Here is a 72,089-nt window from a genome sequence, read left to right as displayed (position 1 = left end):
TGTTCTCTACCAGATTAGCTCAAATCACTTCACCATCTCTTACCATACCACTGATTACCATATGTTGCATGTCTCGTGACACCATCTTACTGACCAACTCTTGCAGTTGCTCTCTATTCTTTCCAGAGTACCAAAACTTGTCTACTTGCTTAGGAATCGGCACTTCCTCACTAATACTGATCAAATCAACCACCCCAGATTGACCTCCTCTTCTGACACGCTCACCTTCCTTGATGAAAAATTCATTATAGCTGTCAAAATTTATTTGAATGATCTCTGAGTCGCAGGCATTTTTTGTAGACGGCATGACAGTATGAATCATTTCACCAATGCTCGTGAAATGTGTAAGATCGGGAACAGGCTTATTCGGACCTCGGCTGATTCGGACCAGGCTGATTCGGACCATGTACTGGCTCATTCGGACCTTTATCCGAGCTTATTCGGACCTTCATATGATTGGCCGATTTTCCTATGCAGTTTTACCTCCTGAACAAGAATTTTAAGTAATATTTATTCGGACGACTGTGATTAACCCCCAGGGGCTCGTACTAAACACGGCGAAATACATTTGACGCCCCATCCTGGTGGCTTTCGTATTCACAGGGACGAACGATGCGGAATGCTTATATAGAAATACCCATTGCTATCATATAAAATTATTAGTATGGGTCCAAATCAGCCTAGCAAATGGTCCGAATCAGCCAAGATTAAGGTCCGAATCTGGTCCGAATCCGCCACGGTCCGAATCAGCCAAGGTCCGAATAAGCCTGTATCCGTAAGATCACAGTGTACTGGTGAATTTCAGACATAAATCCAGTAAAACATGAGTCTTCATTAGTGACTGCCAGGGGAAGTGATTGTAGTGCCTCTGTTGTCAGGTGCTGAAGTTCAGCCACAAGCTGGGATTTGCCTGTTTGTGGTGAAGTCGCCATCAAGCAAAGGAGAGTCGGGGAGGAGGTCATACTTCATAATCTCTGAAACTGGTATACCCCTCTCTTTGACAATTTCCAAAGTCCTATGTGCTTGTGCAATTTCCTTAGCCACAGCAGCAGTTTTGGGAGTTGTGATCAAGCTTTGGACACTGGCATTTGAGTTGAGATGAGGTAGATTGACTTTAGAAATTGCGGCACTTAGCTTATTAGATTTCAATATAAATTTCTCCTGCCTGTATGCCTGATATTGTTTCTGATCATTTTTCAAAGCACTGAGAAGTGGTTCATGTACCATGGGATTAACAATCTCTTTGGTGACAGTGTTGTGCAATGGAACAAAAACCTTGACATCATAGGGGTTCTCTCTTTGAAGAATAAAGTCCTGTAACTTTGATACATTGATATCAAACTCCATCCCTTTATGGCCATATAAGCTCATGATGGACACCACTTGCCTCTAAATGTGTCATGACCCCTAGGGGCATTTGTGAGAGAATGAAGGTGGTTAGAGATTCCTGTAATTTCATGAAAGAGAAGCTCAAACTCGGCCACAATGGACGCATCACTAGAACTACCGACAATGACAGTCCACCTGGGCCTTTCTCAGATCTATTAATGGACTGCTCCAGCTTCATATCAAGTGCGACTGCACAAAACTTGCCACTCTCCCTGTCCTTGACCACAAACTTTCCCAATCATGAAGTGTTGGAATAACAAAGAGTGTTCTACTTCAAGAACCTCGATCCATTGAAGGTACCAAGAGGCATATCATAAGTAGTTGATGCAATCAAATGCTCTCAATATCTTCATGTAGTAACCAGTGCCCATCACGGTTAGCAGTAATGAGTTGTTTTATGACATGTACAATGGACTTAAATTATACCCAAATACCTACAGAGACCTGATCTGGCTTCACATTCTGCTGTAAACTTCAAGTACCTCTCTTGCAGCTCGCCAGCCGTATCGCTCGCAATGTTAAATTCTGCTACAGAATTAGACTTTCTAGCAAGAGAAGTCATGAGGTTGGCAAGCGACTGCAATAATGAACTGGATGTCTCAACTGAGTTCTGAGCAAAGAAAGCTTTCCATTTGAGAGAGTCACTCATTTCCGAGACCATCAGCAGACCTTTGAGCAAGCGAACATAGTGTGAACCTGATAGGACAGATTGGAGGACTTTCTTCCCATAAATTTCACACTCAATTATCCCATCATCTAGTCTTGTGCCTATCAAAAGTCGTCCAGCACAACGCAAGAGAATTTTGGAGTAGAGAAACATACCTATCTTGGGAAATATGTCATTGAAAACATTTGGGTCATGCATCACAATATCTGCAAATGTATGTAAAACACATCCATCACAGAACAGTGGTAGAATTGTCTGGCCCAATTGGTGTTGCACTGCACACTGAAAGTTGACGAGTGCCTTGTGAACTGTAGCATATTCAGTGACAGGTTGTGGAATCCAACTCTCAAAACAGGAACTTTAGACTCGGTTATGAGAGCACTATATATATATATATATTATAATATATATATAGATATATATATATATATTATATATATATATATATATTATATATTGCTACTTTCAAAATGCATGTTTCCCCTCTTTGAAATGTCATGTAAGATTATGCAACATTTTTTCAGATTCCTAGATAGCTTAGAATAGGATGTTTTAAGATGTGTGTTCAGATTTTGCATTACGTGTTATAAAAGAATATATGTATATAACGTAAAGAGAGATCTTTGTCTTTTCAAAGCTACGAATGTTTTAACTTTTCTATCAGCACGTGTGATAGCGAGCGAGCTAGAGTTTCTGCGTTGTTGTCAAAACATGTCAATTTTAATTGTCACCTAGCCTCCGTCTCTATCGAGTAGAGTACGTCTTTTTTTTTAACAGACTCTTCTTGTACGCGTATATCTTTGTCAAGTCCCACGTGGGTATTGCACACTTTGTATGTGAGATTGCATCAGATTCGAACTTTCTGGAAACTTTTGTGCCAAGAACATTTTGACATCTGCTCTCTCCCGCTTCCGAAAAGGAAGAAATTTTCATTCTATCTTAAGACCTCGAGGCATTAACATCTCTCTCGCTCTCTCTCTCTCTCTCTCTCATTCGACATCATTGAGATTATATTAACGTAACGTAAATTGGTCACTCATAACGTTTTAGAATTTCATGTTTGATATTTCTTAGAATTTATTTAGTGTTATTTAGTTTCTTTTGTGGAATCTGAACAAACATTTCGAAATGGCACCTGGTTTTTGTGAAAGTGTAATATACAAGCTGCAGCTAAGGAAGAAAGAAATTGGTATACCAAGGTAAAGTGTTATATTTTTATTAGTTGCAACTAATAACGGTTAGGTAATAACTAATAACGGATAGGAATTGTGTTTAACTAATAACGGTTAGGAACTGTGTTTAACAGATGGTTGTGAAGGTTTGGTAAAAACTGTTGGTTACAGTTGGTTACAGTGTTTTTGAGTGAAAAGATTTACACTTTTACACATTGCTGATTTTTTTTTGTGTGTTTGTCTGTTCCATTGTTTGTGCACTTATTTCATTTTCTTATTGAAGTGTGTCTTTTTATTTTATATTTTCATTTGCATTCACAGTTTAATTGATTTAGTTATTTTCATTGCTTTATCATTACGCATTTAAATTTAACACTTGTGAATTAATTTGCATTCACTTAGAATTCTTTTCAAGTTTTATTGTTGTTTAGTACTTGTGAATTAATTTCTGATTTCAATTATTGCCTAACACTTTTGAATTTTGATTGAATTAATTTTCTTGAATTTTGTGATAAATTAATTTTGATTTAATTTTACTTAATTTGATTCAAGAATTAATTAAACTTTACTTTGTTTTCAAGTAACAGTAATTTTCCCTGATATTGTGAATTTCACTTATAAAATTTGAATTTGATAATAAATTTTTGTATTTAAAATTTTTATAAGTGTTTTCTTTATCTTACACCAGTATAATTATATTTGATTATGACTATATTTATGATAGGTAGAGACATAGAGTGGTAATTGATTTGCTTTCCTTCAATTTAATTGAAGTGACTTAGAACCAGGGAAGTACTTAGACTTCTGAAATCAGGGAAATACTTAGACTTTTAAAGTTGTTGATGGAGTGATGCCCTTTGATTAATTTAATTACTTACAAGATTACCTCACACCTGTTTTGATGAACTTAGTCTGATTTTCTGCAATACTGGTAAGTGTTAAGGGATCACTGTTGCCTTTAGTGTATTCAGTCGTTTAAACGTGTTATGAGGGTTCAGGTGTTTGGCTTTTGGTGAGGTAATATTTGATGCAAGGTAACCAGATACTTGGCACTTCGTAACAATATATATATATATATATATATATATATATATATATATATATATATATATATGTATTTATATATAACTGAACTTCATAAACACATGAATAGCTCTCAGAATTTTCTCATGACACTGTTAAAAAACCCTCTGTAATATATAAATAATTCTATACATTTGATTTCTGGGTTAATGGCATCTCAAACTCCAAAGGTTAGGTCAGAAATGGATTCCTAACCATCGAAAACCTCTAGATAGAAGTATAATTTACTTCTGTAGCCCATTAACTAAAAAAAGTAAATTTTTCGTATGACAGACAGACGTCATATTTAAATGGGCTTGTCCTGGAGTTATGCCCAACTACCAGATGTTTGACCGAATGAGGAATAAAGATCAAGGGTCATACTACTCAGGGCAATTGAAAAATTTAGGGCACAAAAAAATGCATACGGGTCTGCTGTACATTAGGGCCTGGACTACATGATACCCCGAATCCAAAGGGATACCGCTTTCCGGGACCCGAGAAGCATTCACGAAGACTGCATACAGTGTAACCTGAAGGACTGGGTTGAAGTTCTGAGTTCTCTGACACCGCACTGACTCGGTGAGGGAGAGAGAACCAGAGAGGTATGGAGGATGAGGAAGTGTTGTCTAGGATGTGGAGGGGAGGAAGGGTGAGGGGGTTGGGGAATGAGGAGTAAACGTTACCCGTTAACCGTTAGTTCGAACCTGCTAGCGCTGGCTGGACGGTGGGACTGGGACCAGGCACAGTCGGCTGGAAGAGGCTCTGGTGTTATAAGCTGGATATTTCCTTTTGACAGTTTTTCGTTATTTTGGCTTTTATGACAGTTTTTCTCGCAGCCCGAAGCTGGAAAATGGTCTGAGAAGGGATACATCTTGTTATTATTGACCTTAAAAGGCCTCGTATCCCTTATAAGTGATACCTTTCCCGGGATAAGAGTGATGCATTCTATAACATTGGACTGCAATTATTCCCTGAATAATCGTTTCTTTCTTTGAAAAGTGATTTGCTTTTTCGAGGTGAATAATATGAGCAAAAATCTAAGTGATGTGAATGAAATTAATGCATAAAGTTACCCGTTCAAGTGATTTAAGTAACTACTGATTCCTCAATCGTGAGGAAAGACAAAAAAGTAGACTGTGATATAACTAATTCTTCTTCTTTGAAAAGTGATTTATTTCTTCGAGGAATGAAATTATAAAAAAAAACAGTGTAATGTAGATGAAATTAATACACAAAGTTATTTATTTAAGTAATTTAAGCAGTTTAGTGATTCTTCATTCGCGAGGAAAGATAAAGAAAAAATGTGAGCAGTGAGGAAGATTCCGTAATAATAATGAGGTCACGAGGGGACGATGCTACCTCATAAGTAAAATACAGTAAGTGAATCAATCACGTATTTTGTTACTTTCAAATACTTTAAACTAACATATGTATATATAAATACATAATGTGTATTTAACAAATAGTCATACGCCTTTTCATGTATGTTTAAATGTATGAAAATTCACGCAGAAAGCGTCTGTCATCGAAAACGGTAGTAGGTACCATCGTCACTGATGTCATATTTGGGTCAGAATAATAAATTATCTTATCATTATTCTCTGTATTGATGATTATGACTTATACCCTAAATGATGTCTGACATACGAATGTGTGATAGGGTGTCTCAAGGGGTGTTCAGTGAAAACGAGATTACTTTTATTACTCTTGATTAAATTGATTAACCAAAAATTGTTTAAAATTAACTGTACCTAATAAACGGATATATTTTTCTAAATAAATATAAGTCTATATATACTACTGATTCAATTTTGTCTATAAATCACAAAAAATATTGTAGTTTTTTTTTACGAGTTATTTTTCGAAGTTAAATGATTAAATTAGACAAAAATATATTTCTACATAAAAATATAAATGCACATCTTTGCAAAGAACTTAAATTATACTTTTCTTAGCATATTACTTAACACTCTTAGGCCTATAAAAAGCAAAGATACCTATATGAACCAAACTTGATGCATAGAATTTAAATCATGCCTTTTAGGATATGACTTAGCCCTTATAGATATATAAAAACAATCATTATCTATTTATCAACCTTTATAATCGGTTTTCTACAAACACATTGACCCTCTATAGGCCTATGCTATTTACTTTTCGAAGGTATTAATTATACTGTTGAGGATATTACGTTAGCATTTATAGGCCTATGAAAACAGTTACTATACATCTATCAAACTTTATTATCTATAATGTTTTCTACAAACACGCTGACCCTCTCTAGACCTATGCCATTTTTTTCTTGTCGTTCTGAGAAGAAAATAAATGATGCTGTTAAGGATATTACTTACCACTTACAGGACCAGGAAACCAAAGATTGTTTATAAATAAAGCTTGATTATCTATGTTTTCTACAAACATATTTATCTTCTCTAGACCTATACTATTTTTCTCTCATTTTTAGGTCATGTACACCCTACGTCACCTAAGGATCCTGGCCCTGTGCCTAGTAATCATCTCACCTTTGTTCGTTTTGTTCTACAACTCACCTGGCGTGCTGGAGCTGCACCCAGTCAATAGCATCAGGTTGGTTGTTGTCATGTAGGCCTATCTGCCACGTTCTAAGATATTTTCTAAATTTGTATGTATTATTTTCTTTATGTTTCTCTCTTTTTCCCTTTATTTGTTGCATTTACTTTTTTTCTCTATTATTGTTATTATATGTAACAACTGTCCTTAAGTGTTATTAACAACTTAAGCCACTTATTAGGCCTACACAGAAGCTTGTTAACAAGTTGACAAAAACACTTACAAATGTGGCGCCATTTACCAACTATCTCGCACTTATATACGGTTTTCCTCACTTTAAACATACTTTTATTCTAATAACATTAAAGCCAGCCCACTGGTTCTATTCCAACCCATAAATTAGAACTATCTTTACACAAATATTGAAACTTCCAGGTTCAATATCTTTCCTTACAAATGGTGCCAGTTACCTCCTGCTTTGCACGTAACCTCTGTCTCTCTAATCTAATATACTGTTTCCTTCACTTTAAATATACCCTTTCCTCGTGTATCCAAGCAAGCCCACTGGTTCTATTCCATCCCATATGTCAAAGCTATTATCTTAATAAATATTAAAGTTTCTAGGTTCAATATCTTTCCTTGCAAAAGGTGCCATCTTGCACTCAATCCATGTCTGACTAATGCACTTTTTCCTCACTTTAAACATACTTTTTACTCTAATACACACAATCCAGTCCATATGATAGAGCTATCTCCTCACAAACATTGACAATTCCAGGTTCAACATCTTCAAATCAAACGAGGAGAAAAATGGAAGCCAGTGTCTCCCTCACCAACACGTCATGTTCTTGAAGACTCATAAGTGCGGGTCTTCTACCGTCCAAGTAAGCGATATGACTTTATTGATTATAAGCACATGCGTATACATAACTTACCTCTGCTTGGAACTTTAACATAGAAATCTGACCGGTCCCTTCGTTTTTTTTTTAATAAAAATAATTTATTTCAGAATGTTTTCATGAGGTACGGTCTCAAGAACAACCTGACTTTCGCACTACCGGCGAGCGGGAATACATTCGGAATACTGAGTCATTTAAGGTGAGTTTTATATATATATATATATATATATATATATATATATTTCACGATTTTCCAATTCATAAAAGGTTTACGCCAAGCTAGGCTTATTAGAAAACTATAATCTTTCTATAGGTGTATAGAAGTATAGGCCTAATTAGGTTCATTACAGATCATAAGCTTTACATTTGTAAGAGGGATAGGCCTAACAAAGCTTATTAAAACATCAATCTTTCTATTTGCAAGAGGTATAGGCATAGCTAAGCATATCAAAATCCAATATTTCCATTTTGAAGAGGTAGAGGCCTAACTAGGCGCATTAAAATTCGTAATCTCTCTATTCATGAGAGGTATTGGCCTAAGCTTAATAAAATATTAATATTTCCATTAATAAGAGGTCTACAGGGTTAACAAAGCTTATTAAATAGCATAATCTTGCTATATTAAGATGTATATGCCTAGCCAATATTATTTTAAAAATCACAGTCTTTCCATTTGCAAGAGGTTGGTAGGTATAAGCCTAGCTGGGCTTACTGGAAAGCAGTCTTTCTATTCACAAGATATATAAGCCTAGCTAGGCCTAATTGAAAAGTAAATACAATCTAATTTTGTACATTACTCGGAATTAACCCAAATCATTTCTCAATCTTCTTCAAAATTCTTGAGTTTATCCCTTCAAAACCTCATATTTCAGGCCGAGATGATCCCAAACCACCTCTTACCCCCTGGAGGTAAGGTGGACCTCTTCGCCATCCACTCCAGGCTCAACGTTCCGGAGCATTCCAAGGTCCTACACGAAGACTCGCGATGGGTGACGATCCTCAGGGATCCCGCAAGGCAGTACGAGAGCCTCTTCAATTTCTACAGGTTGGGCGAGGCCTACGGACTCAACCTGACGCAGTTTAGGGATATGCCTATCGAGGTTCGTAGGCCTATAAGTGAAGATGTTGCAGATTTGTGACCTCTATAGTGTTATTTTAATTGAATTTATGTGATTATTCTTTTAATTAGAATCAATATATATATATATATATATATATATATATATATATATATATATATATATATTACAATTTTGCGTTAATTCAAAAAAAGTTTAACGACCATATATCCCTTTTAAGCCTACTTTACGATTAAAATGGTTAACTTTAAAAGTTTAAATTACGAAAAAAAAAATTTTTTTTAGATTCTCCTAATTCTTTAGAAGGATGAACAACTAATCACCATGTTTAAACATTTTTAAACGTTTAAAATATTACTTTTTTTTGTACGATTCCGTTAATTATAGAAATCAAATGAAAGTTGAAAATTTTAGATGTAGATTATTAGACTTAAAATTCTAAGCCTAATAATCTGTCTTTGATTTCTATAAAGCAAAGTTATTTTAATCCCCCAATATTATATAACACCCACTTTCACTTCAAAACTTAACGAAATTTCCCCCCCCCCCCCTTTCCCCCTACTGCAGAAACTGGGCGCCCTTCCTCGAAAGCAGGGCAAATTCGGCAGGAACCAGGTGCTCTTCGACCTGGGCTACCCGGACAACATGTCGGTGACCCAACTGAGGTCAGCGATGGACCGCCTGGACAAACTCTTCGACCTGGTCATGATTTCGGAGTTCATGGACGAGTCCCTGGTTCTCCTGAGACACCTCCTCTGCTGGACGCCCCACGACGTGGTCTCCTTCACCATGAACGCCCGGAGGGAGGAGGTGAAGCCGCCCTTGGATCCAGAACTCCTCAGTGCCCTCAGGGAGCTCAATAGCGCGGACGTTTTGCTCTACGACCACTTCTTGGCCAAACACCGAAGGGCGGTTCTGGAGTTCGGCTTAGACAAGATGGCCGAGGAGGTCTCGGAGCTTCGCGCCCTCCAGGATGAGCATTTCGACTCCTGCGGGACGCGGGAGGTGGAGGTGTATTCGGGAATGGTCAACGTCTACTTCGCCTCCAACAAAGCGGAGCAGGATTGCGTCATGATGACGCTACCGGAACTGCCGTTGACGAACGCGGCCAGGAAGCACCAGCAGGCTTTGCTGAAAAGTCTGGATAACAAGACTTCTGAAGTTAGGCCTAGGTCGTAGGACTAACAGGCTTTACCCCGAAGTCTGAATAAGCCTTCTGAAGGTAGGCCTACGTCATAGGTCTAATAATAAGCTTTGCGCCAAAGTCTGAATAAGCTTTCTGAACTTAGCCCTAGGTTGTAAGTCTAATGAGACCCGTCAAAATAATTCATAATCGCATGTAAATACATAATCAAATATTATATAATTTTATCATCGCTATCATCATCATCATCATAACCATTATTTTATGAATGAATATATTGATTGTACGTAATACGAAATAAATGTTTTCAACCAAACAAAAATGGCAATATTTAATTTACACGTTTTTTCTAATTGTTTATATATATATATATATATAATAGATATATATATATATATATACCTAGTCTATATATATATATATATTTTTCGTTAAAAGCAATTGCTTTAGTGGCATCAATAAGTTTCTTGCAGGTATCTTCATACCGACGAAGTTTTTTCCGATTCTCGTTCGTCAATTTCTGGTGAAATATACGCAGACTTCCTTCTTCCATTTATTGAATTTTGTCACGACAGCTGTTTCGCCTTATGGCATTATCAAGCGACTACTGACTTACAATCTGACCTTTCGGCCTATTTATCTCATCGTGTGGGAGGTATGACCTCGAGGTATGGGTACTGGTTAGTCTAGGGATTAACAGCTTAAGGGCGTTGTTTTAGTTACAAAGAATATAAGGACATATGTACTGCGACAAAATAAGAGTGAAAGTTTAAACAGTGGTTAAATAAATATTCAAAATACAATGCCATGTGCTAGAGTTTCCTTAAATGTATGTTTAAAATTTAATATGTTACATGTTGGTTTTAGATAAAAATTACAAAATTACATACAGGAATGAAAATGAATATAGAAATCTAAATACGGGAGTACAAATATATGTATATATTTTATAGCATGCATAAAGGTACAAGAGATAATTTCTGTTTATACATAAATGTGTATGATTTAAATTTGAGTGTGTGTGTGTGTGTGTGTCCAAAATGGTCTACGTTGGTTAACGGTTGCTGATTCGTGTTGGGCGGGGTCTCAGCGACCTGAGTAAGGATGTTACTTGACTTTCGCTGACGCTGGGTCTTCTCATGCCTTCCAAGGGGCGCGATGTTCTCGGTGGATTGGGGCGCGCTGTCTGGTCCCTGTTGGCTTGGGTATTCCTTCTCCTGCTGGAGGGGAGTATATGGTCCGATTCTTGTTGGACGTTCAAGGTCGGCTTCTGAATAGCGATGCTCACTGCTTCCGTTATTAAGAGGCGACCGTAGTTGTCTTCTCTGTGTACGACCTGGGTGCCTTCTATGAGCTCTTGTAGAGATGGCTTCCTGTCGTGAACATCTATGCAAGAAACTTATTGATGCCACTAAAGCAATTGCTTTTAACGAAAATTGTATTAGAGAAAAACTATGCCCTAAAAGTATATATATATATATATATATATATATATATATATATATATATATATATATATATATATATATATCCTCCCAGACTTAATTTTGTTCCAGAGAATTCTTTCAAAATTCTTGCAAAGTTCTGTTTTATTTAATTATTCCTAACGGATTCTAGATTAATATAAAGGACAGTGAATTCATTCCAGTCAATTCTTTCAAGATGATGCTAAAACTCTATTCAATTTTGTAAGTGTTTTTTTTATTTTTTTTATTTTGCACAATTCTCTTTTATTAAGTGTTTAGACTTAAGACAGAACCCACGTACCATAGATTTCTATAATCAAAGGACTAAAAATAATTCTTATATATTTTGACGTCACAAAACCAAATGGAATCGAATAGTTTCCTCTGAGATATTTAAAGACGAGTTCAATTGACTCTAAAGTAATCATTAATAAATATTTCGGGTTACTGAAAAAAATAACGTCTACTTATCCACAAGAAAAGCCTGATATACTTTTTAATTTTTTATCGTATATAAATATATGTGTACTTAAAACTCATTTGCCTGCAGCAAATGAGTTTTAAGTACACGTGTTTTGCTCACTTAACAAAGTAGCCAGTCTACTTCACCACACAAAAAGCGTGATATATTTACCTTTTTATCTAATTAGCTTTTCCTTATATCACACACACTTGCGTGTAAATAAGTCAAGTAAATAACGAACGACTAAGAAGACAAATAAACAAAGGAAAAACACGAAAATGACAAAAGAACGATCTCATAAATGGATGCCTTTTTTTTTTTTTTCGTCAAACTTTCCTTTAACTGACATATGTACTGTCGGCCAACGAAGAATTGGCGTAGTTTCTTAATTCATTGTTCGTTATGGAAATATTGCCATATGCAGGTGCCACATTATTTACTTAACAATAAATAATATTTCCTTTCATAGGTGCTATACTTGAAATAAATTACATTAGAATTGAGTAGACTTATTCAACGTATTAAAGGTAATTATTTTGCAAAGTAAGGAAAATATATACCGATGAGTCCACGATTTCTAATTTTATTCTCAACTCTAGCTTCGTGACAGCATACCTAAGCATTTTGAAGTTGGCTTTGCTGCCGCTCGAGTCTTGACTCAACGTATCGTACTGCACTGGGGTGTTGTCATTTCGTCTCCTACAGCCGATAAATAATACATCAAGGTGTTAACATTCTTTGAAAACAATGTTTAATTAAACTAATTTTGTCCTTTGATCAATAAAATAATTTGCATGACTCATTTAGTGGGCCTAAACTGGACTTCTGATTTTCACACATGATTAGCCTAGGTCTATTTTCAGCAATATACTCTCTCGGATACGTAATATAAATGAATATTTAAATCGACACACACACACACATTATATATATTTATATATATATATATATATATATATAACATATATTAATCTGCTTTATTTGATTATTCCCGTTATTCTTGTTTTATTAGCCATGTTCGCCTTTCTTATCCTTTTCACAATTGCTTAACATAATTAACTCAGACCTAGCTATTCAAAGTCAAAAAGCAGTCATAAAAAAATCAAACGAATATAATTCAGTCTTATTTTTTATCGAATTCCTTGCATGTCATCCTGTTTCATTTCGACACGTTGGAAAGCTGTGGGAGTCAAAACTGACGAATACATTAAGAAAGGCTTACTTTCATTAAAGCTTTCTTAGGTTGATCTTTCTGTAGCTATTCATTTCTTCTAAATAGAAATTAATTCAAATTAGTTTCACATGTATACCTAGACCTACTACCATAAGCATATTATAAGTAGCTGAAAGGCTAAGAAATACGAAAGGTGACGTTCTCGTTTAAGTCTATTTCATCTCTCTCTCTCTCTCTCTCTCTCTCTCTCTCTCTCTCTCTCTCTCAAAACCTACTTTTTTAATCAAGGGTTGCTCTTTGACGGCTATAGGGGGTAACACGAGTGTATGCACATATTTTGGGGAATGAAAGATAAAGTTTCTTTGAACAGAAAATATTTTATAAACATGCCTTTTAAGGCGTCCGTTGTCAGTGCGGGGATTTTTAAAATAACCGTTATCATTAGTGATGATTTCCCGCGATGGAGTTCGTAGCTAGCAGTCGGATTGAGTCGCTTGAGATGTAGAAGAGAGCGGAGGTGGCGTATAGGAGTGATGGAGGGATTTAGGGACCGATGTGTAATAAAAGTATCGTCCCAATAAAATGTATTACTTTAAGTTTTGAAAAAGAAAAAATACACGCATCATTGAAACTGTTTCCCTCCCTATCCATGGTATTCACTGGCCACCGATAGAAAACAAAACAAAAAGAGTAAGCCTAACTGAATCTCTCATCCATCAAAGATAAGTTTGCTTATTCATTAGACTTTTATTCATTAGACAACTATCAAAGGTTACAAGCGTAGATTTAAAAATCTTCCTCTCCTTCTAAAGTATTCATCAGACGAGGAACTAGAATTCAAAATTCACAAATGAATGTTGCTCAGCAACATTTACACTACTGTATTGTCTTGCTCTCTTGTGGTGCTTCGAGGTGTTCCACCTCTAGGCCCATGTTCTAAATTTTGCCGTTCTTTAAACAATTTGGTTCATCTATGTATGATTCTCTCCGGTTTATTAAACTTTCTTGATACCTCTCCAACAGGAACTTGCACCGAATGCAGTGCAATAATTGTCTCTCGCTCATCGTGGGATGCTTCTTAGATCGATAAATGACACATCGACATTAGATTCCCGTGCACATAACATCAAAAGCAATAGAGTGAGGTCGCCTTGTTCACACTGTTAGGATATCGTTTTTTTTTTAAATTTGATAGCATTTTGTGAGATTCCAATGTTTTCTGTAAAATTTAACAAATGGAATAGTTCAACTACCTTCAACTTAATATTGAAATCATAATTTAAAGACTATGTTTATGCAATACTATCAGTGATAGGTGTCTCCTATCTATTTGGAAATGTATATCTATGGTTGTGATATGACGTTTTTTATCACTTCATTTCGTTCACGTCAATTTTGCTATATGGAAAATAGTTTTACACAATAATATAACATAATGTTCTAAAGATATCAGTGACTGTTTTTAACGTCATTACATATGATTTCTTCCATCTTTGAAAAGAAAAATAGATAAATAAGGCATGAATCGTGCGTCAGGCAGGTGAACGAAAAATTATGAAACTCTGCCACCAGTTTTTTAGCCGATAGTACGTGTAGTGGTGCTCAAATCTCATGCGACATAATTCTTTTTGCACCGTCCAGATTCTCAGACTCAATGTGGCGTTGCCAAGTAGTGTTAAACTTTTTTCTTAATGTCATACATGTCTTAGAAAAGTTTGTGAATTCACAGCTAGCCCTATTTTCCTTATGGTTTTATAAATATGATCCCTTTTATGCATTGGTATAGTTCGTAATCTGTGTGATTTGAACTGATTTTCTTTTTTTACGCTGCTTGGTTCAAAGTGCGGTGTAATAAGGTTAGCGGTGCAATCAATGAAAGCACTTAACATGCTCCTCCGACTGGTCAACATAACTGCATTGTGACAGTAGACCTAATAAGCTCAAGAGTCATTACAACATTTTCAAAGTAGGAATATGAATTAAAACAAGTTTTCTATGAGTGTTGAAGCTTTCGGGTGTGCTTAAGCTGCCTGTAAGTTGCAAAATGATTTACAGGCCTAAAAAAAATCTAAGCCTTCTGAGATGTATTTGTTACTAATGAGTTTATTTGTAGAGATTACCTGTTCTTTGACGAATACAATAGAAATATGAATTATAATCACTTTTCTTCGAATGTTGAAGTTTTAGGCTGTTTTTAAGCTGCCTGTATGTTGCAAAATGATTTATAGGCCTAATTGAATAATCAAGCTTTCTGAGATGTAATCTGTTACTAATGTTTTTATTTGTAGAGATTGCCTATTCTTTGAGGAATAAAAGGTGATGATGATTTTGATTATATGGAGAAGATGGCTATTAATCGAAATATCATAAGTATTAATATCAAGGCATATGGAACACTTGTTTTTCAACTGGTTTACAATATTTTCTTAAAAAGTCCCTCTGCTTGCTTTTGGTGTTTAATTTATTCTTTCATAAGGTAACTTGAAGTGCAAGAATGTGTAGATAACCTCATTTGCTTTCTGGCCAGATATTGTTAATAGAGAGATGTGAATGTTAAGTGAAAAGTAAAGAAATCTAACACCTAGGCCTATACTCTGTTTTTTTTCACCTGTCCATCTGCCTATGGTGTTTGTGTATGGCAACACTGCGTCCCGGTAAATAGTTACGCTGTGTGTAAGTGTTAGGTTAATTAAAAGGATATCTGGGTGTACATTTGCAACTGAAAAGTGTTTTAATAATTTACTGTATGCGAATTACACCGTTAATATTCGAAATAGGATATTATTATAATCGTTGAATGCAAGCTGAATGTAACTATCTAAAGCCCGGGACGCAGTGTTACCATACAAAAACACCACAGGCGGATGGACAGATGAAAAAAAACAGAGTATAGTTAACAATATCTTGGCTTTGACAAAAGAATAATTGTATGGGCGAATATTTGCTAGTATGGCATCATTATTGTATTTAAGAAATATAACAAATAATTATATATGAAAATCCTAATATTCCTCTAACACATAGCGTAAATGTGTTCAAGATAATTTCATTGTCGCTACTCATTGTAGACATACGTTACCCCAGGCGGTGGTTGTTGTACAGTAAGTTCCAGAAGTGAAGCGACAAATCTCAGAATTGATCGTACTTCTATAGAAACTCATGGGGTTGCCAGTTAGTATATTTTATTCCAATTATTGTCATCCTATTTATCTGATAATACGTATCAGTGATTAACTGTATAAGCGCACAAAGTATTTCCCCTGTGAATGATCAATGTAAGTTCAGTAATTGTTTATTAATAGAAAAAAAAAAGAATTTCCCCAAAGAAACATCTGCGGCTTCCAAAGTGTGATATGAAGAGTTCACCATAGAATGGCAACAGGAACCGTGTGCATAAGCATTGGCCTAATATTTGTAAATTAACTTTCTACTTTTATAGCGTTATATCGAAAGTTATTATGATTTCTTTTGATAAAGCACAGAGAAGTTTAGCATCTGATTAATTGAAATATAAATAAGACAAGTTGGTGTAAAAAAAAAAAAAAAAAAAAAAAAAAAAAAAAAAAAAAAAAAAAAAAAAAAAAAAAAAAAAAAAAAAAAAAAAAAAAAAAAAAAAAAACGAAATCCAAGTTATGTGCGCGTTTAGCGTTGGTTACATGGTTAGGCCTATTTCAAGAATCAAGGAAATATATTTTCCAGCTTGTTAGTTAATAATTTCATCGAATTTCTCGATTGTGCAAATTTTTGCATGCGGAATTGCGTTCAGGGTCGCACCAAACAAGTATTTCGTAGGTTTCCACCTTTTTTTTTTTTCTTTCTTTCAGTGCATAAGTGAGACTATCTTATCCAATACGATCCGGAGTGGTGAATATTCTTGACGGGTATTTTTTAATTCGAGTATCCCCTGTTATGCTCTCTCTCTCTCTCTCTCTCTCTCTCTCTCTCTCTCTCTCTCAGGACGTTTTTATCTATCAGGAATAACCAGAGGTCTGTTTTAAGAATCGAGCACTAGGCCTATTGGTCATGCTCGGGTACTTCTTTATATATATGTATATATATATATATATATATATATATATATATATATATATATATATATATACCCAAAAACTCATAAATTTCTGTTATGCAATAATACTTGACTGGATCGAACTGATTGCTGGTTGTCAGTGGTGATATGAATTTGGGTGATATCACTCCCTTTTGATACGCCCACTTACGCAAATTCAGTCTTAAATTTCACAGTTGGGATATGATTCGAAGATTTAAAGTAATAGGTTGAAGTGAAAAGGGTGGAGTTAGTATTGTGGGTAGAGGTAGAGGGGGGGAGGGGTGGTTGGGGTCTGTCGTCTCCCTACTTAACCAGATGGTGATTTTACGGGTGTTCTGGTTGTTTGCGACCGACTTTCTTATTTTTTATATAGCGAGTCTGTTTCCCAGGTGCAAGGACAGGTCCTGGTGTCGGTCCTGAAGGTTCTATCTTTGCCTAAATAACAGACAGTGGCCCTGCATTGTAAGCCTTGCAATGCCCGGAACTAGACCTAGTCACCTGAAGGTAGCAGCAGCAGTTAGAGCCTTTCTCGAAGATGGTGTTTTATGCTCGGTCCTAGAAGCTACAGTCAGAACTACCAACCAACCCCAACTTCTCCATTGAATCTAGGTGCATTCATGGTTGATTATGTTTAATGTCGCGGAGATTTTCCCTTCACATTCTATTGATACTTGCATGGTTTTATGCATCTTCGCTAAAATAATTGATAATACACTATAATATTAAATATTTGTTTCCACATTGCTCGAAATATACATTGGTAATGTTGGTAATCCTGTGTTGAACGAAAATTTCAAATTGTTTCGTTTCTATAGTTTGAAGTAATTGCTATACTTTAAAATAATTACTATCACCGTAATTTTTTCTTATGATTGTTATAAATATCATAGATTTGATATTTGTGCATCATATGTTAGCTTTATTTTGCTTGATAGAGCTTTCACTGTAGAAAAAAAATATATTTTTCAGCTACGAGTTGTAGTTGCCAGTTAGTGAATTTCGAACGAAATTCTCTGAAATTTGTCGCTTCAGTTTTGGAACTTACTGTACCGACACTAATGGTGTGTCACACATGCTCCCCTCACACGATATCGGCGGGCGCATCCTACTTTTGTATAGACATATTTATAATTTTTTTCAGCGCCGAGACGTAAAAGCAATCAAATAGTACTACTTCAAATTTTATGCTTGCTTTGGAAGCATTATTAATGTTACGACAATTTTTTTCCCCGTTTTTTTATTTAACATTTAAACTGAGGTTTGATGACTTCGTTTTGGTCAAAAGCTTCAGCGATGTGTGAACGAAAGATCTGAAAATATTTCATAAGAGTTTTTTCTGAAATTTGGCTACACGGGATATTTTCTTACAGTTTTGAAATATGTGACAAATTTCACTCTTATGAAACATATTATGAACTTATTGTATGCAATAATTGCGTTTTCGCATAGAAATAATATATAAATATGGAGCATACTAGTTGCCAGTTAGTGAATTTTGAACGAAATCTTATGGAGTCATGTCGCATGAGATTTGACTTACGAGCAACGCAACGGAGTTACAGGAAAGAATGGATGAAAATTATTATCCACTCTCTCACCCTTTTCGTTTTAGAAGGTACACACACAAACACACACACGTACAGAAGTATTATGTGTAGCCATAAAAATTATCTCTCTCTGGAACACACACGTAAAGAATATTTTAGTCCTGCCTTCAAAATGTCACTACTGGCTTCTTGTCCAATGGCCCTTCCCATTTGACACCCATGAATGATGACTCCTTTACCTGCCTGTTTACCATCAGAGAATGATAGACATTTCACTATCCTTTCCAATTCCGGCTCAACATTATCACCATAAACGTGGAGGACTTCATTAAGACTTCTACAAGTCTTTATGCATAATAGAACCTACGTAGCGTTTGTTTACACTAGCTCTTCCAAGGGGTAACGTGTGTAAACACAATAATTTTATATGATAAATTAATAAACAAAAAAATACTTATAAGTAACTTTACATCGCTTGAGTGAAGGTTAGAATAAAAATTAAAAAAAAAGAAGAAAATGATATGCAATTGATACTATTCAAAACTAAATGAAGTAGATAAATTACGTTTATTTTACCGTACAAAACTTAGGTCTTGGCAAACTCGTTCATGTGTCAGAGAGAGAGAGAGAGAGAGAGAGAGAGAGAGAGAGGCACTTCACCTTCATTTCATATGCGCTTGTCTTTTTCCTTGATGGATATCGGTATACAGTTATAACTGAGCCGCGTCAGCCAGAGCCAAAATGTTAAATATTTATAAGCTGTTTTAAGTTTTCTGTTCACAGCAGAATGTCGTAGCCCAGTCAAGTTTTGAGCAGCACAAGAACGTGCAAGAACAAGGCTGGCATAACCTAGATCAGGCAAAATTGAAGAAAGTGTATTGAAATTTATTTGGCAAATGGAGTAAGGTAAGCAAAATTAGACTGTGGTAAAACGCCTCATATCCCATCTAGAAAATTACGTGTATTCAAATTATATAGTAAGAAGTCACTTAAAAGCAGACAATTTTGTCTCTCTTTTTTATTATGGAAGAGGTAAGGCCAATTTAAGCAGTGTATGATATTAATCTAGAAAAAAAATATCAGTATAACTTAGTTCAATGTTACTATAGTTAATCATAAAGTGCAACATACCCCTATATTTACTATTATCGGAAATGTATGGCAACAGGAGTCATTTCAAAACAGACAAGTTTATGTTTGTTTTAATGATTAAAGAGGCACAAATCAGTCCAAGTAGGATAACATTAATAGATGATTAGTGGAACTAGGCCTAATGGTACCTTAATCAAATATATGCTATTTGCAACCTAGACCTATATGATAATCGTTCAAATGATGTCTCTCTTGTTTTCTATTAGAAAACTACGATGTAGGCCTACCGAGATTATTCAAATAATTATGTAAATAGTATGAAATGTTAAAAAAATTATATCAAATTTGTTTCCTAAAACGTAAAGTGCAGAGATGCTTCAATTATTGCATGTTTCAAGTACTTTGTACTTTAAGTCAAACAATTGTAACTGTGGGAAATTTGTTTCGCTCAGTGGGAAGATCGAAGGAATATACTCTACAAAATTACAAGGGTAATTCCTTCCACTGAGTGTTCTCTAGTAGTAATTTAGTAAATGGTATAAAACGGGCTGTTAAGCACACAATTCTTCCGTGCGCCTAACGTGTTTTCAGACTTGTGCCAGAAAATCCAAAGGATTAATAATTGCTTGGTAAGCTTAAGTAGGCTAGTTAAATTCCGGTAAAAGTAATTCAGGTAAATGCAATTAATCTAAATAGGACTATGAATAAATCAAACCAAGGCCATAAAATTCCCAGGGTAGTTCAGTTTGGTCCCAGAATTCTATTAAGTTCCGACCCGGTTAAAGTAAAATTAAAGTAAACTAATCCCGAATAGTAATGCTAAGTAAACAGACAGACCTAATTTCGACTAAATTTATTACTACGCCCATATAATTATATAAGCCTTTGTAAAATTATTCAGAGTCTATGCCTAATTAATTCTCACAAACTCCAATATTACAATAGCCTAACTATGTAAAAGGGCTTAAAATTTAGTCAAGGTAAAGAAAACAGTGTATTACGTCTTGAATAAGTAAGTTAAGTTAAATACGTAAGTTAAACGTTAAAAGACGAAACCGCTCCCTAACGAAAAGTCCGTTGGCTCAAATCAGCCGTCCAATAATGGCGGTCTAGTCTTTGTGGAAAATTAGTATTTTGACCTACCTTCAAGTTAACCCAGTTTGGACACACACCTCTTAATTCACGTGTAAACTAAAAACAAATCCTATATATTTAATCAGCAAACCCAGCGACCTCTAATCGCATTCGTGGAAATAAATTGGTACGTTGATAAGAAATGTTATTCCACTTACCGAATTTTCCGTCAGACCGATCAGTGACGAAGGCTGTTAAAAGTTTTGCTTGCAGATAAGGTTTTGGATTTGGATAGGATGAGGTTTTAGGATAGGTACAAACAGGAAAGGAGATCATACAAACCAATTATTTAAAGGGTTATTAATTTCTAAACCCTACACAACGTAAATTAAACTTAAAAGGGCGAAGTCGCCGACCTAGTTGTCGCCTTCTTCGCTCGCCGTCCGTTTGAACAAGCCCCAAAAAACCCGCCCGACCTAATCCTACCCCTTGAAAAGGCCTATATCAGGTCAATGGTTCTTATCACTCCCCAAATCAATTAAATAATTTCTTAAATAATTTGAAGGGACAGTTAAATCTATTTATTAAATCTATCTATCAAATATTTTAAATGCTAAAGTAAAAGTTAAATCAAGTTATTCAAAATATAATATTTAATTTTTTCTGCAGAGCTTATACTAAAGAAAATGGGGTATAGTTACTTTGTAGCTCTTAGCAGTGACTTCGTTAAAGGTTAGAAAATGTATATGTACAAATAAATTTACAACATCCTCCCGGGGGAGATAACACAAAACACACAGTTTTGTGTTAGGTTAAACAGCTTCATCATTAATCAACTGCTGTAAGAATCGCCTCGAGTTGGTGGCGGCTCTTCTCTTCGGTCTCTCTTCTGCTTGATAGCCTTCAGAATTTTTACTGTCTCCTACATTTTTCTCCGCAGCTTCTACAGTATACATATCCTCTGGCTTAGAGACCTCCAGCGGGTAAAGTTTGTCAACTGACCTAGTTGTCTCTCCATTGCTGGTCTGTAGCTTCACAACTCTGACCAGTCCATCAGAGCTGGGCATCAGCTGAATGACCCTTGCCAATTTCCACATGCAACGAGGGGTGTCATTATGTACTAACACCACATCTCCTACTTTAATCTTGGTTTGGAACGGTTGGGTTGGATCCCCGTTGAAATAGTGTCTATCTCTCAGGGACTGCAAGTATTCCTTCTCCCACTGTTCTTGGAATGCATGTATTACCTGAGATACAAACTTGAATCTCTCATTACATTGTTTGTGGTCAAGCTCAAAATCTGGGTCATTCAGGTAGTCCGGTCTATGGTAGTGGGTAACGAGTTTAACGGTAGCCATCACAACAGGTGAGAAGGGGTAAGGGCATCGACGGTATCTGGAGATGTAGCATCCACATATGTAAGAGGTCTATTGTTAATACGACGCTCTATCTCAGTGACAATGGTATTCAGTTCGTCAGAATTAATCCTCTTCTTGAATATAGCTTTCTTTAGTGCTGATTTCACACTGCCAACCATCCTCTCATAGAAGCCTCCTTGATGGGGTGCCCTAGGTGTGATGAATGTCCATTTACAATTTTCCCTAGTCAGTGTGGACTGTACGTCAGTGTCATCATACAAGGACTGAATCAAGGAAGAACCAGTTTTGAAGTTAGTGGCGTTGTCAGAAATCATTCGACGAGGGCAAGATCTTCGTGCAGTGAATCGCCTGAAGGAATTGAGAAAGGCAGTGCTGGTTAAGTCTTTTACCACTTCCAGGTGACAAGCTCGTGTTGAGGTACAAGTGAATACGACTATGTAAACCTTGTCTAGTTCTTTAGTGGCTGGATTGCAGATAAGAATTTGTCCAGTCAAATCTACTCCGGTCACCTCAAATGGCCGGAGACTGTTCACTCTGCAAGCCGGTAGAGGTGGTGGAGGAGGCCTGCGCAATGCAGGTCCTTCCAGACGGTTACATAGGTGACACTTTCGTTTTCATCTTCTTGACACACTGTCTCAGTCTTGGTATCCAGTATTCTTCTCTCACCTTGCAAATTGTGTCTTGAACGCCTGCATGAAGAACATTTTCATGTGCTTGAATGACTATAAGTCCAGTCAAAGGAGAATTTGGAGGTAAAAGCAGAGGAAATTTACTGCTATATGGAAGGTGGTCCGCATTTTGTAGTCTCCCAGTGCATCGCAAAAGTCCATTCTCATCCAGGAACAAGCCTAGGCTTTTAATTCTGGCTGGAATTTTGTGGGAATTCTTGTTAAGGTAGGACAACTCCTCTGGGAAATACTGACTCTGTGTGAAGCAAATAAGAATTCGTAATGCTTCTGAGTTCTGTACTTCGACATTTTCAGAGTTTACGGGTCCCGAGTTCTTAGTTTTACGATTCCCAATGGTACGTTTAAGGAGCCTAGTGAACTTAATTACTAGCTTAGTGACATTTATAAGTTTAGGAAGGGAAGCGAACCTACGGATCTCTATGGGACAAGTAGCTTCTTCACTGACAACTGTAGTTAAAACTTCTTCAGGTGTTTCAGGTGGGTAGCATGTAGATACATCTGCCTGCTCTGGCCACATCTCTGGGTTCGGGAGCCAACTTGGGCCATGAACCAAATTTGACTTTTCTTAAACTGCCGCATGGAAATTCCTCTAGAGACAAGGTCTGCTGGGTTCTCTTCACCAGGTACATAGAGGTACCTCACTTCAGTGACCTGACTTATCTCATTCACCCTGTTGCGGACATAGATGTTTTTAGATTTGTTGTTCTGAATCCAGTGTAGGGCAACTTTACTGTCAGACCATATGACAGTGTCAGTAATCTTGACACCATCAGTAGTGAAAACGGTTCTGAGGTAGTCAGCTATTTTGACTGCACTATAGTTGGCAGTCAGCTCAAGTTGTGGTATGCTTTTCTTTTTGAGAGGGGCGACTCTTGCTTAGAGAAAACTAGGTTCGCACCTGCGTGTTGGTCCATCAAATAGGCTGCAGCCCCATAGGCCTTCTCACTAGCATCACAGAATACGTGAAGAGAGTAGTTGGTCCCTCTGTTGGCTGTGAAGCGTGGGAATTCCTGGTATGATACGTTCTCGAGGTCTTTCTTGATCTTCGACCACTCTTCTTGAAGTTCTGGTGGCAAAACATCATCCCACCTTTTAGATAGTTTCCAGATCTTCTGCATAAGAACTTTGGCTCGTACAATTATGGGAGCAAACAATCCTAGAGGGTCAAATACTTTTGAAAGGTTGCTCAAAAGTAGCCGTTTGGTAAGCGGAGCCTCCTCAAAGGTAGGGGGTTTTATGCTTAAGTGGTCAGTCTTGTAGTTCCAATGAAGTCCTAGAACTTTGACAAGATCTGAGCCTTCTGTTGTTCCATCACCTTCTTGTTTTACCATTTCGTTGAAGGTTGGGTCATTACTGATCCATTCTCTTAAAGGCATTCCGGCATCTGACAGGACTTCCTTTGCAACCTTGTAAAGGCTGTAGAGGCTGACTGTTGTTGGTAAGGAACCAATTAAGTTGTCCACATAAAATTTGGTCATGAGGAAACTAACTTCAGGTGAAGTGGGGTAGGTTTCAAAGTGATGTTGCAAGGTTGACTGGAGTAAAAAAGGTGAGCAGGTGGCTCCAAAGAGAACTGATCTAAACCTATAGGCTTGAAGGTCCTTTTCATTGTTAAGATCTTTTAGCCAAATGAAACGTGTATAATCACGATCCCTAGGTTGGAGACCTACCCGTAAGAAGGCTTTGCTGATGTCTGCGATACCGCAAATGGGTCGAGACGGAATTTCAACAACAAGTCGGTTAAATGACTAGTCAAGGATGGGCCAGAGTATAAGCAATCATTCAGGCTAGGGGCCTGCTTGTCCATCCGGGCACTTGCATCAAATACAATACGAATGGGCGTTGTAGTTGAATCCTTAATCACAGGTAAATGGGGTAAATAATGGACATTTGTCCGGTTTTGGTCTTCTTCTGGCACTGTTTCAATGAAGCCGAGAGACAGTTGTTCTTTGATGATCTGGTCATAAATTTCCAGATACTTATTAGTTTGTTTCAGCTTGTGAATAGTACTGTTCAGTCTTTTCCTCGAGAGTGCTAAGTTGGTAGGGAGTTGTTTCTTATCGACTTTCCAGGGGAGAGATACCTCATATCGTCCTTCAACCATATTGATGGAATTCTTGAATTCTTCCAGCACAAATTTATCCTCAGGTGACATATCTTGATCAACGATTCCGACTGATTCTAGGGTCCAAAGCTGTTGGATGGGGTCTTCAGCAAATTTGCTATCAGACATCTCAAGTGGTATCTCTAGAGCAGCTTTGGAAGGTTCATCAACTGCTAGTCTCATTACAGTTACAGAATGAGCACTGATAGGGGTGTCATTACTAGGCAGTTTACCAGCGACCAGATATCCTAAGGAGGACTTAATCAGGTTCACTCCGTTTGCTTGTGGAGAATGGATAAAGTCAAAGTAGTGATCTATGCCAACAAGCAGTTTCACCTGGTCCATCTGACTACTTGACAAGTTAGGATCAGCTAGGGTGACATTCTGGCTCTTCAGTTCAGACACTATCTTACAGAGTCCACGAGGCCTAGCGCTCTGAGGTAGTTTAGGTACGACAATAGCCTTTAAAGTTACAAGGCTGTCATCGTTTACCCTGACAGGTACAGTGACCGTACTATATTCTCTAGGTTCTTTGGTATCCCAGAACCCACTGATGCTCAGTTGGACAGGATTGTCTCGTACAAGTTTACACTCTTCCACTGCCTCTTGTGTGATGAAGGTACGTTGCGCCCCAGAATCAAACAGTGATCTAAGTTCCTTGGTGTTGCCTGAGGGCGGACACACCACTTTCATTAAGGCGGTAGGGAGAATTCCACTTGTTTGTGACTTTAAGTCTTTGTCACTGTCATTGTCTCCACAATAGTTCACAGCAGAGACCTCAGTTGAGGAGTCAGGGCACAATGCTGAATGGTGTAGTCCGGTTTTACACGACAGACATTTGTGGAACTTCACCAGACAATCGGTGGTCTTATGGTTAGGTGAAGTGCATTTCACGCAACGATTTTGTGCGGTAAGTCTTGAAATGCGCTCTTGTGTGGTCTTGTAAATGTCACACTGGTAGGCTTTATGTTCTGGTCTATCACAGAATACACAACTTTGAGTTCTAGCGGTCTTATTAGGCTGTCCTGGAGTGACAGAAATACTCAGATTCGTAACTTCGTTTTTCTTAGGGGTGTAAGAACTAACCTGAGTTTGGTCTGATTACTGGTCTATTGGAACTTTGGTTAGGCTTGGGTTTTCTTTGGGAGTAATCCTTGTTCTTATCCCTGGGTTCAAAATCCAAGGAAGACAAGGTCAGGATTATCTTTCCTAGCCCCTCTCTAATATCTAGGAGTGAGGGGTAGTCCTGTCCACACTTGTTTTGGATTTGTTCTTTCACCTTGCCAGGTAGTTTTTGAAAAACTAGAGGTCCAAGCGTCCAGGTACAGTGATCCGAATTAGGTCTGTTTCTTTCTATGCCTCTAACATATTGTTCAAGTTTAGTCCAGAAGCCACGTAGTGAATCCAGGTCTGCAGAAGGTTTAGGCAGGCCTGCTAGTTGACAAATTAGAGATGAGATTATTTTCTCTGGATTAGCATAAGTTTTCTTCAACAGGTCAATGGAGTCTAAATAGTTTTCATTCGTGACAAGAATATTTCTAATCAGAGTTAGAGCTTCACCCTTCAAACATCCCTTCAGGTAATTAAATTTGTCAACAGCTCTCAAGTCTGGACGAGAGTGAACGTTAGACTCGAAAACATCCCAAAAAGGGGGCCATTCTTCATCTGTCCCTTCAAATTCCGGGAGTGATAAAGACGGCAACTTAACCTTATGCCATGGCCTAAACTCTGTTGAAATACTCCTCTGGGGTTTGGCTTCCATGCAAATGATTTTTAGTTTCTCCAAAACTTCAGTGCTCTCTGTGATGACTTGGTTGGCATGACGCCGCTTTGTAGTGAGCTGTGTTCTATCAGGGTCTTGCTCAGAGAACCCTTCTTCTCCAAGTTGAACTAAGTACTTAAAGTTGAGTTCTTCATACTTCTTTATTTGAGACTCTAGCCTAAGACGATATGTCTCCAAGGTCGAGGACTCAACATCACTTGCCCTTTGAATCAAGTCCACAGCAGTTGTGCACAAATCCTTGCAGTTTTCCTCATAAAGTCGGAGGGAATATGCTAATTGTGTCGCAGACATTTTATGAGTTTAAAAGGTAACAAGACAAAAAAATCCTTGGACAACAACACAGGCCTTAAAACATCCCGCTGAGGATGCCAATCTTCCTTTGTGGGAAATTTGTTTCGCTCAGTGGGAAGATCGAAGGAATATACTCTACAAAATTACAAGGGTAATTCCTTCCACTGAGTGTTCTCTAGTAGTAATTTAGTAAATGGTATAAAACGGGCTGTTAAGCACACAATTCTTCCGTGCGCCTAACGTGTTTTCAGACTTGTGCCAGAAAATCCAAAGGATTAATAATTGCTTGGTAAGCTTAAGTAAGCTAGTTAAATTCCGGTAAAAGTAATTCAGGTAAATGCAATTAATCTAAATAGGACTATGAATAAATCAAACCAAGGCCATAAAATTCCCAGGGTAGTTCAGTTTGGTCCCAGAATTCTATTAAGTTCCGACCCGGTTAAAGTAAAATTAAAGTAAACTAATCCCGAATAGTAATGCTAAGTAAACAGACAGACCTAATTTCGACTAAATTTATTACTACGCCCATATAATTATATAAGCCTTTGTAAAATTATTCAATCTGAGTCTATGCCTAATTAATTCTCACAAACTCCAATATTACAATAGCCTAACTATGTAAAAGGGCTTAAAATTTAGTCAAAGGAAATAAAGAAAACAGTGTATTACGTCTTGAATAAGTAAGTTAAGTTAAATACGTAAGTTAAACGTTAAAAGACGAAACCGCTCCCTAACGAAAAGTCCGTTGGCTCAAATCAGCCGTCCAATAATGGCGGTCTAGTCTTTGTGGAAAATTAGTATTTTGACCTACCTTCAAGTTAACCCAGTTTGGACACACACCTCTTAATTCACGTGTAAACTAAAAACAAATCCTATATATTTAATCAGCAAACCCAGCGACCTCTAATCGCATTCGTGGAAATAAATTGGTACGTTGATAAGAAATGTTATTCCACTTACCGAATTTTCCGTCGACCGATCAGTGACGAAGGCTGTTAAAAGTTTTGGTTGCAGATAAGGATTTTGGATAGGATGAGGTTTTAGGATAGGTACAAACAGGAAAGGAGATCATACAAACCAATTATTTAAAGGGTTATTAATTTCTAAACCCTACACAACGTAAATTAAACTTAAAAGGGCGAAGTCGCCGACCTAGTTGTCGCCTTCTTCGCTCGCCGTCCGTTTGAACAAGCCCCAAAAAAACCCGCCCGACCTAATCCTACCCCTTGAAAAGGCCTATATCAGGTCAATGGTTCTTATCACTCCCCAAATCAATTAAATAATTTCTTAAATAATTTGAAGGGACAGTTAAATCTATTTATTAAATCTATCTATCAAATATTTTAAATGCTAAGTAAAGTTAATCAAGTTATTCAAAATATAATATTAATTTTTTCTGCAGAGCTTATACTAAAGAAAATGGGGTATAGTTACTTTGTAGCTCTTAGCAGTGACTTCGTTAAAGGTTAGAAAATGTATATGTACAAATAAATTTACAACAGTAACTAACATAAATAAATTATAAGTAGAACATGTGTCGCGTCAAATGACTTTAAAGTATATAAAGCAACAGTTTAATGTAACTGGCATCGCAAGATATCTATAATGATCTCAATAATATTTTTGTTTTTTAGGTAAACATGTCTCGATACAGAAGTCATCAGCGCCAAATTTCAATCATGATGGCAGTTATTCTCTCGGGTTGCTTTCTCCTCCTTACACGAGGTGGGTTAGTTTGGAGTCACGTTCACCACAATAAAAATTTTGGAGGTAATCCATTACCAAAATGTAGGTATGTATGGACTGTCTGGGGGAGCAACAACCCATGGTGGTATATATGGGCTATTTGGTTTAGCAGGAAAGCAATTAGACCTACTTTCTTTGGGCCAACCGAAACTTTAAAAAAGACAACAGATATCTTGTGATGTGGTGTTCCACTGGGTGTTACATTTACCCTATCTTTTTATGTTACAGGATCAATGATTAATCTACATATTTATGTCTCAGAAACATTATTTACTTTGTACTTAAAGACTGAAATTCTATCACAATGAAGCAAGCGGGCCTTTCCTGCCTCCTAGATTAACCGGATTTATTTTTACTGCAGTACAAAACAGCCTGGACACATCTCTCGCAGAAAAACGTAACGAAAGAGAACAAGACAAACCAATAAGCAATGGCAGACCGTACAGTAAGTTCCAGATGTGAAGCGACAAATTTCAGAGGATTTCGTTCGAAATTCACTAACTGGCAACTACAACTCGGTACTGAAAAACTTTGTTATTTTTTCTACAGTGAAAGCTCTATCACTCAAAATAAAGCTAACATATGATGCACAAATATCAAATCTATGGTATTTATAACAATCATAAGAAAAAATCACGGTAATAGTAATTATTTTAAAGTATAGTTATTACTTCAAACTATAGAAATGAAACAATTTGAAATTCTCGTTCAACACAGGATTACCAACATTACCAATACATATTTCGACCAATGTGGAAACAAATATTTAATATCATAGTGTATTATCAATTATTTTAGCGAAAATGCATAAAATCATGCAAGTATCAAAAGAATGTAAAGGGAAAATCTCCGCGACAATAAACATAATCAACCATGAATGCACCTAGATTCAATAGAGAAGTTGGGGGTGGTTGGTAGTTCTGATTCTAGCTATTAGGACCGAGCATAAAACACCATCTTCGAGAAAGGCTCTAACCTCTGTTGCTACCTTCAGGTGACTAGGCCTAGTTCCGGGCATTGCAAGGCTTACAATGCACGGCCACTGTCTGTTATTTAGGCAAAGATAGAACCTTCAGGACCGACACCAGGACCTGTCCTTTCACGGTTGCACCTGGGAAACAGACTCGCTATATGAAAAATAAGAAAGACGGTCGCAAGCAACCAGAACACCCGTAAAATCACCATCTGGTTAAGAAGGGAGACGACAGACCCACCCACCCACCCACCCCCTCTACCTCTGCCCACAATACTAACTCTACCTATTTCACTTCAACCTATTACCTCAAATCTTCGAATCATATCCCAACCGTGAAATTTAAGACTGAATTTGCGTAAGTGGGCGTATCATAAGGGAGTGATATCACCCAAATTCATATTTCCACTGACAACCAGTAATCAGTTCGATCCAGTCAAGTATTATTACATAACAGAAATTTATGAGTTTTTTGGGTATATATATAAATATATATATATATATATATATATATATATATTATAGAAGAAGCACCCCGAACATGACCAATAGGCCTAGTGCTCGATTCTTAAAACAGACCTCTGGTTATACCTGATAAATAAATAAAAAAAAAAGTCCTGAGAGAGAGAGAGAGAGAGAGAGAGAGAGAGAGAGAGAGAGAGAGAGCATGACAGGGGATACTCGAATTAAAATAATGCTCGACAAGCATATTCACACTCCGGATCGTATGGACAAGAATAGTCTCACTTATGCACTGAAAAAAAAAAAAGGTGGAAACCTACGAAAATACTTGTTTGGTGCGACCCTGAAACCCAATTCCGCATCAAAAAATTTGACAATCGAGAAATTCGATGAAATTATTAACTAACAAGCTGGAAAATATATTTCCTTGATTCTTGAAATAGGCCTAACCATGTAACCAATGCTAAACGCCCACATAACTTGGATTTCGTTTATTTTTTTACAACAACTTGTCTTATTTATATTTCATTTAATCAGATGCTAAACTTCTCTGTGCTTTAATAAAAGAAATCATAATAACTTTCGATATAACGCTATAAAAGTAGAAAGTTAATTTACAAATATTAGGCTTATGCACACGGTTCCTGCTGCCACCCTATGGTGAACACTTCATATCACACAATGAGAGCCGCAGATGTTTCTTTGGGGAATTTTTTTTTCTTTTAATAAACAATTATTGAACTAACATTGATCATTCACTGGGGAAATACTTTCTGTGCTTATACAGTTAATCACTGATACGTATTATCAGATAAATAGGATGACAATAATTGGAATAAAATATACTAACTGGCAACCCCACAAGTTTCTAAAGATGTACGATCAATTCTGAGATTTGTCATTTCACTTCTAGAACTTACTGTACCACAGGAGGAATTTGCAAATGTCACTCCGTAATTCCACAAAAGAACCTGACGCTGTGACTGAAGAAGGTACCACCGCCCCTTACGGTTCCTTCCCAGTCGCGTACCAAGACGAATCGAGGCTCTTATCCTACGTCAGGGGACTAATCCATCCGCCAGCTCCTAAAGACGTCCCGTACAACTTAACCAGACACTGGAGGAGACACTTTTCTTAGTACAATCGGAGCGTTTACCTCACAGAGGAGCTTCTCAAAGGGAAGGTAGGTATCGAATTGTTGGCGGAATGTTAAACAAAAGTTTGGTGACATTGATTGGTTTATGGTTGTTTGGTCTAATGATCTGGCGCTGACGGGGCGGGGTGGGGAGGATTCAGGGTTGAATTCAAGTGATTTCTAATATTCTATATCTACTGCAAATGGACATTTTCTAACTGGAAAAACAGTCACTTGGTCTATACCAAGGTCTGTGCTGTTCAAAATAGGTGAGGATCCAGTCACTTACTGGTCTAAACGTTAATACTTGCCAGAAAGTATTCAGGAAAACCTCTTGTCCACTAAACGCAGGCAACAAAATCTCAAAGATGTCTTCCACTTTCATCCACAGCGCGACGGCATCTTTGTCGAACTGGGGGCTTTGGATGGTGAGACCCACAGTAACACGGTCTTCTTGGAAAGAGAATTGGGGTGGACAGGGCTCCTCATAGAACCTCTTCAGGAATATTTCAGGAGCCTCACCACGAAGGGGAGGAAGGCTTACTCCATCAATGCCGGAGCTGCGCTCACCAACAGATCGGCCATCAAGCATCTGTACCGGTATTAGTCTTCCAATGTTTTTTTTTTTTTCTCTCTCTCAGTTCACCCAAGCAACATCTTGTATGAGGATGAATTACGCAGTATAAAGCATATTCAGAAGTAATTCTAAAATATTATAGCACAATCTGTGAAGAAATTTAGATGGTTTTCCTTTTTTGAAAAAATTATAGTGGGTGGACCCATTCAATCAAAACCTAATTTTTAGTATACTTCTTGTACCAGAAAGAAACACAAATCTTAAGGAAAATATGTTTTAAGTCTGAAGCATTTTCCTGAATAATGTTTAATGAACTACCTCACAAATCCACTGTCACCCACTAGGATTTTAAAATGAATCTGCATTATTTGTCACGACTCTTACATAGGCTATACTTGGCTAGAATAATAGTTAATCTTGAAAGTGTCATAATCTCACTAAAATGTTTATACAATACTTTGTCCTCTTTTACAACGTATCTCTCAACAGGGCATTTGATTACACGTCGGTGGGGCTAAGCCACATCATGAACACAACAACATCTGAGGCGATTTCCATCAAGACGTTTCCGCTCTACTCCATGCTGCTGTCCGTAAACATCACTATCATCGACTTCTTGTCACTAGACGTACAAGGGGAAGAGCTAGAGGTAAGGCTATACGGATGTTCGTTGGTTTCTCAGATGCTGAGTCTATGTTGAATTTACGTTCCGAACGGCTGTTCGTATCTTCAATTACTCAAAAGGTGGTCGTCTTGCCTATTCAGGTAATACAGTAGAATATAAAGTCAATACAGTAGACCTACTGCACGATTTTTCATCCTAAAACACAATACAATACTTGGCACTTTACATACATTACTGTATTTTATAGAGTACAGCACTTTATTAATATAAATGATGCATGAAACCCAAGTCAATTGTGGTACATGTTCATAGCTTGAATGTTCGTAAGTAGGGTAGTGTCTGTATACAGTATCTGGAAGAAGAAATTCTCAATTTTAAAAAAGAAAAAAGTAAGACCACTAAGACTAATCATTTTGAGTAATGGTTCAACACTGGCTGAGCTCATGACGTGCTATAACACTGGCAAGTCACATATGAGAGCAGAAATTTGCTAGCTGGAAAGAGAAGTAGTTTCTACAGTTGATGGTAGCCTCTGTATTCTGAACAGAATTGCAGATGTACGTGACTATACCAGGCAAACTATCCAGTCACCGTAGCCAGATTTCTTGAATAAAACAACAGAATTAGTTTTCCATGCATTTAGAATTTTTATGCGCAATGTAATTCAGTTATCAGGACGCCAAACACTGCTTGAATGTGCAATCAAGTTGCCTGTCATAGCATAGCATTTCAGGAAGGCTCCTTATCAAACCTCAGCCCCTAATTCTCATCCATTTCTTGCAGGTATTACGAACAGTGCCCTGGGACAAAGTGCAGGTCAGGGTCATGTGCGTCGAAATCGAACACGTTGAAGGTGGCGCTCCTGCAGTGATAAATTACATGGAGAAACAAGGGTACATTCTACTAAGTGTTAGGTATATAGACGCCTGGTTTGCAAAGAAAGAACTTCTGGAAGAGTCTATGGGAATAAAGCTCATTCCGAACACTTTGGAATACAATGTGAGGAAAGATTACTGATGTTTGATAAATCGTTTATTATTTCGTGTGAACCTTTTTACATACTTGAAATTTATCCCAAAGAAATCAACAACAATAGTTTTGTTCAATTAAGGCCTGTCCACACTAGGAAACATTGTCTGCAAACAATGTTTCCTAGTGTGGACAGGCCTTTATGGGAAACCTTTCATACATTTTATAATACGAAGCAAATCTGCCACTCTGTCGAACCTCTCAGTTCCAGAGGTCTTTTACTTCTCACACTGTTGGACTGTGAACAGCTTCCCTGAGGATATTATGCAGTTAGTACTTCAACGTTTAGGCGAAGATGTAATGCATTACTACACTAGAACAAGTTCCCTACCTACTTTCATCCGTGATTGATTTCAAATGAAAACCATATTCTTTGGAAGTCTGAATTTCAGGTCAGTGGGCACTGTATGCTTGTTTCATATAAATATAGGTCTATCTTTTGAATAATGATACTGTGCTAATATCATCCTATGGCTTTGCCTCAAAAGAAGGTGAACATAAATGCACTACACATAAATGATAAAAGGACAACTGGAACTAGAAGTAAATAGTTGAATCGTTTTTTCTTCTGAAAAACATCTATACGGATAAATAATCAAGTTTTGTATAGTGAACTTAGAATGGGATTGGTTCCTTTTTCAAATCAACTTTTCAAATCTAATTGGTAAAATATGCAGCATTATAGACTATATTTACAAAATGTCACGACTTGAGGAAAAGGCTGTACGAAAATTTTACAAACACATCTCTCTGGGGCGGGGTGGGGGGGGGGGGGGAGTATTTGGAAATCTAGAACACTTCCAAAGAAAAGCAAATAGTTAAGACTTACAAGACATGAGGTTACTGCAATCGTCAATAGTTTCTGATGACATGGAATGAAAGTTGCAAGAATACAATCTACGTATATTTATATTATGGGTTCGTGGGTCGTCCATTCTTCCTCCTCCTCGTCTTCGATGGCTGGCTTGTCGTAATGGTACTAGGTGGGGGCCATGGCTTCATGTCCCTCCACAGCCTCTGCAAAGTGAGAAACAACCATTAGCGACTTGAAAAAGCATAACACACAAAAATTAAAAGCTTCTTCCACAAACACAAACACAAACAGACAAGGAATCTTCCTAGGGAATGGAATGGAACATAAAATTTAGGCCAAATGTCAAGTACTGTGACCTATGAGGTCATTCAGTAAGGTGAAACAGGAGGAAAACCTTGTACTCACACTATGAATCAGCTTTTGGGAGGGGGCGGAACTTAGGAGGGAAGAAAGAGAATACTATTAACAAAGGTGCAGTAAGAGGAAATACAGGGGTTGCGTCTAGGAACAATCGAGAGGCTGCAAAGAACCTTACGCGATGCCTGCAGTGTGCCAAGTGAGATGCAGTGGTACGAACCATAGCTTTCGTAAATGATGGAGTTTCTTATACAAGCTGCACTTTGGCTATTGCTGACCAACCAGAAAAAGCAAAATCTTATAAGGCAGGCCTTTAAAGGTCTAGCTCGTCCACTAAGTTCCCAGCAGCATTAACACCCTCTCGTCCACGTGCTCTCGTCACAACGAATTCGGTGCTACTTGGCGTGTATCTACAAGGAAATAATATCTACACTTTACAAATTTTAACCCGCTCTATGGTAAATGTTTAGTAGCCAGCCGCACGAAGATATCGTTATCGAAAACGCAATATAGAAATGTGTGTACAATATAACACCTTTCCTTCATTGTATTCCCTCAGTACTTTCAACTAGCGCATTCTTACCCTTTTTCTCAAGAACTTGATGGGGTTCACTGGAGAAATTTAGTGATATACCACTAAGTCACCTTCGCTTACCTGTCCTCTTACATAGAAGTTCTTATCATAATACTCTTTCCTTTTCTTTACATTTTTGTCCCTTATTCTTATTTCATCAACACAACCAGTATATTCTGAACGTATCTCAGGCAATTTTGTTCTAAATTTTCTACCATACACGAGTTCTACAGGGCTAACATTGGTTACAGAATGTGAAGCACATCTATATAAGGTTTTAAAAAGGTATTAAATTCCTCCAATCTATTCATTTGTTGCCTCAAAAAAAAAAAAAAATGTCCCTGTGAGTATTCCTTGGCAACGGCACCCTCGCTTGTTTTATGCCTCCCGAGAGTTACGGATACTGCAGATGTTACAGAAAATGGTCCCTTTTAAACATTAAAGGAAAGCACACTCTAGCTACAGTCGGTTTCTGTTTCCTAACAGTAGCAGCTATGACTTGGACCATCGACGGATGGTCTGTTGTTTGCTACTTTATCATAAGTTGTATTTCAACCGAGATCTTTCACATTCATAATCGATCCCTGATCAACTACATTCGCTGAACGGAAGCAGCATTAGTGCCGTAAATGTTTGCCTCGCTGTCGAACTTCTCCGAAGTTCAACTGCTGAAATTCCAACTGCCTGAGACATATAACTACTCTGGGATGCTGTTCCGTAGTCCAACGGTGTGATGGATAAAGGACTGGAACAGTCTCCCACAGTATGTCGTGAAGTTGTGCAGTTGGAACTTCAGACGTTGAAGCGAAAATCCAATGCATTACTACCCTAGTAGTAGAACTATTCTCCTTATATTTTAATTTTTTATCTATTTTTTAATGTATCAATTTATTTGTTCTTACTTCCTCTTATTTCTTCCTAATGAGCACCATATTTATTTATTGGAAAAGAGTTTATAATAATAATAATAATAATAATAATAATAATAATAATCATTCAAACTTTCCTCTAACAGTCTAACTGACATGCGTAAAAGCTCCAAACAGGCTACCTCCGGAGTTATAGGAAAGAATGGATGAAAATTATCCTCTCTTTCGCTCCCTTTCCGTTTTAGTACACACACACGTACAGAAGATTCTCTCTCTCTCTCTCTTGCTTGTCCAATGTAACCTCTTCTTTTGACACCATAAATGGAGATGAATTTCAGTTTATTAAGACAGAAGAATAATAGACACATCACATATTTTTTACTCTTCTTTCAAATTCCGGGTCACCATTAACAACTTAAGCATGGAGGACTTTATAGTCATTATAAGAAATCTTCATGATTGATGAATCAATATACGAAAATCTACAAAAAATGAAGGTTAGAATGTTAATAAAAATGACGGAAAATGGCGTCAAGTTTAAGACTTACTAGGTCTAGGGCCAACTCGTTCATTTGTCTACACGCAAACACAAGAGAGAGAGAGAGAGAGAGAGAGAGAGAGAGAGAGAGAGCGAGAGAAGAGAGAGAGAGAGAGAGCGCACCTTCCTCCATATAAGCTTGTCTTTTTCCTCAACGATAATACATTTACAGCGCAACGTCAACCGGAGCCGTTCAGACTTTTGAGGAAAAGAGTATATTAATATTTGCTGCTTAATTTTTCGGTTCAGTCGAAGGTTGAGGAGCAAGAGTCCGTGGCAGCACAGGGCTGGCTTAATCTAGACCAGTCAAAATTGAAGAAAACCAATTGAAACTTATTTGGCAAAGGGAATATGGTAAGCAAAATTAGGCCTATGGCAAAACGCCTCATATCATATCCAGAAAATTACGTTTATTCAAATTATATAGTAAGAAAATCACTTAAAAACAGACGATTTTGCCTCTTTTTTTTTAATTATGGAAGGGGTAAAGTCAATTTAAGCAGTGTATGATATTAATATAGAGAAAATTAGTGGAGCTTGGTTCAATGATACTATAATCAATCGTAAAGTGCATCATAGACCTATGTTTACTATTATCAGAAATGTATGGGAAGAGGAGTCATTTCAAAACAGACAAGTTTGTCTTTGTTTTAATGATTAAAGCTTGGAGGAATAATGGAATTATTACTCCAAGGATTAAAGAGACTAGTCAGTTTAAGATGCAAGATGACATTAGTACTAATAAATGATTAATGGAACTATAGGTCTAATAGTATCATAATCAGGCATAAAGTGCAGCCTATAGACCTATATGATAATTGTTTAAATGATGAAGTTTCGGAGTTTTCTATTAGAGAACTACGATATAGGCCTATCGCGAGTATTAAGTAACTTTGCAAATATAAAATATATAAAAAATTATATGAAAGACTTGTTTCCTCAATCGTAGAGAGCAGTGCGATGCCTCAATATCTGTGTTTAAAGTGCTTTCAATCAAACGATTACAATAAACTTATACAAGTTAGAAGTAGAGTATAAATTGTAACCAACTTATACAAATTAGAAGTAGAGCATAAGTTGCGCCAAATTACTCTGAAGCAATAAAAAAAATCTCAAAGTAACTGTTTGTTTGTTACTGGCATCGCAAGATATCTATAATTAACTTTTTTTTCAGAGAATCATGTCACGATACAGAGGTCAGCAGCGCCAAATTGCACTCATGATGGCCGTTATATTCTCGAGTTGCTTTCTCCTCCTTTCACGAGGTGGGTAAGTTTGGAGTCACGTTCAAAATATTGGAGGTTATCCACGATACTAAAATGTAGGTATATATATTCTGTCTGTGGAGCAACCGATTTCTATAAATTTGTGATTTGGTGGTACATTCTTATTTTACTGGAGGAATACTGTGAGAATGAATATATTAATTCCATTGGCAATTATTGATCTATTTGCCTTAAAAACATGATTATCTTGGTACTTAAAAGACTGAAATTTTCTTTGAATGTAGCAGGTGGGTCTTTCCTTCTTATTTCTGTCCTTTTTTTCACCCTTTCTGCCCCATAGATTAACCAAAAATTTTTATTGCAGTACCTAACAGCCTGGACACATCTCTCACAGAAAGATACATTACAAGAGAGCAAGATAAACCAATAACCAAAGGCAGACAGTACAGAAAGAGGGATTTGCAAAGGGCACTCCATAAACCTGCGAAAGAACCTGATGGTGTGACAAAAGACAACACTGTCTTTTACGGCTCATTCCCAATCATGTACCAAGACAACCCTAAGCTTGTATCCTACGTCAGGGGGCTGATCCATCCGCCTGCCCCAAGAGATGTCCCTTACAATTTTACTAGACACTGGAGGAGATACTTTTCCCAGTACAATCAGAGCATTTACCTCACTGAGGAGCTTCTTAGAGGGATGGTAGGTCTCATCCGTGTGGGCGGAGTGTTTTGATAATGTGGTGATGTTGATCCATTGGTTTATAACTGTTTGGTCTAATGACCTGGCAGTGATGTGGGGATTTTGGGTAAAATCAAGTGATTTCTAATATCTTATAGATATAAAGCTAAAAATAATTATGGTACTGGACGTTATCTAACTGAAAAACAGTCTATTATTCCGTAGACCAAGGTCTGCACTATTCAGATGGGGTATAATTTCTTGTGAAAGACAAGCTATAGCTTGAGTAACATAGGATCTAGTCTCTTACTGGTCTAAACGTGAGGTCTTGCCAGATAATATTTAGGGACACCTCTTGTTCATTAAGCAGACAACAAAATCTCAAAGATGTTCTCCACTTTCATCTACAGCGCAACGGCATCTTTGTCGAACTGGGGGCTTTGGATGGTGAGACCCACAGTAACACGGTCTTCTTGGAAAGAGAACTGGGGTGGACAGGACTCCTCATAGAACCTCTTCCAGAAGGTTTTAGGAACCTCACCAAGAAGGGGAGGAAGGCTTACTCCATCAATGCCGGAGCTGCGCTCACCAACAAATCAGCCATCGAACACTTCAAGTAAGTTCTGCGCGAGGTCAGATATCTGTACCGGTAGTAATACTCCATTGCTTTTTCTCAGTTTACCCAGGCAGCATCTTATAAGAGAATGAATTACATAATATAACTCATATTCTGAAGCAATTTTAAATGTTATAGCTCAGTCTGTGAAGAAATTCCATCCTAGTTAAGTTTTCCTCTTAAAAAATTATGGTGGGTGGACCCATTCAATAAAAATTTTTTATTTTTATATACTTCTTGAACCATTAGGAACATAAATCTTAAGAAAAATAAGAAGTCAAGCAATTTCTAGAATGATGAATAGTTTAATGAACTCTGATACTTAACAATCCATTTTCATAGATGGGGATCTTGAAATCTTTCTGCAGAGTGCATTTACCATGATCACTATGTATGTCATGACTCTTACACAGGATACAGGGCTAGATTAAGTAAGTAGAGTCAGAAAGTGTCATAAACTCTTTAAATGTTTTTATATAGTGCTTTGTCTTCTCTGGCAACTTACCCACCTTTCTATGGTCACTTCCATATCTATCCTACCTTGTGTAGCTTACCTGCCTCACTTTCCATAGTATAGAATAAATCTCTACCATCTTTATCGCTAGCCCTCTGCCAACACTTTGAAGTCTCCTCCTTCCTTCTATTCAATTGCTCTTTGTACACCTTCCTTCCAACAGCATCTCTCTCTTTATAAACATTCCCAAATACACACTGTATTATACTTCATACTTCTTTTCTTCCAATGCCAGTCTTCCTCTTTTCATTGTTTTGACTATTCTTCATTCCACACTTTACTACACTAATGATGTTCTTGCATTTTAACACATTTTTTGCTATTTATTTTATACATTTTATCTTTTTAATAAGTATGACCTCTTCTTTCTGTATTTTCCTTTACCTGCTCTTACTTTCTAATGAGCACTCTGTTCTTTAGAAGCTTGAATTTCAAGTCAATGGTCCCTGTGGACTTGTTCCATATGAACAGGGCTCATCTTCTAAATAATAATAAGTATGCTGTCAGATCAGTTAGCAACAGTCAAAAGTTGTGTAAAAAAGGCTTCGTCAGTTAAGTTTGAAACCTATTGAAATTCTTGACATGTTAAGAATTCTAATTATTTCTTTGCTATCCTGACCTCTTTCTCTTCATTGTACAGTCTGTTTTTAAGATCTGGTGGCAGTCATTTTCTTACATTTATTTGCCCAAGTTCTATCACACGTTCAGCCATTTCCTTTTCCAAGTTTATCACACGTTCAGCCATTTCCTTTTCTAAGTTCTATCACACCTTCAGCCATTTCCTTTAACAAAACAACTTTTGCCTGGATCAGATTATTGGAATTAGAAATATTAAATTTAATCCAAAGACCAGCGCTGGGATCCAAGTGGTCATTCAGAACTGAAAGGGAAATTGAGAATAAAGATTTTAAGGGAACAGGAGTTAAACTCGCAGTTGTACTATGCAACAATTGTTAAGAGAGCATGAAATCTAAGACGGAAAAAAAAAAGATACTGTCAGGAATGAGAGGGGTTGCAACTATGGGCCAAAGGAATGTTGAAAAAAAAAAAAAAAATAAATAAATAAATAAAAATAACCTAAAGTAATCCTTACAGTGCACTGATGGCAATGCCCCTCTATGAGGTGGATCAGAATGTGTAAATAAGTTTAAACTTGGCCTACACCCTTTATTACAACTTCGACAGGGTCTACGATTACAACTCGCTGGGGTTAAGCCACATAACAAACAAAACATCCAAGACTGTTGCCATCAAGACTTTTCCACTCTACACCATGCTCCTGGCTGTGAACATCACCACCATCGACTTCTTGTCACTAGATGTAGAAGGAGACGAACTAAAGGTAAGGCTAACGTTGAAAACCCTACGTATCTCAAAATCTCTGTAATATGGATGCTTGGTACTGTCTAAAAATTACAGGAACTCTTAACATTGAATTTTAGAGTAGCATTGTACATTATATCTGGAACATGAAATCCCAGTTAACAAAAATATAAAATCACTACGACTAATCATTTCAAGTAATGGTTTGGCATTTGGCTAAACTCATCAAATACCTTAAAACTGACAGTCACATATGGAAGGCAGAACTTTGCTAGCTAGAAAGAATCAAATTCTACAGCTACGAGTATTCGAAACTGTCACAGACGGTGCAACTGTACCAAGCAAACTTTCCAATCCCTGTAACCACATTTCCATTCTACTGAAATATAGTACTAACTGTATTGTATTTTTAAATAGATGAAAACAGAACTGGTTTTCCATTCCTGGGAAATTTTATGCGCATCGTATGCAGGTAAGAGGACCTCAAACACTGCTTCACTATACAACCAAGTTGCCTGGTGTAGAATAGCTTTCAAGTTGGGCTGCATTTGTAAATCTCAAACCCTAATTCTCACTCATTTCTTGCAGGTATTACAAACAATGCCCTGGGACAAGGTGCAGGTCAGGGTCATGTGCGTTGAAATCAACCACGTTGAAGGTGGCGCTCCTGCAGTGATAAATTACATGGAGAAACAAGGGTACATTCTACTAAGTGTTAGGTATATAGACGCCTGGTTTGCAAAGAAAGAACTTCTGGAAGAGACGATGGGAATAAAGCTCATTCCGAACACTTTGGAATACAATGTGATGAAAGATTACTGATGTTTGATGAATCGTTTATTATTTCGTGTGAACCTTTTTACATACTTCAAACTTATCCCACAGACGCCAACAACAATAATTTTGTTCAATTAGGTAACCTTTCACACATTTGATAATACGCAGTAAATGTGCCACACTGTTGAATTTCTGTTCCAGATTCTTTTATTCCTCACACTGTTGGACTGCGGAACAGCTTCCATAGGGACATTGTGCAATTACAACATCAAAGTTCAGGCGAAGATGCAATGGATTACCAACCTAAAGCAATTCTTGTATTTTAATAATCTACTTTCATTATCATCTATCTATTAATTTATTAATTTATTTTCTAATAACAGATCTCTTCTTTCTGTATTTCCTGTTACCTTTAGTTACTTCTTTCTAATGAAGACCATATTCTTTGGAGGCTTGAATTTCAAGTCAGTGGCCACTATAAGCTTGTTCCATATGAATAGGGATTTATCTTCTGTATAATAATACTGTACTAATATTATCCTATGTCCCTTTGGATCTAAGCTAGTTGCAAAGCAAGAACTTTGTCATCCTATGGCTTTGCCTCAAAAGGAGGTAAACATAAACGTTCTGCATATAAATGAAAAAGGATAACAGAAACCAGACGTAAAGAGTTGAATCTTTTTTTTCTTCCAAAAAAACATATCTATACAGATAAATAATCAAGTTTTGTACAGTGAACTTAGAATGGGATTGGTTCCGTTTTCAAATGAACTTGTCAAATTTAGTTGGCAAAATATGCAACATCCTAAAAGTTATATTTACAAAATGTCACCGCTTTAGAAAAAGACTGTACGAAGATTTTATGAAAACCTCTCTCTTGGGGAGTACTTGGAAGTATAGAACACTTCCAAAGAAAAGCAAGTTGTTAAGACTTACAAGACATGAGGTTACTGCAATCGTCAATGGTTTTTGATGACATGGAATGAAAGTTGCAAAAATACAATATACATTAGTTTATATTACGAGTTCTTTGGGTCATTCACTCTTCCTCCTCCTCGTCTTCGATGGCTGGCTTGTCGTAGCGGTGCTTGATGTGCTTCCACAGTTTCTGCAAAGCAAGACAAAGAAATTAGCTACTAGGAAAAACAACTTCAAAAATTAAAGGCTCCCTTATTAAAAAAAAAAAAAAAAAAAAAAAAAAAAAAAAAAAAAAAAAAAAAAAAATTCCTAGGGAACCAAACATAAAATCAGGCCAAAGACCAAGCTCTGGGACCTATGAGGTCATTCAGTACTGAGTCTGAAAGATGTGAAAGGAGGAAAACCTCACAGCTGCACTATGCAACAACTGTTCGGCAAGGGTGGAGCAAGATGAAAGAAAGAGAATGTGAAAGGAGATATAGTAAAAGGAATGAAAGACCTTTATTTCTTGCACAAGCCATGCTTCAGCTATCACTGACCAACTAGAAAAAAGAAAATCCTATCGGGTAGGCCTATGAACAACCTGAGTTGGTCTAGCTTGTCCATTATGATTTTAGTCTCATAAGAACAAATTTACAAAAACTGAAGGCAAGTGATTGAGCAGTGTGTAAGCTCACATATTGACCTAAAATGTAAAGCTTAAAGCTGGTATTCGTTTATAACAATCTACCATAAATCCAATAGTATGCCTATGCCTTTTGAACTTTAGTCACCTCTGTAAAGGATTGATTAACTGCAAGACTAAATTGTACAAAAGTCTAAACAATCGCTACAGGTAAGGTCTGGCACTTAGTTTTCTGTATCGTACCGATAAATCGTCTGGATCTCTCGCACAGATATGAAGTGTAAAATTCTACAAAAAAAAGTATAGGACCTCTTAATTAAGTTGAGATCTTGCGATATATACTATATTATTCCTGAAGAGTACTTCAATTCTGAAACCAGTTCTTTCATTCTATGAGATAGGCAACAACCCGAAAAACAACATGTATCAGAAATTTACTTGCTGTCTACAGTAACTTCCTGATATAACAATTCAAACTTACATAGCACCAAAAGAACATATGGAATATAGGACGTATGCAACCCATATTGCAAAACATTAATTTAACACTTCAATACTTTTCATTTGACCAGGGTAAAACATCACACTATGTACAGTGAAACCCCATTATTTGCGTTCTCCAGATTCGTGGACTCACAAATTCGTGGATTTCTCTCTGGAACATTTCCCCACATCATTTGTGGAAAATTTGCCTATTCGCAGTATTTTTCTATGAGAAATACCCAAAAATTCCTTCTTCTTTTTTTCCGGTTTCATCATCAAATGCACTTTTTGTGATAAAACTAAAAAAAAAATGTATAAAAGTTTTTATTGGGGTATTCCTGAGTTTTAACTAACAAAATAGGGTTTTAAGTATTTTTACAGGGGTTCCAACTATTTGCGGGTCCTAACCATTCGTGGGGGATCTGGTACGCATCCCCAACGAGTATGAGGAGACCACTGTACTATGAACTGGACACCTAAGTATATATTCAAAACCATTTCTAACCAAGTGAAAGTACATTTCAGGCTAACACAAAATACTGTCATTCTACTTTTTGAACTTTCAGAGAATCTGTATATATAAGCTACATAACAAAAAACATCTGTATACGTATAGGCTAAGTATGAACATAACTACACATGCAAAATACAGCAATACCCTTTCTGTGAATGGTGAAGATGTGTACAAAAATGAAATTGCCTTATCGTTTAACGTGATACGAGTATGAATACTACACTATAGATAAGTCTTGTCCAAGGAAGTAATACAAGATTAACACTTGAACAAAAATTGACTGCAATTTCTTTTCTGAATTTGTAACTTCCACTCTTGAATATTTGGTTTTAATATTTGTGCTTCAGTGTTTAAATCATGGGTTTTGAGTACTGGCAAGCCCCCATTATTGTTAGATACAGAATAAGAAAATGTATACATGAGATTTTTGTACCAATGATCACCTAACAGATATACAGGCAGTTCCCGGGTTACTGATCTGGCAGAAGAAATATGACACCAAAAATGCAAAATAATCTATATTTGAAGACCTTTTTTTTTTTTTTTTTTTTTTTTTTTTTTTTTTTTTATGAAAAATGCAATAAGAATGCAGTTTACATAGTTTTTAATAAACTCAAAGCATTAAAAGTAAGGTTTTCTTAGGATTTTTAACGATGTTCCGGCTTACGACGCGTCTCAAGAACAGAAACCCTGTCGTAACCCGGGGACTGCCTGTATATGCATATAACAGAAGATAAGCCTAACTGTTCAGATATAAATAGCCTAGGGTTCGCAATACAGTATGGCCTCACCAATATTTCTTTTCCCTACAGCTACACTATTGAACATGGGGTGAATCCCTAGCCTAATCTAACCATTGTGATTTTTGTTCATATGACATTTGACAAGGGAATTTAACAATGTGGCAGGATTAACCAATGTACACATAATTCAGTCAATTACACAAATCTTCAAACTAAATTGGAATGAAAGAACTACAAAAAGAATATATAAATTAAGAAAAAATCTAAAAAAGTAAATTAGAATGAAGGAACTACAAAAAGAATCAATTAAGAACAAATCTTTAAAATGAATTGGAACGAAAGAACTGGGTACATAATGAATAAATTAAGTAAAAATTTAAGTAGGCTACTATAGGTAGGTACTACCTACTACCTACTACCTGCCTAAGCTTGAAAGAGTAGACCTACTGTTCACAATTCAACTAGCCTACTGGATCAATTTCTTCAAAAACAATAAACGAAAAAGGTAGTAGGTACCTATTTCGTTCCCAACTGACCTATCGTAATCCAGCCACCCTGATCAACTTACACTCCATTTAAAGGCCGCTTTTCAATATACCTATGCTCAAAATAAATCCAAATAAACGATCTCTAATAATAATAAACGAAAAAGGAGCCATATTTATAAACTCAACGACCGGGAGAGGTAGGTATTTCGTCATCGGCCCCAAAGGAAACGCAATCAGCTGACGAGAAGGACCTCGATTCTTCTACTCACCCCGTCGTTTACGGTGTCGAAAATCCCGTCGGAGATCAGATCGAAGCCTCGCTCGAACATGAACGCCCCGAATATGGCCGCCAGGACGAAGGAGGACGTCCGTCTAAAGACATTCTGGTAGACTTTGCCGATAACTCCGGGCATTTTTAAAAAACCGGGATGGAAGTTCTTTGGTCCAATGAACCTTCTCCCACAGCCGACGATGATGACGGTCGAGAATAAAGTGTTGCCAGGATCTACATTTGGATGGACCTTGCGATTCTCTTATGGCGGAGTATTTAAAAGCTTTGGCCGAGTTTATATTTAGCAACTTTTAACCGTTTTCTTGTATCTGAAGCTTCATTTTGACAACTGCTAAGTAACACTGTAACGTCAACAAACAGCAGCGACTCTAAACTATATTCAAAGTCTAAAAATTGTACTCTACAATGCTTGTTCATTCTCACAAAATTGCTGTATTTCATAAATTCATGACCCATCATCATTTTGCATAATAAAGACTTCACATTGCTATAACAATATGATATTTATACCATATCGTGTGATATTTCACTTCATACCCAAACGGTAAATTTCATCAATGTAACTTTCGTCATAATTTTTTTTTTTTTTTGTCTGCAGGCTTATAGGCCAACATACAACTTTTTTAACCTTTAATCTTAAATGTCTCCCAATATTTATTCAATAAATATCCATTAACCCCAAACACGCACTCTTCCCTTGTATTTTAGTCAACCATAGTCTAAAAATATAGTAGCTTTTATTTTTTTTTTTTTACTTTCGATGGATGTGAAAATGAACTTAACTACTTAAAATGTTACAGGTTATTTATAAGACTCAAGTAGGTCTATATACAATTAGGAAAGTATAGTGCCCTAAAGATGTGTTCAGGTGTTGAACGAAATTAAAAGCTTGACGTAGACACCTGAATCAATCCACCAACAGAGATAGCAATACATTATTTTAATAAAATGTAGTTATCTAGTGATATTATGTTGTATACATATATAAACAGCACATGCAGACGTCAATCTCTGTTGGTTTTCCAAATTCGTAAGGTCCAAACCTACAGGTTTTAGCGAATTGAATCTGTGTTCTGGCTAGGGTTGTTGAGTGAGAATTGTGGTAACCATGTGATAAGTATTATTGATATCATTATTCTATGTGTTGTTCTAGTCATTTCATAATCCTTAATAACTAAAGATACTTAAGTTTAATATAACATTTTGATATCACTTCAAGAGCCACAGTGCCCTCCAAATACATCTACGAAGGTACGAATCTGGTAACACTTATGAAAGTCTTGCGATTGTAATACAATAAATATTTATTAAAAATAAACTAAATAAAAATCATAAATATCAAAGCAACATATTAAATTTAAATATTACAAAATAATTATATTTTATGTAAAAATTTGTTATTATTTCTATTTAGTTTTTATAGAATCGATTGCGTTTGGGCCTGGGGAAGTCCATCGGTAAAACTACGTATTGTCCTGCACATATAAATCAATTAAAAATATATCAATATAACATCAATTTACTGCACTGAAGCCAAATTACCTTTTCCTAATCACCTATTTTCCCCCTACATAGAGGCAACGACCATATAAACGCCCTGATTGGCCCAAAAACGACGTTACCTGACCGCCCTCCAATCAAAACTCAGATTCTCTGTGTTTTGGATGTGTATCGGGTCGAGTCGCTTAATCTATCTATTATATTTATTAATTATTTCTTATATTTGAGTTATAGGAGCATTGTCTTGCATTTTTAGAAATTAAATAACTTTATAGAATAATAATATAATATGATAAATAAATGATAGCTGATGTAAATTATAAAATAAATATGTTAAAAAATGACTAAATGACTCACCGGCAACTCTTCACGTGTCGTCCAGCCTCAGACACTGAACGTCAATTCGAGATGTGTCGATTAACTCACCTGTAATTTCGATGTAATTAACTCAGGTGAGTCAGGGATCCGTCGACTGGGTATCTGATGGCTTGATTATGGATTAACGGAGGGGTTATAGACGCCGTAATTCCCCAAAATGGCTGAGAAATCCCGAAATCTCCAGAGGGGGAGGGTGGGATTACAAGGAGGGGCTGCCGTCTCAAGCTCTGTTGTGGATGTGGTTGGATTAATTTTCCTGCCTCGTAAATTCACCTGGGATTTACGTGTCTGGATTGTAATTAGAAAGTAGATTAGGCGATTTACCCGACTTTCGTTCACAGGTGTGACTGTATGTTTGCGTCGTCTGTGTTTGACGTAACACATGTCATTGTAAACAGGTGTGTCGTGTTTTGCATTTGTCGTAAATTTTTTTTTAAATACCTACCTATATTTTTTTACCGGTTACTTTCATTTTGCCAAGGCTTATCCTTTTTTGGCTTAGATTTGGTTTTAAGTCCTTAAATTACTTCGATAGTAGGTTAGGCTATACAGGCAAGGCAAGACTATACCTAGCTAGGTAGGCTTACCTGAATGCTTTTGCATTTGTTAGGCTAGGTAGGATATTTTGGCTAGCCTTTCTCACTAGCTAGGTTATATGTATATTTTTACAGGTTATTACCTAATTTATTATTTTTATTCTTGCGTATTTTTCCCTTAATTTGATTGTTCTCTCCGTAAGTTACTTCATTAGGATAGCCTAGCCTAGGCTGGACTCAAAGCCTAGGCAATTACTCATAGGTATCCTTTGTTGGGGTGACCTAGGCCAGGTTAGCCTACATTAGATTTTGTTGTTAAACTTTGCTAAATCTGCATAAATCGATAACGGATTTATCAAGAATATTCCAAGGTAAATCTACAGAACAGGTCCATTGGAAGGATTAATGAGTGGAGCGGTGATTTCTGTATGCTATCTTGGGTTATATTTTGTCTGTGAAAGATTTGGTACGTAAAGCTTGGTAGGGTAAACAACCAAGTGGATTGGCCAACTCATCGACTACCGCAGTTTTGGCCACCCTCCGAAAAAGTACTTTAACACGTCCTGACACAGGAGTTGGTCATCAGTTATGAGTTGTTGGTGGTGAAAAACGGGAGCTCAATACTTCTACTCTCCTTTCAAAATAAGTATTTTCTCCAAAGTTAGAAATTAAGGTCATATTTTATGATTTAAACTGGGGTTAATGAAAAGTATGGCCAAAGCAGTGCACACAACCCCAAAACGCTTTCAAAATTTTTACTTACAATTAAAAATGTTTTGAAGAAGATTGACGCCATCTCAATGTTTGCGGAGTCGCTTGTGTCAGCAAACTTCCCATATCTTGTGCTAAATCCGCACACCACTTGTACCTATAGACGCTGGGGCACTTTCATCACAACAGTCGTAAACCCGACCTCTAACCAGTACTTATTCGTACTTATTCAAGGGGACTACGGCATTCTTTGTGGCGTTTTGCGCTCTTCCATTGTTTATCAGTGTGGTCAATTGGTATGTGTTTACCTTCCAAACTGGGTATAAGACTTACACAAAACCAGGGAAATAAGTGAAATTAGCATATCTATTTGTAGTATATATACATATTACAGCAATTTTATCATTACTGCATTACTATGACAACTAGAATTCATGGAAACAGTTTGTAAATGCATTGGCGTATGTGTGAAGCTCCACTAGATTGGCAACGATAAGTAATTTTTTCATCGCGTCGCCTGCTTGTACGTACATCAGAAATATTTGTAATTTTATTGGGTTAATTTGGTTGTAAAAAAAGTATAATAGACATGAATTAAATAAACATTTTGAAGCAACAAAGTAAAGTTGAACTAAATAATGAGTAAACAATTAAGGGAATAAACCTCATAAACAGTGTAGTCGTCTGCTGCTCGTAACTGTGTTTGTGGAGTAAGTGCTTAGGAACCAGGAACAGCAACATGGTTGAAGTGCAATTTGGATTGAATTAAGACCAAAATGTGTATAATTACAATCAAATAAGTACTGTGGAGTTTCAGTTGTGAGGGCAGTAAGGATAAAACCACCGATTACAAGGTAAAAATGAATTCAGTTCAAACCATAACCCCGGGAATGAAAAGTTTCATACTTTCACTAATATAGGCAACAAAATCTTGTTTTATTGTGCTGATCACAACTGCAATCTTGATTAAGATCAATAAACGTTACATATATACGCTAACATTGTTCAAATGAGTGCTGGGAAAGATGGTTGATTGTCTGTGGTTTGAACGGCCAGCCACGCGATTGCCGCCATATTGGATTTCAAAACTGCTTGAAAACATATTTTACGAAGAGCTCACATGCTTATTTTAGTTCTTATGAGGCTTTCATATATCACATTATGTTGACGAAACTTCAATCTTTTGAATGTTATGCTTAGAGTTGTATTCTTGTTTCACCAATTAAATATCGAGTGAATAAGGCCTGGCGAGCGCGATGATAATGAATCGTCTGCGGTTGTTTATCCTATATCTTAAATACAATAATTATTTAAGAACACCAAGGAAATTGTATAGAACAGGCCCCTAGGAAGTTTTAAATAGGTATCAATGAAACGTTGATTTTACGACAAAATTGCACCCTGCTGCCATGCCCCTGTACTGTATTTTTGAAGCTACCATCTTACATTCCAAAATGGGCGCCGTGTGTAGTACCAGGCCCTTGTAGATATTGTAAACAAACAAAAGACTGAACTATAAACACTATAAACAGAAGCATGAACAAAAGACTGTAAATATTATGGTTGGCAACTGGCAGGAACCAGACTATGGTAGTAGTATTCTTCAGTTTTACCCAGTGAGAAATGTTTTTATTAATCTCTGTAAACATACAAGGAAACCTCTGCAATGTAAATTAAATGTCACGTGACTCCCCCTTTCCGCTCTGAATGCAACAACTGTGGGCAACCCCAGTGGGAAACCATGTTCATGTGGTTTGGGAAAATTAAAAACAACCGCAGTGCACTAGGCTAGGTTGAAAGGTAGGAAATGTGTAAATCACAACAGCTTGAAAATTATGTGCTGTAGTTCATGTCCATGAACAACTGCTGTTGCCATAACATTTATAAAGCACTTTGTAGGGATACCTCTTAACCTAGCACAGGGGCTGGATGTCCTGGCCTAACCTAACCTAAAATGGCATACCTTACGAAGCAAAGGGGTGCATTCTTACATACCTAACCTAGGGTAGCAGGTCCTTATCTGTGTGGTGGGGAAGGTGTGTTGCAGTAAGTAAACCAACCATTTTTGTAAAATTTGTTGAAAATTCTAAGCTATCAGGAAAGCCCTATTTTACAAGTAATTTCATTGGAGCACGTTAGTAACTAGCAGAGAGGGAAGTTAACCTTTAAAGTAAGACCAAATGATATACCTTATCAAACATCCTTCTTGACATTCTTACAAATTAGGCCTGATTGTGAACTTTATTAGGTATTTAGATAACTGTGAGGTGGTACATTATTTGCCAATCTGATAAGAACCAGAATTTTGTATGGTTCTGAATATCCCAAACTTTGAAGACTTCCTTGACTAAAGTCTGTCGACACTTGAGACTTCAAAATTTCAAAGAAATATAAGTATAACAGAAATCAAGTGTATCTGTTAAGATTTGTATGTGAGAAATAAATTTTGCAAATTGTAATGCCCTGCATAAGTTATCAAATACTAGAAAAATATTTACAGTTCCCTGTCATCCTGATATATGATGCCTTGATAAGTTGACAAAGGTCTACATTAAACTTATAGAGAGGAGAGTGGAAGGTAGGCTGCCTGTGAAATTGTACAGTAGATAGATGAACAAAGAAGTTCAAAGAACTTGGATATTAAGGATAATGAAAATGTAATGGTGTAGGCAGTTGATTACCTCAGTAGATGGTGATGTGATTTGATGAGTAAGATGAATGTTAGCAGCAGTTTTGGACCCTCAGTATCTGGAAAGCAGGGACCTAATGTATATGGTTTGAATTTGAGGCAGACCTAGTTCTTGATGGGAGTTGATAAAAAACAGTTTTTAAAAGTTGGAAACTAGCTTGGTAATTCTGCAGTAATGCTCTTGAGGGCAATGCAGAGTACAAGTAGTAATATGTAATGTGTGAACCACAGAGCAGGGAGGTTGATGCTGTATACTTTCAGGATCATATTCTTATTTTTAGCTCAAAGATCAGAGATTGGAGTTGAAAAGTTTGGAAGTGTGTCATCTTGCAAGAGCATATTGAGGAAGCTGAAGGAGGGGTGGGGAGTTTGATTTTTTATCAGATTTTCTTCATGTTGTCAAGGTGTGTCATGGAAGAGGTGTAACTATGCATTTTGTGTACGTTTACTTCTTTGTTATTGCCTGATAAACCTTATTTCCAGTTAACTATAGTGAATAGTCACAAAGGAAGCTTTTTATAACTGACTAGCCAGGGGTATGGTATGTTTTGAATCAACATATACCTTGATTTTGTTTTTGTGTGTTGGTGACTTTACACTTTGTACATTCTGTGTAAAACTCCCTTCATATATCCTAATCACTAATAAAGAATGATCTTCCAGGCATCACCAAAATGCCGAGCGCACACCTCTCCCTGCGAGAGGAGGACGTGGTGCGGCTCACCTTGGAGTTCCTACAAAACCGTTGCCTGCACATCTCGCAGTTGAACGTTGAGAGGGAAACTGGCATCATAAATGGAAATCATTCAGACGATGCTCTCTTCTTGCGACAACTCATTCTCGACGGGCAATGGGATGACGTCTTGGAGTTTGTTCAACCCCTAGAAGTAAGCTTGTTGGTGTTGTCCTTATCAGCTGTCATATATTTGTGCTGTGTGGTATTATAATCTCTCAGTATTTGTTAATTTGATATGTGTATGTATATCTATTCCCCATATGGGGGTAGTGCTGTCATTGCATCCCATGTGGTGCACTGAAGGCATTACTCAAGGTTCTTTGCAGTGTCCCTTCAGCCCTAGCTGCAACTACAGTACCTCCGTTCATATTCTCTTTCTTCCATGTTTCTTTCCACCCTCTCCTAACAGTTTGAATTTGTGCCCTAATGAAGGTCATTCTTGTTGCAGGCTATAGACGCCTTCGACGCCAAGAAATTTCACTTCATTGTGCTCAAGTATAAATACTTCGAACTTCTGTGTATCAAAGCAGAGGCTCCTGCGAACCCAAGCAAAGAGGGTGCTGTTGATGAACTAGTCAAGGTATGTAGACATGTCCTACACTCGTACTGGTATGAATCTTCAGTAGGACCCAACTTCAAGGGAAGAACCATTAATGAGTTAGGGTGATGTTGATACTGGTATGTGTTTAGCCAGCTTAGTAGGTAAGTTTCTTTGTAGGCAGGGTAGTAGTTTATGATAATAGCATGGAAATGTCAGTGTCCTGTTAAATATATTTTGATTATACAAGCAGATAATAATGAGTTGGATTAATATACATCTAGACAGTTTAGTAAGTTTTCTGTGAAGGTAGGTTTGTAGTTTATGGTAATAACTTGAAAATGTTAGTCTGACTAAGTGTATTTTAAATAATTAGCAGAAAATTTATCCCAGAAGAGCATCAAATATACACACATATCAAACATTATTAACTTTTTAGTTTTGTACATGAACTTCCCTGCCAGATATATACTTAGCTATAGTCTCCGACGTTCCGACAGAATTTCAAATCTCGCGGCACACGCGACAGGTAGGTCAGGTGGTCTACCTTACCCGCCGCTGGGTGGCGGGCGTATGAACCAATCTATCTCTCCAGCCAGATTTTTTTCTGTCGCTGAAGCGATAACAACTGTTGTCGTTTCATTCCGATATATTCTTCATTTCTCGCTTGCCTGGAGATTGATTTGGACATTTTGGTGACGTATTCGCTCTATGTTGGCTTGGCATACGCTGATTGTGGACCGTTATTGACTTTGCGCTGGATTTTCCTGTAGAATGTCTGATTTTGATTCTGTTTCCAAAACTCCGGTTTTGTTTAGAGTATGTTTGACCGATGGATGTAAGGTGAGGTTACCGAAAGCTGCGGTTGACCCTCACACTTTCTGTGTTAAATGTAGGGGGAATGAATGTTCGTTTAGTAACCCGTGTCAAGAGTGTGAGGTTTTGAACGAAGATGAATATAAGGCTCTTTCTTCTTATATTAGGAAACTTGAAAGGGATAGGGTACGTAAAGCTTCTTCAAGGAGTTCGAGCAGGTCGAGAATGAGTGAGAATGAAACTAACATTAATGTAGTTTTAGAACCTTCCTCCCAGGTCTCAGCTCCTGCTCCCCGCACCGAAGCCGTAGATTCGTCTTCGGAGGCGGCGGCCTCAAAAGCTTCCTTGTGTTCTAAGGAAGACAAGAATCTTCGTACTGATCAAGGTAAGAGTGTCAGTGATGGAAGTGCAGTGTACCCAGTGATGTGGAGGGTGCGTCTGACCCGGCTCCTTAGTGCCTCCAGGCCTAGACCTCTTCCAGACTCCCAGTTCCAGTGGAGGAGGAAAGTCGAAAGCCGCAGGAGGGCTAGGGAGAGCCCCCACCGGTCAGGCGTCCCCTCGGCAGATCCTGAAGTTCGCTCCCAGGCTGCCTTGGATCGTAAGAAGAAGAATATTCTTCGTCAGTGTTTTTTCGTCATCCTCTTCTCCTTCGCGAAGCGTGGTTGGAGCTCTAAGGAGGCGTCACGCCCGCCCGTTGAAGAGGGCTGCGGAGGCTCCCTTCAGTACGTTAGAGGTCCAGCCCAGAAGACTTTTCTGATGTAGCTTCCTTGCAAGCAAAGAAGCCTAGGAGATCCGGTGATTGCCCTCCTTCTCCCGCTCCTCGCGCTGAGCTTGCTTCGGAAGAAGATCCTGGGGACTCTCCTTCTCGAGTGCTAGCGGGCCTACAAGCTCAGATCACAGCCTTGGCGGACTCCTTGGCATCGAGATCGCGTAGAAGGAAGGATTTGTCTCTCCCTATCAAGAGATCGAGGCGCGTTTCGTCGGAAGAGCGCTCTCCTTGTAATCGGCGATCTCCTTCTTTTGAGGATACTTCTACACATCGTAACATTTCACGAGAGGTAACACCACTCCGCTCGGAGGTGTCGAGACGCCATTCGACGGATAGGCGCTCCTTGGACTATGAAGATATTTCCCCAAATCGGATTCCTGCCTCGGGTAGACGCTCAGCCCCTTCTGTTTCTCCTTCTTCTAGAGTTCGTGCAAGAAGAGAGAGTCGCTCAGGTCATAGAAGACTTATTTTGTCGTCTCCGTCTCATCTTTCTTCTCCTCGTCTTCTCAGAGAACCTAGGGAATGCCCTTCTGAAAGTAGGCGCACTTCTCCTTCCGACTACTGTAGTCGGGCGTCGGATAACGTGACTGGTAGGCGCTCATCGCATGGAGTTCGCTCCTCCCTGTAAGACATCAAGAGTCTAGTAGGAGCCCTGCTCCTGGTAAGCGTCATTCTTTTAGTAGCTGTTCTCCTGGAGAAAGACACCTTGATCCTCGTTTGCTTCGTTCTCCTAGTAGGCGCTCTTCGTTCTCGAGACTCCCTACTCTGATCGGTCTCCTCTTGCTAAGAAGTCCAAGAACGCCTCAAGCGCCCTGCTTCTGTTAGGCGCTCGGAGCCTTACAGACGTTCTCCCCTGGGTAAGGACCAAGATCTCGCCGAACGCCCTGTTCCGTTTAAGCGCTCGGAGCGTAGCAGCCGCTCTCCGCTTCGTAGGCATCAAGAGCCTCTCAAGCGCCCTGCTCCTGAAAGGCGCCCTATTTTTAGCAACGTTTCGCCGCTTGGTAGGCGCCAGGATTCCACTAAGCGCCCTGTGACAGATAGGCGCTCGGCGCCTAGTAGCCGCTCTCCTCACGATCTTGGCGCCAGGATCTTAGCAGGCGCTCTCCCTCTCGTAGTTTCCCTAGGGATAGACGTGGTCTTTCTAGAGAAAGGAGTCCTTCCTCTTTTGCTGTTAAGAGTTTGTCTGCATTTAGGAAGGAATGCGAGTTTAGACAAGAATTTTCGGATAAGCGTCCTTCTTTTACAACTCGTCGTTCTCCTGTACGCCTCTCTACTTTGGAATCTTCTTTCCTCATTCAAGACGTTTGTCTCCTTCATCGCACTGTACCCCAGCTAGGAAATCATCTAAGGATTCTCATAAGGATCCTCATCCCCGTTCTCCTCCTCAAGAAGACCAGGAAGCCTCTGAGGAAGAAAACTAATACATCGGCAACGTTTCTTCGTACAAGAAGTTCACAGAGCTTCTCCTTCAGGAGTTCGGAGAGTCTTTGAGCCCTACTGCTCCTCCTTCTCCACACTCGTTTGTTCTCCACAGCGAAAGCAACGAAAGGATCTTCGTGTGTGAGAATGAAACCGACTCTTTCTATGAAGAAAGCGCTCAAGAGTTTCGGTTCATGGATGCGTACTAAAGAAGAAGCGGGGAAAACTAGGTTTGCCTTCCCTCCGTCGAAGCTTTCAGGACGGACAGGATTTTGGTATGAGACAGGAGAACCCTTGGGACTGGGCCTTCCGTCTTCAGCTGACGCAGATTTTTCGGCACTAGTAGACGCCACTAGAAGATCAGCTTTGAATTCGGCCAAAACTAACGTGGGCAATGAATGAAATAGATCACATTCTAAAAGGCATTTTTAGAGTCTTGGAAGTTTTCAACTTTCTCGATTGGTCCCTCGGAGTCCTAGCAAGAAAACTCAAGGACCGGACACGTTTTCTCCGGAGGATTTGAATTGTGTCTTATCCTGTATGGATAAATCGGTGAGGATGGGGCCAGCGAAATAGCTTCACTGTTTGGAGCAGGGGTCTTGAAGAAAAGATCAGTATTTTGCTCATTTTTAACAAAGTCTTGTCTCACATGCTCCAGAGATCGTCTTTGCTTTTTGCCCCTCTCTCTACGCAGCTGTTTCCTAAAACACCTGGTTCAAGACATTTCGAAGGCTCTCTCTGCCAAAGCTACGCAGGACCTTCTAGCGCAGTCTGCAAGGAAGCCGCGCCCTACCTTCCAGACTAAGACGAAGAAAGCTAAGCCGACCTCTCAGGAACCCTTTCGAGGGGCTTCTACCTCTAGATCCTCTTCGTTCAGAGGTCGGAAACCAAATAGAAGAGGGAGGACTTTTTACGAAGTCAATCAAACCTCCCAAGTAAGACTCAAGTCCTTCAGACAACTGTAGGCGCCAGGCTTTTACAGTTTGCAGAAGTCTGGGCCAGAAAGACGCAGATGCCTGGACCCTGTCAATTTTGAGGAAGGGCTATCTAATCCCGTTCTCTTCGAGGCCTCCCTTGACGAATAACCCCGAGGGAGTTTGACGGCCAGATACAGGGACCCCATCATGAATCAAGCCCTCCGACTAGCGGTAGATCAGATGCTGGAAAAGGAGGCGATCGAACTAGTGGCAGATCATCTTTCGGCAGGCTTTTACAACCGCCTGTTCCTAGTTCCGAAATCCTCAGGGGGATGGAGACCGGTGTTGGATGTAAGCGCCCTGAACTTCTTCGTCGAAAAGAAGAAGTTCGCGATGGAGACCACTGCCTCGGTGTTAGCAGCACTCCGTCCAGGGATGGATGGTGTCCTTGGACTTACAGGACGCTTACTTCCACGTACCAATCCATCCTTCCTCGAGGAAGTTTCTAAGATTCATGATGGGGGGAAGAATCTTCCAATTCAGGGCCCTGTGTTTTGGCCTCTCCACGGCCCCCCAAGTCTTTACGGCCATCATGAGGAATGTGGCACAATGGCTTCACCTAGAAGGGGTGAGGATTTCGCTCTATCTCGACGATTGGCTTATAAGGGCCAACCTCCAGAGATCGTTGTCTGAAGGACTTGAAAGAAAACCCAAAAAACCCTGGATTTGACTTATTCCTTAGGACTTCTGGTCAATCTGCAGAAGTCAAGTCTGATTCCCGCTCAAGAGTGCGTTTATCTGGGGATCCAGATGAACTCTCTGAGTTTTCGGGCTTTTCCGTCACAGGAGAGGATAGCCCAGGGGACTCGAAAAAGTAACAACCTTCTTAGGGAAAGAAGTATGCACAGTGAGGGAGTGGATGAGTCTGCTGGGGACGCTCTCCTCACTGGAGCAATTTGTTTCCCTAGGAAGGTTGCACCTGAGACCGCTCCAATTCTTTCTTCATCGGAATTGGAGTCGTCCTTCTCAGGATTTGAAGTTCTCCCTGTCAATTTCTCTTCAAATCAAGAAGGAGTTAGCATGGTGGGCGGATCCGACAAGTTCTCGCAGGGACTGCCGCTTCAATCCCAGAACCCCAGCCTGGTGTTGTTCTCCGATGCGTCGGAAACAGGTTGGGGGGCGGACTCTGGGAACCAAGGAGGTGTCAGGAACCTGGGTGGGGGACCAGTCTTCATGGCACATCAACAGGAAAGAACTAATAGCCGTGTGGCTTGCTCTGAAGGAGTTCGAGTCAGATGTGACAGGAGCAGTTGTGCAAAATAAACTCGGACAACACCACGGCTCTGGCATACATCAGGAAACTGGGGGGGGGACGCATTCCTTTCTCTCTGTACGAAACAGCAAGAGATCTTCTTCTGTGGACAGAAGAAAGGGGGATAAAACTTCTCACCCAGATTTCGTACAGGGAACGAAAGGAATGTAAGGGCAGATCTCCTCAGCAGGAAAGATCAGGTCCATTCCCAACAGAGTGGACCTCTGCACCAAGATGTTTGCCAGAGCCTTTGGAAGTTGTGGGGCAGGCCTCTCTTTAGACCTGTTTGCAACTTCAAAGAACAAAAGACTGGATCTGTATTGCTCGCCCATCTCAGATCCAGGAGCAATAGGGATAGACGCTCTCCTACTCGATTGGAAAGGACTCGATGTATACGCGTTTCCCCCTTCAAGATTCTGGGGTTGACTTTAAAAAAGTTCGCAGAGTCAGATTCCGCGAGGATGACTTTGATAGCTCCCTTTTGGCCAGCACAAGATTGGTTCACAGAGGTGCTGGAATGGCTAGTGGATTTTCCAAGATCGCTTCCTCTAAGGAGCGATCTACTCAGACAGCCCCACTTCGACAGGTACCACAAAAACCTCCCCGCTCTCAGTCTGACTGGCTTCAGACTGTCCAGAAACTGGTCAGAGCGAAATAAAGGCTTTTCGTCAGCAGCTGCTAAGGCAATCGCTAGAGCGAGGAGGTCTTCCACCTTACGAGTGTACAGTCGAAGTGGGATGTCTTCAGAAGATGGTGCAAGAGGAATAACGTTTCCTCTTCCAGTACCTCTGTGAATCAAATTGCAGACTTCTTTTTATTCTTAAGACAAGAATGTGGTTTAGTCGTTTCGACGATTAAAGGTTATCGTAGTATGTTGGCGAATGTCTTCAGGCACAGGGGCCTCAACTTATCGGAAGATAAGGACCTACAGGACCTTATTAGGTCTTTTGATACAACGAAAATGCAGTCTCCTAAGACACCTAGCTGGAATTGGATGTAGTCCTTCAATTCCTTGGGTCCTCTAGGTTTGAACCCCCCTAATTCAGCCTCATTCAGAGACCTTACCAGGAAGACTCTGTTTTGATGGCTCTAGCTTCCGCCAGAAGAGTGAGTGAGCTTCAGGCGATTGATGGTAATGTGGGTTTTAAGGAGGACTCTCTCATTTGCTCTTTCCTTCCTGGTTTTCTTGCAAAGAATGAGAACCCATCGAGTCCATGGCCCAAGAACTTCGAGATTCGTGGGTTATCTTCTTTGGTAGGAGAAGAACCCGAGAGAACTCTTTGCCAGTGAATGGTGAAATACTACCTTAGAAGAAAAGAGCAACTGAAAGCCAACCGAGAGGTCCTGTGGTGTTCAGTAAAAGAGCCTACTCGTCCATTGTCGAAGAACGCATTGTCCTTCTTCTTGAGAAGCCTCATCAAAGAAGCACACGGATCCTGCAGAGAAGAACATCTTAGGCTTCTTAAAGTGAAAGCACACGAAGTAAGAGCCATAGCAACTTCTCTTGCTTTCAACAAGAATATGTCCGTGCGAAATCTGATGGAGACAACATTCTGGAGATGTCAGTCAGTGTTCGCGAACCACTACTTACGTGATGGTGAGAATCACTTACGAAAAATGCTTCGCCTTGGGCCCGTACGTATCTGCGGATTCAGTGCTGGGGCAGGGAGCTGGAACTCATCCTGTTTAGTAGTATAAATTTTTTCCCCCTGGTATTTGTTGTTGTTGGTTGCCTTAAAGAGGATGCATGAAGGCATCTCTTTAGGTCGTAATACTAATCTTTAGTAGTTTGGTTAGGTGGTCTATGAGTGTGGCTCCTTGCAGTAGTAGTGGTTAGGACCTGTTAAGATAGGGACGAACTCCTTTAACAGGATCCGACTTGGATTCTACCACACAAAGGGATCACATATCCCAGTGTAGATCCGAGAGTCTTTCAGCATCAGGTCACGTCCTAGCTGTAGCTCTCCAGGCAACGCAGACTCAGAGACAATATCAATGAAGTCTTCTGCCTGAACAGGTAAGAACAAGGTTTTTATATCCTACAACATCAGTTGTTTCTTATCTCTCCTTATTACTTTAGCTGTCTCTTACCCTCCACCAAGGGTGCCAATCAGCTAAGTATATATCTGGCAGGGAAGTTCATGTACAAAAATGATATTGTTAAACTACAATAAAGTTTTGTACATACTTACCTGGCAGAATAGTATACGTCTAATGGCCCACCAGCCTCCACTCAGGAGACAGGTGGAAAAAAAAAAAAAAAAAAAAAAAAAATCTGGCTGGAGAGATAGATTTGGTTCATACCGCCCGCCACCCAGCGGCGGGTAAGGTGACCACCTGACCTACCTGTCGCGTGTGCAGCGAGATTTGAAATTCTGTCGGAACGTCGGAGACTATAGCTAAGTATATATCTGCCAGGTAAGTATGTACAAAACTTTATTGTAGTTTAACAATATCATTTTCACTTTCACAATTGTATGGTGTATATGAAAGTTTGATTTTATACATTTTTGGCTTAGTTTTTTCTTCAGTGAATGGTCACAATGATTTTACTGAAAGTATGTTTGTGTTATCTTTAAAAATAAAACATATGTGATATTTTTAAACAACCCTAATTTTTTTTATGCAGACTCACCAGTCATATTGTGACCACATTCTCTCTCTCTCTCTCTCTCTCTCTCTCTCTCTCTCTCTCTCTCTCTCTCTCTCTCTCTCATTTAGCAGACATAGAGTGATTGTTCACATACTCACCCTGTGGACTTTAATGTAGATACATGTTACCTTCCTCTTAGTTTCAGTAGGCTGATTGTGAAACAACAAAAATTATTGGATTTGAGGTAGTTACTGTTTAAATGATCGGAGGGTTTGTAATAAAAAATTGCTTTGTCCTTAAAATATTGGTGGGTTTAATCCTATGATTTTGTTAATGTCAGTTCATCTTAGTAGTTCTCTCTTATTAAGCATCTTTGTAGCTTTCTCCATAACTCTGTTAAACAATGAAGTTGTAGGCTGTCTAGTTATTATAGGACTTTAATTAATATCTGTATGAAAATATCCTGATATGCAGTTTTAGTCAGTGTCTTCACTCAAATACAGTAGTGCACCAAGATAATGGACCGTGGTATATGGTACTTCCAGATATATCAGTGTGAAATGGAAATATAATTTGAGGGTTTTTGCCTCTGGATTGAGTGCTGAATTTTTTTTGAAAATTATGCACCGAAAGGAATGCTGGGAGTTTGAGTGAGGAAGAAAGCGAATCACCCACACATGAATACATGTTTATACCTATAGTACTACACTGTAATTTCACTTTACAATACAAAAGTGGTGTAGGTAGGTTCAGACGCTTTAATCCGTTTTCTCGGTGAGTTACTGTATTATGCTACATTGTAATAGAGTACTTTTGATTTTGAATTATTATGTTTGTTTGAAGGGCCCCGTAGGAGGGTAGTGTTGTCAGTGTACCTCACACAGTGCACTGTAGCCATTACTTACAGGTTTTTACCAGCATCCCTTTGGCTCCTAGCTGCAACCCTTTTCATTCCTTTTACTGTTTCTCCGTTCACATTCTCTTTCTTCCTTCTTACTTTACTGAACCTTCTGCCAACAATTGTTTCAACATTATTTTTAGTGTTGAATGTCGTCATAGACCTCAGTGCTAGGAACAAATTTTATACTATTCCAATTGTTAGGAGGTAAAATAAACTTGAGCAACTTGATTTCTTATTTGCTATGTAGGTGTAGTATTTGTACAGATATGACATACTCGCCATATTTGAAACAGTCATCATTCATTACATTCGCAGGTTTTAAATGAGTTAGAAAAGTACGCTCCCAACAAGGACGCGTACTCGCAGTTGTGTCTGTACCTTACTCTCCCGAGGTTGCACGAGCATGCCGACTTTCGCGACTGGAATCCTAGCGGTGCTAGAGTTCAGTGCTGGACCCAGGTAATGTTCCAGAGGTGGTTTGTGTGTGTGTGTATGTTTTTTTTTTTTTTTATCTGAATGTTAGTAAATCACTATATTCTAAAAGGAAGTTTATAGAATGTGTAACATTTCTCACAATATATTCAAGGAATTCAAAGGTCCTTAAGGTTTTGACTAGTATTTTTTTTTCAGAGTTATTTCACTAGGGTACAAATTTTATTTGACATGATAGAAGTCTTTGATTATAGCAAACTTATCTGGTATACCAAGCTCAACATTTGAAATATGTAGTAAAATCAGCTATACCAAGCTCAATATATTTGAAATGTGCAATAAAGGAAAATAAACTTACCAGAGACACCTAGCTAAGGCAAACAGTAAAATTTGGTAGTTTTAGAAGCTTCTATAAAATGTTCTAGGTTATCAGATCCTCTATGAAATAGATTCAATTTTAAAATTGTCCAGAATAGAATTTGACCGATATGGTCTCTTGAAACCCTCGTACAATAATGAAAGGCTTAACATACTGTGTTTGCAGACAAGCTGGTACTTAATCACTAGTAAATCTAACCAAAGTGGAAGACAGCTGGTCTCACTTTTTAGCTATGTTTACTTACTGACAATAATATTTGCATACCTTATCATCACCAGTCTTAAAGGTTTTGGTGTCTAGTTGCCATTTATTCTTGAGAATGTTCATATACTCCTGTTATGCACTCATATTCTGATTAAAAGGGCATGTGGAAAATCTGTGGAAGGCCCATTGATCAGTGCTGAATGAAATGTATGACAAATGAACTTAATTTTGGTTAGTTAAGAGTTTGAAATTTTCGCTTTGTCAATAATTCTCCGTTTGAAAATGGGAGATGGTTTGTCTGCAAAAACATTTTTTTTAGGGAGTCTAGTAAAAAACATTTTTTTTAGGGAGTCTAGTAAACCTAAGGAAGTATGTCTGTGAATCATAAAAATTCTTGAAAATTTTTTATTCTGTAGTTCATTTTCTTCCATGGAATTTTATTTGGCTTTGTTCAGATTATTTTATGGCCATAGGATTTTCTTCTAAAGTTTCAAGTCATAATTATCTTTTTTTTCCCACAGATATTTCCACTGGTGGAGAAATTTTTGCCAGCAGAACGTCGAGGGGGACTTGCCGGAAACCTGGAAGGCGTAGGAATGGCACGTAACGACAGATTAATCCAACTGATAATAAAGGGGCTGTTGTACGAGTCGTGTGTAGATTACTGTCAGAACCAAGCAACTGGTGAGGGAAGTTCTTCCACAGGAACCCTCAAGTTCCCCTCCCTACTTGCCGCTACGACGTTTAGTGATTCCGATCTTTCATTGTTGTCGTGGCTTCAGAGTATTCCCCCAGATACGTTTGCCTGCCCCTTCGAACAAAAGACGCTCAATGTTGATGTGGAACGTCTGGAGAAACCTTCTTTGGAAGCTTCTTGGACAGAGCATCTCCTGGTCACACCCATCAAACCCCGAACCTTCCCTCACTCAGCCATGCCCTACAGTCGGCCAAGGGCAACAGACATAATGTCTCGTTCTCTCAATCCTAATTTAGACGGACTTCCATTTGGTCTCGGTTCCAATCGTAATTCCATGGCCCTTTCGACTGGTGATATCAACATGATGTCTAAAAGTATTGCAAGTTTTCACTTAACTGGTAAGAAAACGATGAACACTTCGGTTGACAGACTCTTTGATAATGAAAATAACGTGTTCACCAGTAGTTCGTACGGCGATCTTCCAACCATCATAGAGAAGGTGGGCCAGCCGAAGGCTCCTCCCAGAAGAGCCCGATCTCGCAGTCCAGATAAACGCCAATCAACAGATTCGCTCAACAAACCCGCTTTCTCGGACAAGGTCGAGAAGGACCTCCGGGATGAGAAGCCCGGATCTCCCCCAACTCTACCTCCGAAGTCGTCCCCCACCCCTCCCCAGGTTCCCCCTTCCAATCAGGGCTCAAACTTACAGCCACCTCACCACCAGCAGATGCCGCATCCAAAGCAGAACGTTCCCCTGCCTCCCGTTCCGGATGGGAAAGCGGGCCATCCCCCTCCGCTCAATCCCAGCATGCAGCAGCAGCAGCAGCAGCCGTTAATGCCCCACATCGACAATAACAATGACCGTGAGACCGGGGAGCTGTTCAGCATCTATCAGAGACGGCAGCAGCAGCTGATGTACGAGCACCACCCGTACGGCAACAACAACATCAACGTGATGATGAACATGGGTGCTGTTCACCCACCGAACATGAACATGAACAGGTGAGTTTTAAGGTTCCTGACTTTCTTAGTTACTTTGGAGTAGATTTTAAGTACAGTTTTAACTTGGCATTATGCCACGTGTTAATCTTTTCATTAGGTCTATTTATAAAATTTGGTAGTTCTATTGTATAAACTTTGGATCACTTTGTCTTAGCATCACTGATTTTTCTCTATAAAAACTAAAATTTTTCTCATAAGATACATCCTTGATAATGTCAGTTTCCAGCTTTTTTTTGTGTGTGTGTGTATTTGAAAAATATAAGACAGCTGAGAGCATGGTTTTCTGAAGAAATATTATGGGTAGGCACCACTATGAAGTAGAAGACAGTCACATCATTGTTCTCCTTTTAAAATGTATGAGTAAGTCCTAAGGGCTTTGGGAAAACCATGAATGTTAAGGGAATACTCTAGTCTTGATTATGGCCTATGATAGGCTAACATAAAACTATAGGATACCCTTGCAATATATTTAGCCTACACTATGCACTCTCACACATTTTCATACAAAGCAATTCGGTGCCAAGTGTCACAAATGAAGAAAGAATGATTTATTGAAAACTGAATATGAAAATGAGATAAAGGAACTTTGGTTGTAAGGGTTTGCTGTAGCTATATCTGTAAAAACAGCTTCAGTATTTTTTGTGTGTAAAACGGCATTGCATTAGGATCTCTGAAAGATTCACGAGACGTTACAATACAAATGATTACATCCTCACATGCACTATAATTCCCATCATTGCCTTCAATTCTTTCTCTGAATGGTACATCTAGGGGTGTGAGATGCAAGCGATTGCAGAGAGGTTACTACAACTGGTGAGTCTGGTCCTTATTTTTAGGAATGGTGCATGGAGCGAGCTTCTCCCCCTCTCTGGGACCTGTCAGGATTTGGCAGTCAAATGAAACTGAATGGAAAACTGGCATCTGGTTAAATTTAACCTTTGAACTGGTAAAATTCATTCCCCATAATATGCTAAATAAACACGTTTGATTGCCTTGAACAAGTTAAAATCTGCTAAGCCTATAGATTAAGTTTTTCAACTAGGAGAGGTATGACGGACATTGGGGAACGTAATTGGGGAGAAAAAGAGTTGTTTTGTAGTCTTTTTGTTATGTTTAGTTCTGCTTGAGAACGTTCAGGCAACCAGCTTTTAATTTTCCGTTTTTGAATCAGGACTCCAGCAGTCTTTTTGAATTCCTGTAGCAGCAAAATATTGAGACAAGACACTACATTTTGCTTCTTATTTTCATGATAGCAATAGGGTGAAACTGTTTATTGAGTGGGGATAATATACACTGAATTTGATGATTACAAGCTTTAATTCCAGGTAAGACAAAGTCACATACTGTGTTCTATTTTTGCGAGTTTTCCATTGATGCAGAAAATCTCTCTCTCTTTTTTTTTTTTTTTTTTTTAATGTGAGCTGAGCTGATATATTTTTGATATATTTTTCCTCTTCTCTTTCTCACAGTTTGTTCAGATGATCACCAGAGGCAAATTTGCATGGTTTTAAGTCCATTCACTGCTGTGGTTGTAACTCATGAATTAAGTATCAATTTAATAACCAACGAAATTGGAACCTTCATGCTCAATTGTATTCTGCTGTTGATTAGGCATCAAAGCTCTTCACATAGTATATATTTGTAACCAGTATTTCAAGTACAGTACATCTGCTAATGAATTATAGGGGAATCTTAGCAATGACTATCATATCCTGCAGTAGTGAATGGTTCTGTTTATTATCAGAAACTTGGTTATGGGCCCCTGTGAGGTTCACTTTTGCTTTAGATAATTTAATTGTCGTAGAAAATTTGGTATCTGAACTTTACCACAAAATACTTTCTCAGGAAGTGCTAATACTCTCAGACTTCAAGTTTTTTTGCTGATGTTTGTGAGAGACATTTTTATTTCAGTTGTTTTAGGTTTAATTTGTTTTTTCTCTTGGCAGAAACAAATTTTAGTTCATAGGCTTTTATTACACTTGTTTTCTGACAATTCAGTACATTATTCATGAGCTTCCATGTGAATATTTAATTTTTTTTTATGTGTACAGCCTTGTGTGTATGCTTACATGTAGATAACAGTTTTAGGAAAATTTTCACACTGGACAATGTTTAGTTTTCTCTCTCCATAGAAATCAAGAGACCCTCTTTATTATTCTTAAGGTTTACATGATGTGGAACAGGCTGATTAAGTCCATTGTAAAATGGTAAACTTACATCCACATAATTAAATGCTCCAGTTTATGAAAAATAGCAGAAATCTGATCCAGTTGAAGAGAAACTTTGAAGATACAGATGCTTAGAAGATACAGATGAAAGTAATAAATTTTAATAAAGTTAAGTAATGAACAAATGAATGTAGTACTGGAAAGGAAAGGCATTTAAAGGAGAAAATGTTTCAAATAAATGATCCATGAGCCTTGAAACTTTATTCTGCAGTCTTATTGAATTGTTCTGTGATGAAAATAATTGTTGAGGTAATAATAATAATGATAATACTAATAATAATAATAGTAATAATCTTCATTAGATGCCTAAATTGTCACATGATAATGATTTGAATGGGGACTCTCATGTATTTTTTAAGGTACTCTGTCTTGTGGGTTTGGGAAATAGCTATAATCTATGAAGTTGATGAATGATTGTTAAAAGAAGGTACAGGAACAGCTCTTCAGCTTAATTTATGGCCCTGGGGACTATCAAATATTGGAGAAAATCTGGTAGTGTACACAACAGATTTTAGCACACGTTAGCCTTGTAGATAAATTTGTAGCTTTATGTACTATAAGTCAATAAACCCCTTTAGATATGATGAGGTAAACATTGTAAGTCTTTTATATCACCAAATATAGGCCAGTAATCCCATTTTTCTTGAAATTACCTCCTTCCAGTGGTGCACAGGACTGTACCGACGAAATGTGCAGGTCAGGATAGTCGGCATGTTTAAACTGTGGTCGATAATGCTCAGCACTGCAGTGCACAGACTGTCAGTAAGATACTGCTTAGTTAACTCAGTATTTAAAACCAAAAATACCAGAGTAAACACACAGGCTTTTTAATGCACTGATGGTTAGCCACTAGGCTGAGTTGGTAGGTGTCAAATTTTTGCCCTTTGTCACTGGAACACGCTAAACACACTTGAAGTCAGTAAAGAGCTTATAATGCAGAGAAGCAAGCTTTGTATATTTTACACCATAGCATCACCTAATACAGTTGAATAAAAATTTTTCTTTATGATAACTCTGCTATACTACATTCTTGGGGTGATTTGTGACCAAATTATAAAAAATACTTCCTCCCAGTCAATGATGTTGTTGAGTCATTGGAGGAGCTCTCCAAATTCACTTGGTCATCTCTTTCTTGAAGAGGCAGATATGGTTCCCACTTTATAGTTTGTTGTTTGTAATTGTTATTTATCTTATTTGTTTTTCTACAGTATCGTCATTCATAGCTTATATTATCTAATTAATTTCCTTTTAATGCACTTGGCTGCTTTCCCTTTTGGGGCCCTAAGGCTGGTAGCGTTTTGCTTTTCCAACCAGAGTTATCTTGGCTTGTAATATTATATGATACACTGCGTATATTAAAAATATCTCATTAACAAAAATGAAAGTATAACACAGTGGTAGTAATATAAAGAAAAACTGCTTGTGATAAATTTTTTAATATACATGGTTGTGAAGATTTTTTTAGATATAGTTATCTAAACAACAGCTTTATTATTCTATGAATTAATTCAAACCACTAACTTCTGTTGATTGGCAGTACTGTAATATAGAAAAGAGTAAGTGGTGGAGAGAACTTGGGAAATGAGAGGATAATCATATAAAATAAAAATCACATGGTATTCCTAATAAGGAGAAATCAGATTATATTAATAAGCAGACTGTGATCATGTTATTGGTGTAATTTATTGCGTTGGAGAAGCAAAGGTAGATTGACGTATGCACTGCATGAGGCAGTCTTCTTGTACTTTAAAGTAGGATGGGATAACAGACTGTGTTGTAGGGGTCACTAAGGGTTAGTATCACCTGTCATTTGTAATTGTAATGCAAGAAAGTATCTGCCTTTGCCCTTGTGTCAGGTGATGGTCAAAACAAGGCCTTATGTCAAGAATAATTATGAACGTTTTGTTGTATAGCACTTCCCTGAATGTTTAGTTTGATGTTTGTCATCAACATCCTAATCAGGTGTTGAGGTACTACTGTTGTCCGTAGTTGGTTTTACCCCATTGTGCCAGTTTCAGTGGTTTGCGGAAGAGTCCAGACTTTTGGTTCTGTTGATTATATTGGTTTTTGTTCTTAGCATTTTGTGAATTCAGTATTTTGGTTTTTTCTTAACATCTCGTGAGCGACTTGATTTTGAATTCAGACAACAGTGGGTGTTGGAAACCTTGGTAGTTTTTTTAAGTTTTTCAGCATATTCTGAAAAGTAGAAGCTCTGATAAGTAGTCAGAGAGGTGGTGTGGTTGTCTGATAGTGGAACATTTCTTTTGAGTAGTGTGTGATTTTAAGACTAGGCTTACATATCTTGTTTTGGTCCAAAATTATTGAAATAAAGCTTCCGGATCTGCAAATTGATAATGGAACTTTGGAAAATATGATTGTGTTATGGCATCAAACAGGAATGACATTATATTTTGCCTTGATTATACATCATGTGACACCTGCCTTCAACATTCAGTATGTAATACTGAAGGCTGTGATTTCCCCTTGTGAGCTTGGATTATGGTACAATCATAAATTAATGCACTACAAGATTTCGGTTTGTTTTGAGCGGTTACAGATGTATAGGCAACACTATATTTTCATTATTCAACACATGCACAAAGGAAGCACAAGTTATTTAGAAAAAATACAGGAAATGAACATTGACAAATTCACAATATGTAAATTAAAATTTGGTGTACACTTTTGTAAAAGAATTCCTTTCATACAAGTCACAGGGTATGCTCTCTCTCTCTCTCTCTCTCTCTCTCTCATCTACCTCTTCTCCCCTCTCTCTCTCTCTCTCTCTCTCTCTCTCTCTCTCTCTCTCTCTGGTGATGGGGTTTGATAATGCAAAAAAAATTTTTTTTTTCACTACACAGTTTGTTTTATATTTGCCTACTGGTTATGATAGATTACAAATCACTACAGTATAAGAAAAGTTAATGCCTGAGTGGTATGTAATGCTTTAAATCTGTTTTCAATAGCACAGTTGAACAATTATTCCACTCTGGGCTGCTAAGCAAAAGCAACACATTTTTTGTACAGTACACTGACGTACTTTTGAGATGCAGCGAATTTATCGAGACCATCCCACCACGGTTCCTAGGTTTCACCTTCATCCACAGCACAAGAAACGATGGAGCATTTTGGCTGTTCCAAGTGCACGAAGGTAGTTTGCAGCAGTTGCAGTTAACCTTGCAAATGAAAGGTTTTATGCTTGTTATCTGATTGTGCAAACAGTGTGACTTTTGATAGCTTCAGGCTTAGTTTAAATCATCTTTGTGTGGGGTATACCTGTATAAAGACCATCACTTGTAATGCATTCCATTTATAGGTATTTAGTGTATCAAGAATGGAATTAAGACAGTTGAAGTCCTCTTTTAATTTTTTGTTACCTGTTATTTGTGGAAGGTTTTTACACAAAATTCATTCCAATGGTCACTCACTGCCACATTTTTTCATAAGGTAGAAGTCAAAAGATGTAAAATGTGGAGTTTTTGTTTTGATTTTTTGTGAGTAATTTTTATATGAAAGTTGAACCGAAACAGTTACCCTTTTTCTGCAGTTGACCCACTGGGCTGTCTGATAAAGCAGTGCGTTCTAATTTTGCCGATTAAGATTTATTTTGCCTTGTGATAGCATCAGTTTTGTACGAGTAAAACATACAATTTTACTTCTGATCATCCGGAATGACAAATTTCCTTTGTTCCAAATCATTTCACAGTTTAGATGTGATAATCTGATGTATGGAATCCTTTTTCATAATTGACAGGATGATGCCTGGTGTGATGCCGCCACCCCCAATGGGTAACCCCAATGATGCCTACAATCCATCAGTACAGCCGCCACCCTATCACCAGTCCTATGATTCATTGAAGGTAGGTTTTATATATCACCTTGGAAAACAGCCCTGTACAGTATAGGCTTGGTCCTGTCATTCATGCACCTCATACTAGGCATGATAGGCATTACTTAAGGCTCTTTGTAGCATCCCTTCAGCCCCAAGCTGCAACCCCTTTTATTCCTTTTGCTTTACCTCCGTTCATATGTTTCTTCCATCTTACTTTCCACGACCCTTTCCATACAATTGTTTCATAAAATAACTCCGAAGTTTTCCTCCTGTTATGCCTCTAAAACCTCCTTTACTTTTAATTTTCCTTTCAGCTCTGAATGTTATTATTATTAATAGGGCTTAGTTTTCCAGACCTCTGAGACCTCATACATCCCAGCACTTAGCCTTTTTTATTCCAGTCTTGGAAAACAGCTGACATGTGTAACCTAAATTTTAGATTTCAATCTTAGAAAACAGCTGATGTGTATCACATTAATTTTCATATTTCATGATTGTGTGACTATCCTATCACAAAAGTGAAAGCTCATTTGTTATTTGATAGTGTGAAAATATTTTTACATAAAGAATCTGGATTTTGAAGTTGTATACTTACTGTACCTGAAATTTTTTCTTTTCAGGTAAGGGAAATTGCTCTTCACACACCAGCTTAAGACAAGGTCTGTCAGTTTTCTTTCTTGTTCACATTAGTTTGCAGGTTTATATGTATTTTGTGTTACAGCTTGATTCTAGGCAGGAAAACAAAGGGAATGACAAAAACATTGCTATGATTTTCAGCCTGCTTGTATGAGCCAGAATGGTTTGTGAAGTGTAGCACATTTGAGTTGATTAGGAAGTGTGTAGAAGGTGAAAGAGTAAAATGTGGAGGAGAGAGGACTGAAAGCATAAGCAATGTAAAGCTTATTGTGAGTGGAACTCTGTAGTAGTTCTCCCTAGTCTGCAGGTCCTGTGTGCATGTCTGTGAATAAAAACAAGTAAAAACTTCTGGTAGTGAACACTTAACAATGTCCCCAATGTCCTTTTTCTTGATAACCAAGTATTATATGTGCTTTATTATGATATGAAGAAAATTGTTGGGTTATACCATCCTTTTGATGCTTTGGTTTATTGCTGAAGTAATGACCCCAATGCTTAAGAGTTATGTTCATTGAAGTACCTTTTATTTTTTTTTATTGATTGATTTAACATTCTCATCTGGTTTAGCTTAAAACATCAGAAAACCTGTACATTAGCCCCTTTTTTTGTATTAACACTTAGGTTATATAATTTCTGTTCTGTTTAGGTATGTACCCATGATGACAAACTTTGAGGAGGGTCTTGCAAGCTGCAGTGAATGCAATAATAGATGCAAAAATAACAATATTACTAATATGTGTGAGTGTGCAGGAATTGGTATGCCAACTTTATAGAGAATAGCTACCATTTTATACTTGTATTTTGTATCTAATGAAAAATCAAATGAACATTTCATCCAAATCTTTGTGTGTGTGTGTGTGTGTGTGTGTGTGTGTGTGTGTGTGTGTGTGTGTGTGTGTGTGTGTGTG

At 38.0% G+C, this 72,089-nt stretch overlaps 4 protein-coding genes across 10 annotated transcripts; 3 read left to right on the top strand and 1 right to left on the bottom strand.

The window, feature by feature from the left end:
* Positions 1 to 1,400: 1,400 nt before the first annotated feature.
* LOC135213334 (galactosylceramide sulfotransferase-like) lies at positions 1,401 to 10,233 on the top strand. The gene is made up of 4 exons (XM_064247311.1): positions 1,401 to 1,572; positions 7,832 to 7,920; positions 8,594 to 8,821; positions 9,368 to 10,233. Exons 1-4 carry the CDS (start codon positions 1,401 to 1,403, stop codon positions 9,977 to 9,979), a joined length of 1,101 nt encoding a protein of 366 aa, XP_064103381.1. The 3' UTR covers positions 9,980 to 10,233.
* Positions 10,234 to 19,297: 9,064 nt separating this feature from the next.
* Positions 19,298 to 42,227, top strand: LOC135213114 (uncharacterized). 5 transcript variants are annotated; one of them, XM_064247011.1, is made up of 10 exons: positions 19,301 to 19,551; positions 28,692 to 28,782; positions 31,169 to 31,421; positions 31,765 to 31,973; positions 33,810 to 33,996; positions 37,931 to 38,021; positions 38,347 to 38,684; positions 39,074 to 39,279; positions 40,979 to 41,135; positions 41,705 to 42,227. In XM_064247011.1, the coding sequence occupies exons 6-10, from the start codon at positions 37,937 to 37,939 to the stop codon at positions 41,936 to 41,938; spliced, it is 1,020 nt and encodes a 339-aa protein (XP_064103081.1). In that variant the 5' UTR covers positions 19,301 to 19,551; positions 28,692 to 28,782; positions 31,169 to 31,421; positions 31,765 to 31,973; positions 33,810 to 33,996; positions 37,931 to 37,936; the 3' UTR covers positions 41,939 to 42,227. The 5 variants fall into 5 exon arrangements, with proteins under 5 accessions (XP_064103079.1, XP_064103081.1, XP_064103083.1 ...); XM_064247009.1 differs by lacking the exon at positions 33,810 to 33,996 and having other exon boundaries at positions 19,298 to 19,551; positions 37,931 to 38,077; XM_064247013.1 differs by lacking the exon at positions 33,810 to 33,996.
* On the bottom strand, positions 24,546 to 27,057 carry LOC135213333 (uncharacterized). The gene is made up of 2 exons (XM_064247309.1): positions 26,070 to 27,057; positions 24,546 to 25,786 (listed from the first exon to the last, which is right to left on the bottom strand). Exons 1-2 carry the CDS (start codon positions 27,055 to 27,057, stop codon positions 24,546 to 24,548), a joined length of 2,229 nt encoding a protein of 742 aa, XP_064103379.1.
* Positions 42,228 to 47,789: 5,562 nt separating the features above from the next.
* LOC135213112 (WD repeat-containing protein 47-like) lies at positions 47,790 to 70,573 on the top strand (the record flags this gene model as incomplete). 3 transcript variants are annotated; one of them, XM_064247006.1, is given in 7 exon segments in its annotated part: positions 47,790 to 47,908; positions 52,434 to 52,657; positions 52,955 to 53,086; positions 62,087 to 62,230; positions 63,308 to 64,485; positions 65,257 to 65,298; positions 70,468 to 70,573. In XM_064247006.1, coding segments are annotated over 6 exon segments (1,815 nt in total), but the record flags the coding sequence as incomplete, so codon positions are not given.
* Positions 70,574 to 72,089: the final 1,516 nt, after the last annotated feature.

Source organism: Macrobrachium nipponense, chromosome 42, assembly GCF_015104395.2.
Source record: "Macrobrachium nipponense isolate FS-2020 chromosome 42, ASM1510439v2, whole genome shotgun sequence".
In the NCBI taxonomy this organism is placed as follows: domain Eukaryota; kingdom Metazoa; phylum Arthropoda; class Malacostraca; order Decapoda; family Palaemonidae; genus Macrobrachium; species Macrobrachium nipponense.
Note: the sequence above shows the minus strand (reverse complement) of the source record. Positions and strands in the feature narration are given on the sequence as shown.

What these genes read in the sequence shown, in the direction of transcription:
- LOC135213333 (XM_064247309.1), bottom strand. Translation starts at nt 27,057, where the DNA reads ATGTCTGCGACACAATTAGCATATTCCCTCCGACTTTATGAGGAAAAC. An exon ending in AGTAATCAGACCAAACTCAG is followed by an intron (nt 25,787 to 26,069) that starts GTTAGTTCTTAC and finishes TACACCATTCAG; the next exon opens with CATTGTGCCCTGACTCCTCA.
- LOC135213334 (XM_064247311.1), top strand. Translation starts at nt 1,401, where the DNA reads ATGACCCCTAGGGGCATTTGTGAGAGAATGAAGGTGGTTAGAGATTCC. An exon ending in CTGCTCCAGCTTCATATCAA is followed by an intron (nt 1,573 to 7,831) that starts GTGCGACTGCAC and finishes AATTTATTTCAG; the next exon opens with AATGTTTTCATGAGGTACGG. An exon ending in TTAGGGATATGCCTATCGAG is followed by an intron (nt 8,822 to 9,367) that starts GTTCGTAGGCCT and finishes CCCCTACTGCAG; the next exon opens with AAACTGGGCGCCCTTCCTCG.
- LOC135213114 (XM_064247009.1), top strand. Translation starts at nt 31,925, where the DNA reads ATGCCGGAGCTGCGCTCACCAACAGATCGGCCATCAAGCATCTGTACC. An exon ending in GCCATCAAGCATCTGTACCG is followed by an intron (nt 31,974 to 37,930) that starts GTATTAGTCTTC and finishes CTTTTTTTTCAG; the next exon opens with AGAATCATGTCACGATACAG. An exon ending in TAGAAGGAGACGAACTAAAG is followed by an intron (nt 41,136 to 41,704) that starts GTAAGGCTAACG and finishes CATTTCTTGCAG; the next exon opens with GTATTACAAACAATGCCCTG.